Source organism: Spermophilus citellus (genome assembly GCF_964194105.1).
Source record: "Spermophilus citellus genome assembly, chromosome: X".
Classification (NCBI taxonomy): domain Eukaryota; kingdom Metazoa; phylum Chordata; class Mammalia; order Rodentia; family Sciuridae; genus Spermophilus; species Spermophilus citellus.
In genome coordinates this window covers 76053637-76125517 of record NC_138190.1, presented here as the reverse complement: position 1 = coordinate 76125517, position 71881 = coordinate 76053637, and the positions used below count along the sequence as shown (strand labels likewise).

Genomic DNA, 71881 nt, shown 5'->3' with positions numbered 1-71881 from the left:
GCTCAAGCGGTAGCGCGCTCGCCTGGCATGCGTGCGGCCCGGGTTCGATCCTCAGCACCACATACCAACAAAGATGTTGTGTCCGCCGAGAACTAAAAAATAAATATTAAAAATTCTCTCTCTCTCTCTCACTCTCTCTCCTCTCTCACTCTCTCTTAAAAAAAAAAAAAACATAGACTGGCAGATTGAATTTAAAAAGGACCCAACAATCAGCTTTCTTCAAGAGACTCATCTTATTGGAAAAGACATCCACAGACTGAAGGTGAAAGAATGGAAAAAAAAAAAACATAACTCTTGCATGGACCATGTAAACAAGCAACTGTTTCCAAATTCGTATCAGATAAAGTGGACTTCAAGCCAAAGATAGTCAGAGGGGATAAGAAAGAACATTTCACATTGCTTAAGGGAATATTACATCAACAAGAAATAACAATCATAAATATTTATGCCCCAAACAAAGGAGCATCTATTTTCATTAAACAAACTCTTCTCAACTACAAGAACCAAATAGAACACAACACAATAATACTGGGTGACTTTAACACACATCTGTCATCACTGTATAGATCTTCCAAACAAAAACTAAACAAAGAAATTATAGAAATCAATAATACAAATAATTTAGACTTAACAGATATGTATAGAATATTTCTTCCATCAATGACCAAATACACTTTTTTCTCAGTGGCACATGGATCCTTCTCTAAAATATACCATATATCATACAAAGCAATTCTTAGCATATACGAAAGAATAGAGATAGTATCCTGAATTCTATCAGACCACAATGGAATGAAATTAGAAATCAATTCTAAAATACAAAACAGAAGCTACTCCAAGATACAAATGCTACTCCAAAATACAAAACAGAAGCTACTACCTGGAGACTAAATAATATGCTATTAAATGACACATGGATAGCAGAAGACATTAGGGAGGAGACAAAATTCTTAGAGGAAAATGATAATTCTGATACAACATATCAAAATCTCTGGGACGCTATGAAGGCAGTGCTAATAGAGAAAGTTCATTGAATTGAGCTCATTCATTAAAAGAAGAAAAAGTCAACAAATAAATGATCTGACATTACATCTCAAAGCCCCAGAAAAAGAAGAAAAAAACACCAACAGTAGTAGGAGACAGATACCACAGAAATATAGAAAATAATTAGAAACTATATTGAAAATTTATACTCAAGTAAAATAGAAAATATCAAAGACACTGACAAAATTCTAGAGAAATATGAGCTTCCCAAGCTGAATCAGGAGGACATACACAGTTTAAACAGATCTATTTCTAGCAATGAAATAGAAGACACAATCAAAAGCCTGCCAACCAAGGAAAGCCAAGTACCAGAAGGATTCTCAACTGAGTTATACAAGACCTACAAAGAAGAATTAATACCTACACTCCTCAAATTATTCCATAAAATAGAAAAGGAGGGAACCCTTCCAAACTCATTCTATGAAGCTAATGTCACCCTGATACCTAAGCCAGACAAAGACACATCAAGGAAAGGAAACTTCAGGCCAATATCCCTGATGAACATAGATGCAAAAGTTCTCAATAAAATTTTGGCAAATTGCACACAAAAACATATTAAAAAGATACTGATCAAGTGGCTTTCATCCCAGGTATGCAAGGTTGGTCCAACATATGGAAATCAATAAACATAATTCATCACATCAATAGGCTTAAAGATAAAAATTATAAATCTCTCAATAGATGCAGAAAAAGCATTTGGTAAAATACAACCTTTCATGTTCAGAACACTAGAAAAACTAGGGATAGTAGGAGCATACCTCAGCATTGTAAAATATATGTATGCTAAGCTCAAGGCCAACATTATTCTAAATGGAGAAAAATTGGAGGCATTCTCTCTAAGAACTGGAACAAGACAGGGATGCCCTCTCTCACCACTCCTAATCATCACAGTCCTTGAAATTCTAGCCAGAGTAATTAGACAAAAGAAATTAAAGGAATACAAATAGGAAAAGAAGAATTCACACTATCACTATTTGCATAGGATATGATTCTATACTTAAAGGATCAAAAAATCTCCAGCAGAAAACTTCTAGAACTAATAAATGAATTCAACAAAGTAACAGGATATAAAATCAACACCCATAAATCAAATGCATTTCTATACATCAGCGATGAACCCTCAGAAAGAGAAATCAGTAATTATCCCATTCACAATAGCCTCAAAAATAAATAAATAAAATACGTGCAAATCAATCTAACAAAAGGAGTGAAAGACTTATACAATAAAAACTACAGAACACTAAAGAATGACGTTGAAAAAACTAAGAATATGAAAAGATCTCCCATGTTCTTAGATAGGAATAATTAATATTGTCAAAATGGCCATACTACCAAAAGCATTATATGGATTTAACAAAATTTCAATTAAAATCTCAACAACATTCCCTCAGAAATAGAAAAAGCAATTGTGAAACTGATTTGGAAAAAATAAGAGACCCAGAATAGCCAAAGCAATCCTTAGCAAGAAGAGTGAAGCAGGAGGCATCACAATACCAAAACTTAAACCATACTACAGAGGCACATTAACAAAAATGGCATGGGATTGCCACCAAACAGACACATAAACCAATGGTACAGAATAGAAGACACAGGGACAAACCCACATAAATATAGTTATCTCATACTAAACAAAGGTACTGAAAATATACATTAATAAAAACATAGCCTCTTCAACAAATGGTGCTGAGAAAACTGGAAATCCATATGCAGAAAAATGAAATTAAAACTCTATCTCTCACCATGCACAAAGCTCAACTCAAATTGGATCAAAGACCTAGGAATTAAACTAGAGACACTGTGTCTATTAGAAGAAAAAATAGGCCCAAATCTCTATCATGTCAGATTAGGCCCTGACTTCCTTAATAAGACCCCTATAAAGCAAGAAATAAAATTAAAAAAATTAATAATCAGGATGGACTCAAACTAAAAAGCTTCTTCCCAGGAAATAAAACAATCAATAATGTGAAGAGAGAGCCTACAGAGTGGGAGAACATCATTACTAAATGCACATCAGATAGAGCACTAATCTCCAGGATATATAAAGAACTCAAAAAACTTAATTCCAAATAAACAAACAAATCAATAAATGGGCTAAGGAACTGAACAGACACTTCTTAGAAGAAGATTAATCAATTAACAAAAATGTTCAACTTTTCTAGCAATTAGAGAACTGCGAATCAAAACTACTCTAAGATTTCATCTCACTCCAGTCAGAATGGCAATTATAAAGAATACGAACAATAATTATGTTGGCAAGGATGTGGGGGAAAAGGTACACTTATACATTGTTGATGGCACTGCAAATTGGTGCCACCATTATGGAAAGCAATATGGAGATTCTTTTAAAAACTTGGATTGGAATCACCATTTGACCCAACTATCCCACTCCTTGGTTTATACCCAAAGGACTTAAAATCAGCATACTATAGTGACACAACCATATCAATGTTCATAGCAGCTCAATTCACAATAGCTAAACTGTGGAACCAACCTAGATGGCCTTCAACAGATGCATGGATAAAGAAAGTGTGTATATATACGCAAAATGAAATATTATTCAGCATTAAATAGAATAAAATTATGGCATTTGCAGATCAATGGATGGAGTTGGAGAATATCATGCTAAGCGAAGTAAGCCAATCCCAATAAACCAAGAGCCAAATGTTCTCTTTTATAAGTGGCTGCTGATCCATAATAGGGGTGGGGTGTGGGGAGAATCCAAATTTGATAATTTGGGTCTTCTCTTTCTTTTGGTTAGTTTGGCTAAGTGTTACTCAATCATGTTTACTTTACAAAGAATCACCTCTTCGTTGCATTAACCCTTTGTATTGTTTTTTGATTCTCAATTTCATTAATCTCTCTGATCATAATTATTTCCTGTCTTCAACTGATTTGGCATTAGTTTGTTCTTACTTTTCTAAGAACTTGAGGTATAGCACTGTATTATTTATTGGGGATCTTTGTACTTTTATTAAATGTAGAGAATCAAAGCAATGATTTTTTCTCTTGGAAATGCCATCATACTGCTCCAGAGATTTTGATAGATAGTATCTCTGTTCTCTTTTGTTTCTAACAACTTCTTCTTATATTTCTTTTATGATACTTTCTTCATTTGAATATTGTTCCATTGCTATGCATTAATGTGGCTTCTATATTTTTTCTTGCTGTTGATTTCTAGTTTCATTTGATGATGGGATTACATCCCCTTTCTATTTTATAACTGTGTCCTTTAGTATGAAGCTTGCTTTCTTTCTTTCTTTCTTTCTTTCTTTCTTTCTTTCTTTCTTTCTTTCTTTCTTTCTTTCTTTTATTTTGGAAACTTCTTTCCATTTCTTCTGTATAAGTAGATGTCCAGGATTGGGACCTGAGGTCCGGCTCTAATAGTTCTTAGTTGGTGCCTGGTCATTGATTTGGTGTGCATTGAAGAATTGTTGAGGTTTGAGTGGGGATAGTTCATTTGCATAGTGAGGTTTGTTATTAGTTGGCTGTGTTGTGAGTGTTTCTCAGCAGCACCTCTACTCTGTAAACTTTAAGTGTCCTAGTCATTTCCCAGCTTCTCTTAGAGAAAGGGGGATTAAGGAACAGCAATAGTGTTAGCAACTATGTACAGCCCGAAAATAAATGTCCAACATCTATTTTGACATCTATAACATTAATTACCACCTGCAGAGGAAGAATGGTGTCAGCATTTAACATCATCACCAACAATAAATGATCATAAACTAAGTAAGATCTTAAGCAGCAAAGTGTCTGCTATGTGGTCTACTGTGTTAAATATCACAGCAGATTGAGTAGGGTAGAAATTGCATAAACTATATAATTTCATCAGATGGTGGAAATATAGTTCCTTAAGTGAAAAGAAAATAAAGTAGAATGCAAGAGAAATTTTGAAATATTTAAATAGTGAACAGAGAAGAAGCAAAGGAGATATAGCAGATGATGGCTATAAAGGATGAAAAGTTTTTAAAAATAACTAAAAATAATAAAATAAAGAGAGGAAGAGGGAACAGGAACATTTGGCCATTAGTGAGGGAAAACAGTAATGAAAAGGTATAAGAGGAACAGAAACCAAGGTACAAACACATATAAGAAAAAAAAACCAAATCAAACCCATATAAAATTTTACCCCACAAAGTCAAACCAAGGCTAAATAATAAACAGGTGAAGAAGAAATCAATTAAAATAAAAGAAAAATTACATTAACATGTGTATATGTGTTTGTGTATTCTTGAATCAGCACAGAAAGAACAAACACAGGAGCACACACACACAATCATGCACCATGGAAAAATGTAAAATTGATAAATAAAAATTTAAAAATAAAATTTAAATTAAAAAGAAGGAAAAGAGGGAATAGGAAAAATTTCTTATTGAGAAAGAAATAGCTTATTCCATTGAGGTGGTCAATACTGTTAGCAAACATTTATTGCTTATGTTTGTGACATCTTTGTATTAATTTTGGTGCTCTGTAACCCTTGAGTCAAGAACTGTAGGATGTTAAGTCCCACTCCTTTGTGTTTCTAAAAAAGCTGCCAGATGTTGTGACCTGGAGCCAAAACTGGTTTTTGTAGCTCTCAGATTTATCTCACAGTATAGAGTGGGATAGACTGGAGAGTGTTGACAAATGATGTACTCCCATTACAAGACTGGTACATATTTATAAATTGGAAGTTCAAGAAGCTCAGGTTTAGTCTTGGCTGTCCTTTGGAACTTTGTCAGTGGGTAATTGACATTTGATTCACACACACCCCACCACTGCTGGGCAGATGCTGAACTCTACTGGATATTTGGGTGTCTGAGGCTTCCTGAAAATTCCACTTTTAGGGTGAGGAGTCTCAACCTGCACAGGCCTCACCGTATTCCACTACCATGGACATGAATTATGTAGGATCAAACCTGGAGTGCAGATGCATCTGTCTGACTGTTACTGGTGTCTTCCTACTTGATCATAAAGGATGCCAGCAACAAAGGAGTTCTGTTGCCTTTGTATCTCCAGCTTGGATTGCCCTCACTCAATCCTCTCTGTGCCTGTTTAAATCATGCTGGTCCAGACATTCTCTGTACCCCACAATATATGACTTCTGGGTCAGGGTGGCAACATCATTTATGAGTTCTCAGTCTCTCATCTCTGACTTGCTGCTGTGTGGCCACTTGAAAATGGTTCCTGCTGTCTGACTCTAGTTCCCACTGGACTTTCCACCAATCAGTTGAGCAGTTTTTATCACTTTTCACTTGACAACTTCCCCCACCATGTCTGTGTTAGTTAAGATCAGTGTCTTTTTCTGTTCCTCAGTTTCCCTCAAGCCAATTTTATTTGCCAGTTTTTTTTTCTCTCTCTGCCACATTCTTTTGTCATGTGGTTCTGATTCAGCTTAGGTCCAAAGCAATGGAATCAGTCAACCATGTGCTGAATCTCTAAAACTATGTGCCCAAGTAAACTTTTCTTCCTCTAAATTGTTCTAGTTGGGTATTTTGTTCACAGTGATGAAAAGCTAATACACTACTCTAAAATAGCCCCCAAAGTCACCTAACTTCCTCATTCATTATTTTCCATGGTATTTACCATATAATATTTATCACTATCTAAAATAACAATATTAAATTTTGTATATGTTTTTATTGTTTCTTTTTAGTTATACATGACAGTAGATTCATTTTGATATAATTATACAAGGATGGAATATATCTTATTCTAGTTAGGACCTCATTCTTATCGATGTACATGATGGTGGGAATCAATATAGTGTATTTATATAAGTACATAGCAAAAAAATCAGATTCATTCCACTTTTATCTTCCCTCCCCTTCCCTTCCCTTCATTCCACTTTGTCTAATCTACTGAATATCTATTCTTCCACTCTCCCCCCTTATTGTGGGTTTGTTTACACATATTGGTGAACATTTCAGCTTTGGTTTTTTTTCAGGGGGTGGGGCTGGCTTATTCACTTAGCATGATAGTCTCCAGGTCCATCCATTTACTTGCAAATGTCATAAAGTCATTTTTCCTCTTTATGGATGATATATACATATTTTTTCACAATTTCTTCATCCAATCATCTGTTGAAAGGTATTTAGTTTGGATTCAAAGCTTAACTATTGTGAATTGAGCTACTATAAACATTGATGTGACTGTATCACTGTAGAATGCTGATTTTAAGTTATTTTTTTTTCTTGTGGTACTAGGGATTAAACCCAGGGCCTTGTGCATGCGAGGCAAACACTCTACCAACTGAGCTGTATCCTCAGCCCTTAAATAGATTTGATATAAACTGAAGAATAGGATAATTGGGTCAAATGGTCATTTCATTCCAAGTTTTCTAAGGAATCTCCATATTGCTTTCCAGAGTGGTTGCACCAACTTGCCATCCCACCAGCAATGTATGAATGTATCTTTTTATCCAAATCTCTGTCAACATTCATTATTACTTTAATTTTTGATAATACCATTCTGACTGAGTAGCTTAATTTGCATTTCTCTGAATGCTAGAGATGTTGAACATTTTTTCATATATTTATTGACCACTTGTATTTCTTCTGAGAAGAATCTGTTCAGTTCTTTTGCTCACTTATTGTTTGGGTTTTTGTTTGTTTGTTTGTTTTTGCTAAGTGTTTTGAGTTTTTTATATATCCTAGAAATTAATGCTCTATCTGAGGTGTGGGTGGCAAAGATTTTCTCCCATTTTGTAGGCTCTCTCTTCGCATTCTTGATTGTTTCCTTTGCTGTAAATAAGCTTTTTAATTTGATGACATCCCACTTATTGAATTGTTTCTTGTGCTTTAGGAATCTTGTTAAATAAGTCAGTTTATGTGCCAATATTCTGGAGTGTTGGGCCTATATTTTCTTCTAGTATTTTTTCTCTTCTGATCTAAAGGTCTTTGATCCACTTTGAGTTGAGTTTTGTGCAGGTTGAGAGAAAGGGTTTTGTTTTGTTTTTAGTGCTGGGGATTGAACCCAGGGCCTTGTGCATGCAAGGCAAGCACTCTACCAACTGAGCCACATCCACAGCCCAGAAAGAAATGGGTTAAATTTCATTCCTCTACATATGGATTTATAGTTTTCCCAGCTCCATTTGTTGAAGAAGCTTTCTTTTCTCCAATGTATGTTTTTGGCACCTTTATCAAGTATGAAGTAACTGCATTTTTGTGGGTTTGTCTCTGTGTCTTCTATTTAATTCCATTGGTCTTCTTGCCTGTTTTGGCGCTAATACCATGATGTTTTTATTACTATAGCTCTGTAGTGTAATTTAAGATCTGGTATTGTGATGCCTCCTGCTTCTCTTTTCTCACTAAGGATTGCTTTGGCTATTCTGAGCCTCTTTTTTTTTCCAGATGAATTTCATACCTCCTTTTTCTCTTCCTATGAAAAATGGCATTGGAATTTTGATGGGAATTGCATTTATTCTGTATGATGCTTTGGGTTGTATGGACATTTTGGCAATGTTAATTCTGCTTTTCCAAGTACATGAAAAGTCTTTCCATCTTCTAATGTCTTCTTCTATTTATTTCTTTAGTGCTCTGTAGTTTTCACTGTAGAGGTCCTTCTCCTCTTAGATTGAGTCACAAATATATTTTTAGGCTATGTGAATGGGATGGTTTGCCTAATTTCTCTTTCAGCTAATTTCTCATTGGCGTATAGGAACCAAATTGATTTATGTGTGTTAATTTTTATCCTGTATTTTGCTAAATTCATTTATAAGTTATAGAATATTTCTGAAGAAGTTTTTGCTTCTATGGGATTGTGGTGTCAGAAAATAGACAGTTTGAGCTTTTCTCTTCCTATTTGTATCCCTTTAATTTCTTTCTTTTGCCTAATTGCTCTGGGTAAGGTTTCAAGGACTATGTTGAATGAAGTGGTGAAAGTGGGCATCCTTGTCTTGTTCCTGTTTTTAGAGCAAATGTTTTCAATTTTTCTCCATTTATAATGATGTTGACCTTGGGTTTTTCATATAAAGCTTTTATAATGTGTAGGTATGTTCTTTCTATCCCTATTTTTTCCAGTGTTTTAAACATGAATAGATGCTGTATTTACAAATATTTTCTGTATCTATTGAAATAATCATGTGGAACTTGTCTTTGAGTCTATTTATGTGATGAATTACATTTATTGATTTCTTAATTTTGAACCAAACTTGCATCCCTGGGATAAAAATTACTTGATCTTGGTATACTATATTTTTAATGTGTTTTTGTATGTAATTTACCAATATTTTATTAAGAATTTTAAAATCTATGTTAATCAAGGATATTGGTTAGAAGTTTTCTTTCTTTGATGTGTCTTTGGTTTGGGTATCAGGGTGATATTAGCTTCATAGAATGTGTTTGGCAGAGTTCCCTCCTTTTTTATTTTATGAAATAATTTGTGGAGGATTGGTATTAGTTCTTCTGTAGAGGTCTAGTAGAACTCTGCTGAGTATCCATCTGGTTCTCAGCTTTTCTTTGTTGGTAGGCTTTTCATAGCTGCTTCATTTTTTTTCCTTGAAATTGGTCTGTTAATTTTTTCTATATCATCCTGATTCCATATGGTAAGACAGTATGTCTTTAGGAATTTGTAAATGCCTTCAAGACTTTCTAGCTTATTGGAGTATGGATTTTCAAAAGTGTCTGATTATCCTCTGTATTTCAGTAATGCCATGATGATGTTTCCTTTTTCATCACAGATTTTTAACAATTTGTGTTTTTTTTAAATATCTTTCCTTTGTTTAGCTTGGCTAGGGGTTTATCAATTTTGTTAATTATTTTAAAGAACCTACTTTTTGTTTCATTATTATTTTTATTTTTTATCTCAATTTCATTGATTTCAACTCAAATTTTAATTATTTCCTGTCTTCTATTGATTTTGGTATTGGTTTGTTCTTCTTTTTCTAGGGCCTTGAGATATAATGTTTGATTATTTATTTGTTATCTTTCTATTCCTTTAATGAATGAACTCAATGATATGAACTTTCCTCTTAGAACCACCATTATAGTGTCCCAGACATTTTGATATGTTTTATCTCTATTCTCATTTGCTCTAAGTATTTTTTCACCCCTGATTTATTCTGCTATCCATTCATCAATATATTTTTTATCTGTCTTATTCACTTTTTAAATCCCAATAACCTAAAACAGTGTCTTGTATATACTAGTTGTTCTATAATATATTTGATGAATCAATGCTCCGTGGCATACCCCACCACCTTGAGACTGAGTATAGATAATGTTTCTGCCATTTTTGACTCCTTCAGGGTAATGTCTGGCCCCGTGTCCACACATTAGACATGATTTTGTTTCCCATTAGTTGTTTCAGTTGCTTTTTATCAAGGTGAATAGGAATAATGAGGTGTCTTAAATCTATCTGCCTCATATTTTTTAGTTGTAGTTGGATACAATACCTTCATTTTATTTACTCATTTTTATGTGGTGTTGAGGATCGAACCCAGGGCCGCACACATGCAAGGTGAGCGCTGTACCACTGAGCCATAACCCCAGCCCTACCTGCTTCCCTTTTTGCCACTACTTTTTGATGATAAAAATCTGCTCAGCAGCCAAGCAAAGTACTCCAAGAGCAATTCAAATGTCCTACATAGAGCCATGTATCAACTTTGGAGTAGCTTGTTGAATTTAATATTCCTCCCATGTTTCACCAAGAAACCAATTCCAAATGAGATTAGGACCACAGTACAATAGCAATATCTTTGCATTGTTAGACTTCTATCCAAAGTATGGTCACCTCCAATTCTTCTCTTTGTCTTCGCAGTCCCTCCAAGAGGGAAAGAGATAAGGCATCCCAGTATCTGTGTGAACACCAGGAATTACAGCCAGGTAGTGATTCATAAGGAGTCTACAGTCAGTCAATGGCTAAAATCCAGTTATTCTTGGAATTCAGACTCCCTGTTTCTACATCTCAGAGATATAAGTATATAAGGGCTTTCACTGTCAATGCAGGACCCTGGAACCAGATAAGGCATCAGAGTTGAAGGGTTTCTTTATTTAAAGGCAGAGCACAGAGAAGATAGGAGGAAACCTCCAGGCAGCAGCACTCTCAGGCAAGTGACCTTAGCCTCTGAAGGATGGGTCCCTCAGTCTTTACTGATCCTTGACAGAAAAAAAAATAGCAGATTCAGGGGAATGTGATCCCTGTTTTTTTTTTGTTTTTTTTTTTTTAATATCTGAAAGGTTCTCACTATCAGAGGGAGAAGACTGTTTTTTAAAAACATTTATTTTTTCTTGTTGTAGTCGAACACAATGTCTTTATTTATTTATTTATCTATTTATTTATTTATTTATTTTTATCTGGTGCTGAGGATAAAACCCAGGGCCTGGCATGTGCTAAGCAAGCATTCTACCGCTGAGCCACAATCCCAGCCCAAGAATACTGTTTTGTATGGGCTTAAGCCTATGAGTCTGAGTTCCAGGGAATATCAGCTAAGCATAAAGATAACATCAATTACAGAATGCACTTTCGTCTGAAGTAATGATCCATTGGTTACTGGAATTGTTTATTTGAAATTGTGTGATTACTTTCAAGCTATTTCACTACCAGTTCTTCTTCCCAAATTTTCCTTGCTTGGCTGTCTTTCTTCTTGTGCCTCAGACTTCAGCTTATATGTCACTTCCTCAGAGAGGCCTTCCTGCCTATCCAGTTTAAAGTAACAACTTACAGACTCCTGTTTTGTCTCTGTTCATCATTAATCATTATCTAATATTTTTCTTTCTGTTTGTTATTCTCCCACCATCATGCCTAAAATGTAAGCTTCACAAAAGCATGGATCTTGCACTGTCTGGCTTGTTTAACACCATATACACAGAGGCTAGAGAAGTATCTCCTTATATGTGCTTGATAAATTCTTGTTGAATGGATGAGTAAAAATGCTGAATGACATATGTCAGAGATATTGCAGAAGAGACTACTATATTTGGAAGTTAGTTTGATCACATGACTTGTTAAGGTCTGAGTAGATCTAAATATAAAGGGATCATAGTTTGTCACACAGACAAGGCTGCAATATGTGTCTAGAGTTTCTTTAGAGAAGTGATTCTCAAAGTGCAGCTACAATGTTAGGAACATCAGCATCACCAGGGAACTGGTGATGAAATATGAATTCTCAAACACACCCAGACCTTGCAAATCAGAATCTCTGGTGGACACATCTAGGAATCTATGTTGTAATATGCCCTTTAGATGAGTGTGATGTATGCTTACATTTGAGATCTAGGGAAATTAGTTCTTGACTCCCCTTGGTATCCCAGCACACAGTACCAGGTTGGGCACATCCTGACTCACATAGCTTTAACTATCAGCTCTCCATCTCCCAATGAGACCCTATCCCAAGCTCTTGTTTTCACCTTTCATCAAATGGTCTAAATTAGAACTTAAATAATTCTCCCCAAGCCTAACTCTTTCCCTCTGAACCAATTATTGTCCTTTTCACAGAATGCCCCAGATTAAAAATTTCTGAGTCCTTATGTTTTCCTCTTACTGTTACCATATCCTATTGAGTCTTTTAAACAACATCTTTTTTCTGTGTTTCTCCTTTAGTTTTTATCTTTACTGTTTTTCTTCTTTCCTTTTTTCCCCTTTTCAGGCTGAGTCTTTATGACTTTTCCCCAGTGAGGCTAACAGCTCTTCTGTCTGTCTCCAGCTCCCCCTGGTAATGGGTTAGTGAAGTTGACTTCCAGGGCTTTAATCACAGGAGCTCTCACTTTCAGTAGAAAATATCTTCATTCTCCTCACCATGAAGTATGGTGATGTAGTATTTGGTCAAATAGCATGGATTTTTAAAGGTAGGCTGCTGAGGTTCAAATACTGGCCTCTCTTTTTCCATGCTTCATGGTCTTGGGCATGGTACCTGACCTACTTATGCCTCTTATTTCCCATATGAAAAATAGAGATCATGGTCAGAGTTCCCACTTCAGAGTTTATGATGAAAATTAAATGGGTTACTATATGTGAAATACTTAGAACTATGCCTTCATGGTAAATACTATCTGTGTGTTTGTTATTGTAATTAGTATTAATATTAATACCTATTTTTTAAATCCAAACCAATCCCTAACTTATTTTCAAAGGCTACCTTGACAAGAAGAAGAAAATATTCTCTTTTTTGCTGTACTATGAAACCTAATCTCAGTGACTGAACTGGATAGGATATTAAGTACCAGGAAAGAACTAGGTCTAAGGTCATCCTGAATTATTGTTAGAGTTAACACTAGAAAGGCTCCCTAGCTCCTTAGCACTCTCAGATGCTCCTGGATACTTCCTTAGAGTCTTCCTTACTGGAGCACAAGAATAGTCAGAAAACAAATGTTTCAAAGTAGCATTTCATGTGGCCTAAGTCTTCTCAGTCAGAAGGACAGAGGTACTGGGGTAGAATTAAGAAAGAGAACAACTATACGGAATGTGAGTGCTAAATGTCTGAAGGTGGCTCAAGAAACCAGTTCTGGGTGGCATTTGGTTACAAACACATCTATTTTCTCCAAATACTGCCCTTGACCAAGTAGGTGGAAGGGAGCTAGCCATGGCTCAAGAAGATTGAGAACCTGTCATAAGCATGGGGATATAGGGAGAAGGGAGAGGATGGAAGGACTAAAACAAGGGACTACTTATATATAATGTAATGGGTATCAGTGTGGTTTGAGAGTCCTGGGGCCTTGGGATAGGAAGTGAAAGAAAAAGTAATAAAAATGACTGACCACCAGCTTGGTGCTGTGACATGACAGGTTCCTTCTACCTTCCTTGACAGGTCCAAGAAACCATTAACTTGTGGGCAGGGCTAGTCTGACAAGCTGTGGCCTGACCCAAAAAAGAGATTTGGAGATATTGTGGCTTTCCAGACAGTAACTTCCCCTGGCAAGTAGGTTTTAGTCTGCACTGTTAGAGATTAGGATACTCCAGGCTTTGGTGTCCATAGGCTCAACAGTGGAGAAAGGCAAGCTCCTTCTAAAGAATTAAAAAAAAAAAAAAACTGGACAAACTGAGGGCAAGTTAGACAAGAAGGAAAAAAAAGAATGGAAGGAAAGAAAAATAAGCTAAGGAGAGGATGAGATGGAATCACAGAATCTTAGAACAGAAAAGATCTTTCATGGGCTGGGGATGTGGCTCAAGCAGTAGCACGCTCACCTAACATGTATGAGGCACTGGGTTCGATCCTCAGCACCACATACAAATAAAATAAAGATGTTGTGTCCACCAAAAATTAAAAACTAAAAAATTCTCTCTCTCTCTCTCTCTCTCTCTCTCTCTCTCTCCTCTCTCTCTCTCTCTCTCTCTCTCTCTCTTTAAAAAAAAAAAAAGAAAAGATCTTTCATTTCCCATTCCTCAGAAAGGAAATCAAGGTCCCCAAAAGGGAAATGGTGTGTCTAAGATCAGACATAAGCAGTCTGTATTAGCAATATTTGTACAATTATCAACATAAGTACTGAATCCATGAATAGGAGGTAACCCTAAATTTGTCACAAAAAAAAAAAACAGGTAAAGGAGGGAGAGATGGAAGGAGGAAGCTAAGTTATAGTGTGCCTACTCTGTCGCAAGCACCAGGTTTACATTTTCTAAGGCTGGACTATAGCCTTGGATTTGTCCTGAATGTAAAGCCAGCACTGAACTGAAATGCCATGAACTCAAGCCAGTCCTGGTCCAGCCTGACTACTGGAAGAATAATCATCCCCATTGATATTTATTGAGCACTTTCTATATGACTGGTACAAAACTAACTATTTTCCATGCATTGATTCATTTAAACCCTCATAATAACCTTCTAAGGAATGTATGATCATTAGCTTTAGATTGTATAAGAGGAAACTGAAGCAACCTATTCAAGGGTGTAAGTAGTAAAGAACCTTCCCTGGGTTAGAAACCTACATACCTAGAGCTGGTGACTTCCCCTTTTGGAAATTTATGTTCCTCTATAAAATGGGGCTAATTACAGAACCTATGTCATAAAAGTTGTTGAAAAGATTACACAAATGAGTACACTTAAAGCACCAGGCACATTTGCAGCTCTCAAGAAGGGAGTGATTTTAATAGCATATAGCCTTCAAACACTGGCCATGTGGCCTTCAGTGAATCACTCATTATAGAAGGAATTGTTTGGCATCAAACATTAGTGGGTTTTCCTTAAGTGAAGGTCACCATGGTCCATAATAATGCTCTCAATTAGGAGTCTGAGACTCCTTAACCACAACTGTGTATTTGCATTCCACCCCTCTCTTCTACATTGCCAATAGGCCATGTTGTTTCCCAGCAGCAGATCCCCTTACTGTCCAGACAGATTTGGCTAAGTGTGACCTTCTGTTGGATCAAGATGAACACTCTCCCTACTGGAGTCCATAACAAGAGGCTTCAATTGTTTATTTGTGTTGGACTCCTAACTTGTGATCCCTTCCTCATTTCTCTAGCTACCCTAAGTGCCACAAGTTCTATTTATCATTGTGGAGAAAAATAAGCTTTGGACAGCCTCAGATTCTTCAGTAAAATGTTTGAAAGAAAGGAAAGGATGAAAAGTGGAAAACAATAACAGTATATCAAAGTGAAGGTAAGCATAGGCCATAACACATGGTCCCTCAATGAGGAGTCTGGGACTGAGAAGTTAAAACTGGTATATTTTAAAGTGTATGGAATGAATGTAACTATTAAAAATGAGAAGAGCACTGAGAGGAAAGTCAAGAAGCCTAGGCCAAGGCTAGGGCTGTAGCTCAGTGGTAGAGTGCTTGTCTAGCATGTGTAAGGCACTGGGTTCTATCCTCAGCACCACATACAAATAAACAAATAAAATAAAGGCATTGTGTCCATCTACAACTACCAAAAAAGAAGCCTAGGCTGCATTCTAGTGTTTGGTGAGAAATCAATTGCCTACTATTTGCCATTTCATTAGGGTTCACTCTGTGTCTGCCACAGATGTAGAAACTTTCACTAAATTATATCACTCAGTACTCACAACAATTTTGTAAAGAAGACACTCTTAATGTGACTCTCATTTTATGAAAGAGGAAACTGAAGCTCCAAAAGAGATATAGCTTGTCCATATCTATATATCCAAGAAGTGGGCAGAACTAGTATTTAAACCCAAACATTATGACTTTAGACCTTATTGTGCTAAACCACATCCACTCCATATTTCAACTTTGGGTCTCAGCTTTCCTAAGTGTAAAATGGAACTAAGCTGCTTTCCAGCTCTGAAATGTAACTTTATTTAAACCTTAGAAAGGATGCCTAAGGGAATAGTCTTGAAAACTGCCATTGATTTCTATCTTTTTGAGCAGGGTTCAATGGGAGCAAGTGGAAGGCAGGAGGAGAGCTTAGTAGAATCCTGCCTATTTTGACCCCTTCTGAACTGAGGAGCTTGTGAGTTATTAGATACAAGCATATTTGTGCCCATAGTCCTCTTTTTCTGCCATTCTTCCCTCAACAGCCCCCTCAAAAAATAGGATGAACAAAGCCATCTGGTAAGTTTGACTAGCCTTGAGACAAAAACCAACTCTGTCTAGCCACATAAGCCTCCAACCCAGATGAGTGCACAGAAGAACTTTGTTCCTTCCTACCCCCTCAGTCACAAAGTAGTTAGCAAGGCAGAATTGTCTAAACCCCAATTTTCAGAGGGAAGTTTTTAAAAACCAAAATCAAACCACGTTGCATTTCCAAGCATTTCCTAAGCATTTGATAATTTCTAAGAGATGATCCACACATTCTCTCCTTCTCTCATGCTTCCTTATGGTAAACCTGAGAATCTGGAGAAAGAGAAGGACAATGCCAAAGGTCACACAATCAGGAGGATCAGAAAGACAGAAAATTCTGCTGTTGGGTGGACAGGTAAGCAATCACTACTATTATGAGGAGTTAGTGGATTTTGTCCTATACTGCACCCTCTTTTATCCCTGAGCAAGAAATCAAGAGGCTGTATAGGATGACTTACTCTGTGTTATGTCTGCCATAGACAGAAAGAAGAAGAAGAAAGTGTTAGCCCAATCATCATCTTAAGCTAATTTAAAGACATTTTTGTCATCCCCAAAGAAGTCTTGTATCCATTTTTGGTATCCTTCAGTACAAGACCAACAGGAACACACCTGTAGTTAACCAAACTAAGTTTATTACTCATTGCAAAGAGTGAAAACACACACCATGGGGAGTCACAGGGTGTCTCAGTCAGACATGTAAGAACAAGGTTTTTCCCCCATCCATGGTGTCACTTTCCACAGTTTCATTGAAGTGAAGTCTGAAAATGCTAAATGGAAAATTCCAGAAATTGATATTTCATAAGTTTTAAAGGACTTTTATTATAGAATATTGTTATAATTGTTCCATTATTGTTGTTAATCTATTATTATGCCTAATGTATAATCTTATCATTGGTATGTATGCGTAGGACAAAAACAGTATCTAAAGGATTCAGTACTATCTATGGTTTTAGGTATTCCAATGAAGATCTTAAAATACAGCTCCCATAGGTAAAATGGAACTACTGTATAGGATTTGGGATTTGGTTGGGTGATTTGGAGAGGGATATAAATAAATAAGTGAATGTGTTAGATTATATGATGTCAGAAATCTAGGGCTGTTCTAAGATTATACATCTCAATAAGTCGTATCATTAGGGAAGGGAGATAAGAGTGAAGATAAAATAAAATTGGGTAAAGAAGTGGCAATCATTCATTTTGATCAAGGTCTGGGATGTTTGGTAATTGTGGGTAGCACAGTGAACTTATTTTTGTATGGGCTTAGACAAAATTATGAAATGTCTTGCTTTGTCTCATTTTCTCATGTTCTCAGAGAGACTTGTCTGAGGTGGGTATTCTGTGAGATTATTTATATTCTATATGAGAATAACAGGATTTAGCTATACTTCTGAATGTCTGAATGATCTTTTTTTTTCTTTTCAGTTTGCTTTTGTACAATAACAAATTAAGTTAAGCTATAAGACATCAGTTATAATATCCAGATTTTTGCCATTGCTGATATTGTGTTAGGTGTGTTAATTCAATATTACCTGTAGTTTAACCAGGGATCATCCTTTCTTCTCCTGTTGTAAGATGAGTTTCAAGAACATGACTGGATGAAAACTGCTTAGTAACATTTAAGACTCTGTATAGGATATGTTGGCCAACTGTAATAAAATTGTCAGATAGAAAATCACTATTAGTTTTTGTAATGGGTCTTGAAGACAGGGGTATAGTTTATGAAACCTAGGCCAATAAAACACATCCCAGAATTCATCTGGGTCTGTTTCTGAGAGTCAGGTGGACTTTACTTTTAGCTTAGTCACAGACTGCTCAATTCTTCTTGTAGTATTTATATAGATTCAACAAGAAATGCTTTGCTACAACACAAAATCCCATTGTGTTGGCTATGAGGAAATATAAGGCTATGCAATTCTCCATAACAAATATTATTAATAAATTTAGACTAGTTTGTTGGGCTTTCAGAATGGAAGCAATTTAATGGCTTTAGCTTAAGTCAGAGACAAATTTTGAATCACCTTTTGTAGTTTCATCGTTCCCATTATGAGAACTGTAAATCATAGAATATTCCTGGGGAGAAAATCACTTTTCCCTCCAGGAAGTTTTGCTGAATTATCTGTTTATTTTATTTTGGAAGCTTCTTGGTATTGTTTTTAAGGAAATAAAAGTTACAGAAGGGACAGTGATTTTAAATATCTGAAAAAACTATAATAATTGTGGCTAATACACAGGATATGTTAACGTATCACAGGCAGATATAAGCCTGATGTTCATATAAAAATATACTAAATGGATGTACATCTTGTGGCATAATCTATTCAATGTGATATTATTCAATCCTAAAGATAAATAAAGTTCTGATACATACTACAAACTGATGAACCTTTTAAACATTTTGCTAAGTGAAGGAATCCAAACACAAAATGATACTCATTTTATTATTCCCCTTGAATTTTCCAGAATAGACAAATCTATATAGAAAGAAACTGAATTAGTAGTTGACAGGTACTAGGGGGTAAAGGAATAAGTTGTGACTGCTTAGTAGGTACTGTTTTTTAAAATTTGTATATATGTGGTAATAAAAATGTTTTGGAAATAAAGGGAAAGTTTTCACAACATTGTAAATAACTAAAAACCATTTAAAATGATGAATATTATGTAATATGAAAATTATCAAAAGAAAAGTAAAAAGAGTATCCTAGTGGAGCACAGATTATATGGGAATTTAAATATTATTTATTATAACACAATTGAGTCAACTTTGTGTCCCTAAAGAGGATCAAATGCCTTGAGGAAAATTAAACAATTCCTACAAAGGCTAAAGAGTCTCTGAAGAGAGAAAATTGACTATTTTAGCTATCATGGTACTAGAATTTGTGCTTATTCCTGAATACCTAGGCCTTGATGACCATATTTTAATGAAATCAGCAGAAGAACTTTGTTGATAGGAGATCAATTTCCAATTTTTGCAAGACTAAAATATTGGATTGATGATGTCAGGGAAATCTAAGTAACAGAAGGAGCCTGTTAAAGGGAATTGGTCTTCTGAAATATTATAAATATAAAGCCAGCCTTTAATTTTTTGGTTAGCCAACTCAGGAAAGAGATGGTAATTCTAGGAATACATTAGATTCCAAGCACTATTTGTATTGTGTGGTCTGCACAAACAAAAGAGAAGTTATTTTTCTTCCTTAAGTGGGCTCCTTTTGGAGACCATAGTGGATAAGAAATAATACACTGAAAATAAGGGAGAGTATAATAGTGTTTCAGAGAGTTTCAAGGTAGAATAATAGGCAGATTAGTAGAAGAGTAAAGGAAGTAAAGAGTAAATAAAATTAAAGAAACAAAATTTAACAGCATGTTGACATCCATCATCTTGGAAAAAGCTGCCTACCTCTGAAGTCAGCTGCTTCTGGAGGATTCTTAAGAATGTTCAGGAACTGGGGCTGTAACACAGTGGCAGAGGCTTGCCTAGCATGTGTGAGGCACTGGGTTTAATCCTTAGCACCACAGAAAAATAAATAAATAAAAAGAATGTTCAGACTAAGATTTCCCAATGGAATGGATGTTTATAAACCAGGAAGAATTGATGGAACATCTTTTTAGCTAGGAACCATGAATCTAATTATAAAAATTTTGCATCTTTACACGTGTATCAATTTGATATCAAGTTATCTTGGTCTGGGTTTTTTCTTATTTTTTTCCTTTTTTTAAAAAATATTTTATTTTTTTAGTTGTAGTTGAACACAATACCTTTGTTTTATTATTTATTTATTTTTATGTGGTGCTGAGGATCAAACCCAGGGCCTCTCACATGCTAGGTGAGTGCTCTACCACTGAGCCACAACCCCCGCCTTTTGGTCTGGGTTTTTTCTTTATGGGAAATTTTTGACTACTTATTCAGTGTTTTTTCTTGTAATAAGTTTATACAGATATTCTCTTTCTCCATGTTCATGTATTCTTTATAATATTTTGATTTCTGTATGATCAGTAATGATATCCCTTGATTAAATAATTTGAGTCTTCTTCTTTTTATTCCTGGTCAGTCTATCAATGGGTTTGTCAATGTTATCTAACTTTTGCAAAAATCAACTTTTGATTTTGTTGATTTTTCTCCTTGTTTTACTGTTGTGTATTTTATTGCCTTATTTATAATCATTATTTCCTTCCTTCTTGCTTCAGGATAGGTTACTGATTTGTGATATTTCTTCTTTTGTGATATAGACACTTATAGCTATAAATTCCCCAAAACTACTTTTGCTGCATCACATAAATTTTTGTGTTATTTAGTGTTTTTTTTCAGTTTTTTAATTTGTTCTAATTAGTTATACATGATAGTAGAATGCATTTTGACACATTATACATAAATGGAGTATAACTTCTCATTCTTTTTGTTGTACATGTTGTAGAATCACACCAGTTGTGTAATCATACATGTACATGGGAATAATGTCCAATTATCTAAAATTATTTTTTAAATTGTATTTGTGATTTGTCCTTCAAACTATTGGTTTTTGGGGAGTGTGTTTTAAAATTCCACATATTTGTGAATTTGTCAACTTTTATTTTGTTGTTTATTTCTATTTTAATTTCATTTCTGGTGGGAGAGTATAAAGTGTATAATTTAATCCTAAAACTACTGAAACTTCTGTTATGGTATGTACTAGAAAGTGTTGCATGTTCACTTGAAAAGAATGTGTATTTGGATGTTACTGAATGAAATGTTATACGGATTGTTAAGATTAGTTGATTTATGCTTTTGTTCAGTTCTTCTATATTTTTGGGATATTCTGCTATCTTTACTATTCCAAAATGATGATATTTATCTATGTTGACAGTTTTTGTCTCATTAATAAAGTCACTCAGGCTCTCATTTGATTGCTGTTTATACAGTATATCCTTCTTTATATCCTTTTTATTTTCAATCTATTTATGTCTTTGAATCTAATTTTCTTTCTCCTGTGCAGAGCATAAAGTTTGATCATGAATTTTTTTTATTCATTCACATTTTTTTTTGGTACTGGGGATTGAACCCATGGGTGATTAACCACTGAGCCACATCCCAGCCCTTTTTAATATTTTATTTAGAGACAGGGTCTCGCTAAGTTGCTTAAGGCCTCACCAAGTTGCTGAGGCTGGCTTTGAACTTGCAATCCTCCTGCCTCAGCCTCCCAAGCCTCTGGGATTACAGGGGTGTGCCCCAGCACCCAGCTGCATTCACATTTAATATTAACATTGATATGTTTGGACCTTTATATGCCATTTTTCTGTTTTGTTTTTTATATGTCCCACAATTATACTTTTCCTCTGTTCCTCCTTTAATATGTTCTTTTATCATAACTGGATATTTCCTAATGTACAATACTAATTAATGTTTTAAGTATAACTTTTGAGTTATTTATAAGTTCTTGTTATTTTCTGAGGACTTAAAAAATACATCATAATGCATTAAAGTCTATTTTGGAAAATTCTAGCAAGGCATAGAAACTTTATGCCTACATAGTTTCATTCTCCCTCTTTTTTATGCCATTAGTATTATCCGTATTATACTTTTTAAACAGTGTTTTATAATTATTGTCTTACATGAAATTATGTATTCTAAATAAGTGAAGACAATAAAGAAGGGAACAAATATATTTATAGCTTCTTTTTTTCAAATGAGCCTTTTTATTTACCATTTTGATTGTCTTTATTTCTTCCCTTAGGTGTAAATTCCTCTCTATTATAATTTCCTTTCTCCAATATAGTGCATTCCTTCTATTCTCCTTTATGTTGTTACTGTCAAATGCCTTGCTTTTCCATATGGTTTAGGACCCCGGAATACAATTTTATAATATTGTTTTCAGCCTTTTATTATTATGTAATTGGTATACCCCCAAATTTATCATTTTGAAGGGTACTATTCTGGGTTTTTTATATATTCACAGAGATATGCACCCATCACCATTAAATTCAGAACACAAACATCTCCCCAAAGAGAAAGTATATACCCATTTCCTGCCACTTTATATTTTTTCCTATGCATAACCCCTTGAAACCACTAATCAGCTCTCTAGCTGTATAAATTTGTCTATTCTGGATAGTTTACAGGAATGGAATCATACAATATGAGGACTTTTGTGTCTGGCTTATTTCACTTAGCACAATGTTTTCAAGGTTTATTTATTATATAGCATGTATTAGAACTTCACTACATTTATGGTTGAATAAAATTCCATTGCATGGATATTCCATATATTGTTCACCCATTAATCACTTTATGGACATTGGATTGTTTCCATCTTCAAGCCATTATGAATATTTCTGCTATAAGCATTCATATACATGTTTTCATGTGGACATATGTTTTCAATTATTCTGAGTAAATATCTAGGGTTGGAAACTGTGGGTCATATGGTAACTATTAAACATAGTATTTTGGGAACTATGTGAGGAACAGTGAAACTTTTATTCACAACAGCTGTTCTTTTTTACACTCCTGTCAGCAATGAGGAAACCAATAAGTGTTCTAATTTCTCCACATCCTTGTCATATTTTATTTTCTGTTTTTTAATTACAGCCTTAATTATTGGTAAGAAAGAGTACTGCATTGAAATTAGATTTGTATTTCCCTAAAGAATAAATGATGTTGAAAATCTATTCATTTAGCTAATTGGCCACTTGTATATCTTTGGAGAACAGTCTATTCAAATCCTCTGTTCCCAATTTATTTTTAATTGACATAATAATTGTAAAACTGTATGGAGTACAATGTAATGTTTTGATATGATACATGTGTACATTGTGTGATCAAATCAGAGCAATTATCATATCTATCACAATAAGAATTTATCATTTCCATATAGTGAAAACATTCCAAATCCTTTCTTCTAGATTTTTACATTTAAATAGACAATATATTATAGCTATCTATAATCATCCTACCGCACAATAAAACATCAATACTTCTTTCTCCTATCTAACTATAACTTAGTATTCATTACTAAGTTAACAACTTTCTCCCCATTTGCTCCTCTACTCTACTCTCCCCACCTTCTGGGGATTAGGAATATCTCAATTTCTGTACAATAAACTTTTCAAGAGTCCACATATGAGTGAGATCATATAGTTATTGTCTTTTGTGAATGGATTATTTCACTTTACAGAATGATTGTATTCTGTAATTTGATGATCATTCATGTTGTTAGAAATGCCAGAATTTCATGTTTTTAAGGCTAAATATATTTCATTGTGTGTGTGTGTGTGTGTGTGTGTGTGTGTGTGTGTGTATCACATTTTCTTAACCCATTCATCTGTTGACAAATGCTTGGTTGATTCCATGTCTTGACTGTTGTGAATGGTGCTGCATAAACATAAAGATTGAGACCTACACAGTGTGGCTCAAAAGCTGCTACTTTTACCACTAAGGTGCCAACAGAAAGAGGCAAATGAATTTCTATAGGGTTCAGAAGAACAAATGAACCCATCATAGTGTAGAGGCCAGTAGGAACTGGCATTTAGGAGGCATCATGAGAGAGAAATAGGATTCAAGGGGTCAACCTAATGGAAGTCTACAGGGAGGGAGGAGCATGTATAAAGGCTGTGTAATGGTAAAAATGAGGGCCACATAGGACACAGCTGATCCATTTAGTATATTAAGTGATAGGATTTGGGGCTACACAGGAGGGTAGAAGCCTTTGAATGCCAGGCTGAGGAAGTCGTTCTTAATTTCATAGACAATACTGACCACACAAGAGGCATAACTTGAGCAGTTGATGATTTCCAAAGAATATTCTGGTGGCACAATCTAAGAGCAGAGTGTAGCAGAGGCCAGGAATGATGGTCTAACCTAGGAACATGGTAACTGAGAAGAAGAAGAAATAAATGGATTCACGGGCTATTTATATTTAAGAATCAACAGAATTCAGGGAATAATCAGACATGGAGACTGAGAGGGAAATAACGCCAATGATGGCTCTCATTTTTAAAAGCCTGGTTGGCTGGTAATATCATTAACTGAAATGTTGAATTCTTCTAGCTTCAGGAAATGGAAAAAGGCATGAAGCCTGTTATTCTATTGACCACCAGACTTCTTTTCTCAAGGAAAAATTCCTTTCACTTTTCCTCAGGGATCCTATTTCCAACTATTATATTCATTTTCCTTTGCTTTCCTCTAGACATGTTCTAATCTCTGGTACTCTCAAAATGCAAGACACTGAGTGGTGATTATAAGGTAGATGGGGGGAGAGAGAGGGAGAGGAAGAGGGAGAGGGAGTGGGAGAGGGAGAGGGAGAGGGAGTGGGAGAAGGAGGGAGAGAGAGAGAGAGAGGCAGAGAGAGAGGAACAGAGGGAGGGAGGGAGAGAATGAATAATGAGACTAAGACATAAGGGAATAACCTGGATTCTAACCTTCAACTTAGAAGTAAAAGTGAAAAAGAGACAAAAGACAGGTGGTTATCCTACTCCTTTGGTACTGTGGTTCACATGTCAGAGTCTTAGCCATTTTCAAAAGGAATCAGGGGATAAATAGGTCCTCTGAAAGGCCCAGGGGAGTGATTAATGAAGACAATGAAGACTTCTGGGCCAGAACAACTTAACTCCAGCCCAGTTTCAGATCATCTGAAGGGCCTTGGAAAATTCTTTTTACAAGCCCAGTAAATTCCTTTTGAAATAAATAACATTCTGTAAGATTGAACCCTGTAAATTTGACAATACTAGGCTAGTTTTGAATGACACAAACTACATTCACATAGTTCAACTTAATACTTTTATCTATTATAGTCATATGCCTGCTTATCTTACTACCAACATATATGCACACACACACACACACACACACACACACACACACACATACACACCCATAGTACTAATAGTTCAGCAGTTCTTTTATAACTAAGACAGGTCTAGATCTCTGAAAAAAAAATATATATATAAAGTGCTGACTTACAGTGTTTGCTGATTTCTGTGATGTAAATTACTCCCATTATAGACTAATTCAATTCACCAATGAGATGTCATTGAATGTGGTATTAGGGATATGCACAATTGGCTTGTTTTTAAGTATTCTTTTTTTAAAAAATCATTTATTTATTTATTTATTTATTTATTCATTATTGTGCTGATGAGGATCAAACCTAGTGCCTCAATCGTGTTAGGCAAGCACTGAGCCACAACCTCCAGCACCCCCAATTCAAGCTGGCTCTGGCACACTATTGCTTATCATCTACAGCACAAACTTTCAGACTTAGCATAAGGGAAGAAAAAATTTTCATTTTGAAGATTTAGTCTTCTCTTTGATAATCCAAGCCACAGAGATAATGCCAGTAATAATGATAACCATTCTAATACTTCCCTTTACAATTTTCAGTCAGGGCAGTGATCCACTTCTCACCCAATTGATGATGAAGCTGAGGCCCAGAGAAGTAAGGGAAGTACTCAAAGTAACACAGATGGGCATGCTAGGACCAGAAAGGCAAGTCTCTGATCTAATTCCCAGGATTGACAGGTGGCCACTCCTTCTGCTATTGAATTCTACTCTCTGGAGATCAGCTCCATCTAAGGTTATGGAGAAGGTACTCACTGATTCATGATCCAGGATCTGGGAAGCAACAGACCATTTTCACTAGCTTTCCATAATTAGCCTAAATAAGTGGCTGCCATGAATATGGCTAGCCAAGGATGGAGCTACATGAAGCCATCTGTTCTCTATATGATCCTGTAGCCAATCCAAAACTTCCTCAACCTTGGTTCTGAGAATGATAGAGAGAGAGAGGCAGAGAAAACAGAATACTGAGAGACAGAAACAAAGAAAATGAAATTGAGGAGTTGGTAGCATCAAGAAAATGAATTCCTCTAAGTATGGCAGTTTTTTTAATTATAAAAAAAAAGTTAAAATAAGACTCTTAATCCACCATGTCCAATGAGTGGGCTATCACAGTGTTAGGTCTAGTTGCTTGTAGGTGCAAAGGACTTTTCTCAGGGCCCTGGCCTAGTGAGAGAGCTGAGCTCAGAGAGAGCAGACAACCAGTGCCACAGTATTTGAGTCATACTACCACATTACATTGTTATAGCCTTTACAATTTTTATAAAGTACTTTTATATCTAGTGTCTAGTGGGGAAAATGAGGAGGGCCTGCTCTGGAGCACAGGATTGTTGGGAGGGAGGCTGAGCCGGCATTATTGTTCTCATTTAGCAGGTGAGAAAACGTGTTCAGGACTAAGGGCAGACCTATCCAGGTTCTCAAGGACTTGCCAATTACTCTGATTACTCTCAGCCCAGACCTGCCAAAAACCATTATTTCAACTTCCAGGTGAGCAGATTTTATCTTCAGACTGGCCTCCCACTAAGTCAACCCAGAGGTGGAACTAGAAATATCTTACAAATACTTGACTTTAGAACTTGAGGTACCCCAAAAATAGTCATCAACGTAGAGACCCTGAGGAACACATCTTGTTGGGTCCCCTGTGCACACTGTACAAGATACAGCTCACTCACTCCCACAAAAGCCTTCAGGGACTCATAAAAGCCCAGCACTAGCATGGAACACCAGCCATTATCATCTCCTTTACACTTACATATTTGGTCCCACTGTTCCATGCTTGCCTCCTCCTTTGGCACTAAGCTTCTGATGCCTACTGTAGGCCCCTTTACTAAGATGATTGCTTTAATCCTAATAATGCAACTCAGAGCTAAACTTGCCTTCCCAGACACAACCTTCTACAGGTCTCCTGAATCTCATGGTTTCCAAATTGTGGTAAAATAAAAATTGCCACTGTCCCCTTGAAGTCTCCATTTACACCTTCTTTCAGGGTGAGGGCATTGGAACTTGATCACTTGTTCCCCTGGGAGCTCTGGGACACTCTCAGTGATCACTGGGAAAAACAAGAAGGGTCCATATTATTACTTCCCCAGATGCTGATACCTTCACATTAGGTGACCAGATTGAAGAGATTCTCTCCTGCTACAGGATCCATACCTACCAAGAATTCAAAATGAGACTGTTTATAGGACCACAATGACAGCTGTCTGAATGGGCCAGACAGTAGAGAAAGAGGCTTTATACACAGTATTGCTAATTAACATGACAAAGTGCAGATTATTTTTCTTACTTTACAGGTGAGGATGATGAGGTTTAGAGGCTAATTTATCCCCAGTCACACAGACTGGGGATAAATCCCATGTCAGGACAAGAGCCAACATTTTAAAATAGTCTACAAGGTCCTTTTTAATTTTCTCAGGTCCAATACTATATGTGTGATCTCATCTCCTATCACTTCCCCCCTCACTCACTCTACTTCAATAGCACTGGGCTCCTGGTTATTCCTAGAATACATTATCTGCTCTCACCTCAGAGATTTAGTTCCTCTCTGGAATATGACTTGTTCAACAAGTCCTTTCTGACCATTTCATTTTAAATTGCACCTATCACCATTTGACATACTGTGTTTTTTGTTTAGTGTCTGTCATCCCCACCCCCCCAAAAAAAAAAAAAAAAACAAACTTAAGGTCTCTGAGAAGGGTTTTATCTTTCATGTTCATTGTTGCACCTATAACAGTGCCAGGCACATCATCCAGTGGTCGATAGTATTTGTTGACCCAAAGAACACTATTTTTGCCTTTAGATCTGGAAGTGTTATAGGGTATAGGGACCAGGAACCAATCTTAATCCAAGGGACTAAGTCACTTCTAGCTCAAAATAAAAATTGACATCTTACATTTTAAGCTTCTCCAGGAGTCTATGCCAGTGGATGTGTGTAGGCACAGGAAAGATGTTGTAAGAGAGATTCAGACAATAAAAGAGGCAGGGTAAAGAAAGAAATTATATCTTCTCCAATACCCTCATTTATACTTAAGGAAAATGAAGTTCTGAGGAATCACTCAAGTTCCCAGGAGTTATGGACATTTAGAGACTAAAGTTTTGGGCTCCTAAATTCTAGGCTAGTGTAATCACTTTTTCCCAATGAGGCAATTTTTTATGTAGCAGGATAATTTCTGGGAATATTCATGTTTGTTTGTTTCTGTTGTTTCTCTGTGTCTCTACTTCTCATTCCCATGGAGGTAACCATGCCCTTGAAAGATCCCGTGCAAGAGAGATTTTGCAGTGATGAAAGAAGCAGCATGCTGAAACCACTGAATTCATCTATCTTTTATAAAAGCCTGAAAACCCCACTGAGGACATATTGTCCTAAAGTCAAAGGGGAGAAGGGAAAAGTTTTGGAAAGCCCAGAGAGAAAAGAATATTCCTACCACTCCCAGCCCCCACTGGGAAGGGAGAGATTCTGAGTCTGGGGATGTAGGAACAATTACCAGTGCCTGAAAGAGAAAGAGAGGGCCCTATGGTTCTCAGAGGGAGGCATGAGTGGGTGGAATCCCCCAGTCATGACTGACATGGAATTTCCCACTTTCCTATTAGGATGGGGAGTTTGGAGTCAGGATTCAGTTGCTTTTTGGAAAATAAGCAATGACCATTTCTTCCCCAACTACATCTGAATTTGTGGACAGAAATGGATTTCCAATCCATTTTCAGCCCCCTTAAGGATATAACATCACTTTAATTCACTGCATTTGTGATCCACAGAGCATCCTCTTCCTGTTGGTGATGGGTGCAGCACATGAACCCTTGGGACACTGCACAAGGCACCCCATAGGCTTTGAGGATCACAAAGAAAATGTGCTTCAGCATCAGGAGAGAGGAATTGGGAAAGTAAGAGAGAAATTGAGGGAGCAGAGGAGAGCAGCCTTCAAGAGCCCATCAGACAGCAATTATTCTCCCAGAGAAAGAGACTGTTTCCCACTGTGGCTATTAAGTGATTTACAATTAAGTAACTCTTCATGAGGCAGTGCTCCAATTGATGGTGAAGGTCTGAGTGGCGGGAGGCCCCATTCTCCAGACATCTAAGTGCTCACGTCTATTGACTGATTCTGCTATTCATCATCTTTCCCAGGCTGCTTATTAGCAGTTTGAAGTGGGAGGAGGGTTGGGCCCACCTGGCTGGGTACAATTCCCAGAGCCTTAAGCCTGGGGGTAGGAGTGGGGGAGGGGAATCCCACCCTGGGCTCACAAGGGCCTCTGCCCTTGTTATACTGACCCAAGTTTGGAACTAGGAGGCTGGGTTGGGCTCTAGTGGTACAAGGAAGGCAGCCAGAGGTCTCTTTTAGCTTTATGATGCCCTGATCTGGGGCCAACTGCTGGGAGGTGTTACTGGGATTCACCCCTAATATTCTGGTGACCAACAGCTTTACTAAAGAGCAATGGAAAAATTACAAGATTTGGATTCCAGTGATCTGGCTGTGTGAATTTTGGCAAGATTCTTAACCTCTTTGAGCCTCAGTTTTCTTACCTGAAAATGAGGATAATAACAATGTCAACCTGATAGGGATAAAGTGAGGATTACACAAGAAAATGAAAAGTGTGTAGTGCCTGGCACATATCAATGATATTATGCATTCTGTGTTTGGAGAATTATTAGCAATAAAATTTCTCTTCCAACCTGGCCTGCCCCATACTGACTTGGAAGTCCATATTACCATCTGTACGTCATTTGTCTTCTTCATGACTCCATTTTCTCATGTTTATAGGTGAATGAAATCACCTACTCTATCTATCTGCTTCTTAGGGCCTCCTAGAAGAGAATGGAGCTGGAAGAGTTTGGCAAACTAGAAAGTACTGCCCTTAAGTCACTTGATTTGACTGGTGGCTAGGTTTGCTTCCCAGAAGCCATGCAGCCCAGCTAAAACATGAAAGTTATCCAGAGAGGGATAAACACAGTTAGTAGGGTCCAGAACCCTCCTTGTGGGTGGAGCTGTGGGAAGCTAGCCACTCACCCATAGCAGTCCCTGAAAGGCTTGCACAAAGCTCCTTATCTGTTGGTTTACATGTGCTCTAAAGGAAAACTGGTAATAAAGGCAGCTTACTCTCTAGGCACAACCCTGGCTCTTAAGCAAGCCATATAACAGCCTGGGGCTAACTGTTTTATTACTGATAAAAAGGAAGATGTTAGAAGGTTCCCTCACCCCCAGCACTGCAAAGGGCTCTCCAGGGGGGCTATACTGAAAGTAGCCATCTGTCGGTGCAAAGCAGGGCAAGTTCTTATCACCCATCTTTTCCAATAGGTCCAATGTTCCAGAGTCATGTGGGTACCACAAAAATACTAATAGAACTCCATTTCAGGTCAACTTAGAAACAATATGGCATGAACTGGACTTAGTTAGCTGTAAAAGTTCAATGTGTCACCCTGAGGTAACTTAATATTCTGACTGGCAAAGGAGAAGAGAATTGCCCATGGTCTGGTTGATTTAAGGGCAAGTAATAGCTCAGGAACCCAGGCTTCCCTGACTTTACCATCCCCATGAATATCCAACGGATGTAATATGTGGGAACATGGCAGGTGGGTAAGAAATCTCTTTGCATCTGCTCAATTTTGCTATGAAGCTAAAAATAAAAGTCCACATTTAAAAAAAAAAAAAGAGTTGATGTACCTCTCCAAAGGGTCTTGCTCCCAAAGCTCCCGTAGCAATACTCCTGCCCCTTTCCTCCCTGGGCAGCCCAGGACAAAACAATCATCATCTTTCTCTTTTTTTTTTTTTTTTTTTTTTGTGTGTGTGTGTGTGTGTGTGTGTGTGTGTGTGTGTGAAATATCAACTCCCTTTCCATTAGCTTCTTTTTTGCTAACTTCTTTTTATTTTGCTTTGCTCGATTTGTGAGGTCCTGGCGGCCACCAAAATACTTTGCTGGTCTATGTGGACCCAAAGATCCCCACCCATTGTCTGTTGCAGCATTGCTCACAGGGCAATCAGGCAGCTGTTATTTAACGCCTTCTGGCCAGTTGGGAAATTGCAGTTGAAAACCCAGGGAAGCCCACACAGTATGTGCCTCATAGCCTTGCTTTCCAGGAGTCGAGGATAAGAGTTTAGATCAGAGAACCTAAAACTATGAACCCAATCACTTTCTTCTGGTCAGTGGCCCAGGTAGGTGTTTCTGTGGGTAATAGGATGTGGCAAGTGATTCCTGTTTAGATTAGGACAGGCTGTGAAATCAGAATATGATCCCAAGGTGACAGTTGTTGCTGTGCTATACTTCTGGTGGGCCATTAGATAACGTCATGCACTAAGGGGCAGAAGCTATATTCCTCTTTGTAGTCCCATAGCCCAAATGCAGGCAGCTACCTGGCTAGCATCTCTGCCCATAGGCCCAGGTGAAGGATGCCTTTCTGGTAGCTTGGCCTGACTATCCATCCCTCCATATGACACATCATTTTCATTGACCAACTAGCAGGAGGTGGCCATCTCTTAGTTGGTAAGGAGGCAGCAGAAACAGGCCAACTTGAGATGGCTAACTAGCCCATGACAATGCACAGGAACTTCAGGGACAGGTCTCTAGGTGTGATGGAGAGTTTGCTGCCATAAAATCTGTCTGGGATGCAGGGTATGGCTTGAATGAAGAACTTATTTCCTCTCCTCTGGCTTGTTTTCCACTTCTGGGTGCCCACACCCTTCTTGGTTTCTCAATTTACCTTCAAAGGCAAACCCACCAACCACAGATCAAAGGCGTGATACTGTGGAACAAACCACAAGATTGCATTTTAGTGACTGGGGGGTCCCTCCTGAACCCAGAATTTTATTAGCATTCAGCAAAAGAAATATATGTTGTAACATACAGGCAGTGCTTCAAGATATCCAGATGTCAAGGAGAACTAGGAGTGGTCACAGCTCAGGTTATTCTGTGATGCCTCAGAGATGGGGAAGGAGCCATTCAGGCACACACTTCCCATTATGTACTGGGAGAGAAAGAACTCTTCTACCTGGGGTGAGGACATACTGCAGTTCCTAATTTCTTCCCTCCTTCCCCCAGTCATTTTATTTAACATGACCTAAATATACATTCCTGTATTCTGACCCCCCACCCACCCCCGTATACAGCAGGGAAAGTAAGCACCAATAGTAACAAGAATAATAATTAAAGACCCGCCTATTAATAGACCCAACCCTCACACATATACATGCCATGTGGATTTTCTAATTTAGTGACTCTAGGATGGAAAAGTGGGGGATCAGGCCAGCAAGCCATCACCCTGACAGTCACTGGTCCTCAAAGTACCATCCACATGTGAGTTGGAGCAGGGTGGGGGAGGGGAATGGTAGGAGGAGAGATTCCCCCAAAGCAGCAAGAAGGGTAAAGAAGTTCCCCAGAGTCTCTTTTGGGCAGATGTCACAATCTACTGAGCTTCTAGAAAGTCCCATGCAAGGGTTTCCTCAACGAGATGATTAATTCCTGATGGTGTGCACATCATTGCCATTTGTCTCCCCCAGTTTCTTGAGGAAAGAAGGTTTGGTTTAAATCCCTTGCCTTCCTTACTGGATGGAGAATGTTCCCAAAATGCTCCTTTGGAGAAACTCGATATGACAAATAGCACAACATGGGCACTCTGGTTTCAAAACAGAAGCACAAAACATAAGTAGGGAAAAAAAGTAAAAACAAGAGACATGAGTACTCTCAGGTCTACATATGGGGGAGAAAGGGTCAAAAAGAAAAACATAGAGCCAGAAAACAACACACTGTCTACCAGGTTCCACACACCTGATTCACCTGGCATTTTTCTTAGATACCTGGACATCTTTCATTGTCCTTATCATGAGGGGAGGGAACGAACAGTGTGATACAGCAAGGGTGGGGAAAAAGGAGAGAGGGAGGGCCATAGGCAGTTGAGATGCCAGCCCTCTGCACAAGCAGCAGCGATTTTTGTGTCATCTTTGTTTTGTTTAAAACTGTAAACAGCACCGCTTAAAAATAAAATATATCAGAAAAGAACAATTGATAAACATTGTTTTCCATGAATATAAAATGCAAACAATACAAAAATAGATAATTGACTTTTGATATATATATATTAAAAACAATTGGATGCAACATACATATGGGTAAATTTAAAGTCTCCCAGCTAACCTCCCCACGCCTCCCTCTAGCAACTGGGCCTGGGGGCCGAGGGCAGGTGGGGTGGTGGCACAGGTGGAAAAGCCATTGGCAGTAGGATGAGAGTACACAACCAGCCTTCTGAGTGTGGAAAGCTACTTCCCTCCTTGATACAGCACTGAGGGAGTGAGAGAGACTGGTGTTTACTGAAGCCTTTATCCTGGGAGGCTTGTGGCATTGGTACCTAAGTTAAAGCCAGATGGGCAGGGCTGGCTCTAACTGGGCACCAAGGCAGTACTTCCTTGGAGACTCTAAAGCACCAAGAAATTGGTATCCTGGCCCTGGGAGAGGCCTGCTAGATGGCCTTCCCTATCCACATTCATTGATCCCCCAGGGACCAGTTTCATTTGGGATTCTCAGGATCAGAACTATCTGACAGTAGACAGGCCTACTGGGTAGCAAGATGAGGGTGGCTACCCCTTCTCTAGTTACATCTTCCTTTGAAGTCACATCCTAAAGTATTATCCCAGGATCCTGCAATGAAGAAATGGTGTTCATCTGGTCATAGCATAGGAGGTGTGGACATGATATCTGGTGCATATTTGGTGCGAGCCAAGCAAGCACTAGCCTGTGTTTGGGGAGAGGCCGAGAACTTGGTTGGTTTTCCCATTGTCAACCTGAGCTGCCATCACCCAAAACCCTAGCGAAGTCCTCCTTCCTCCTCAAGGTTGCACCTTACACTTAGCCATGAACTCCTCAGCTCCATCAACTCAAAGGGGCCTGCTTCTGCAGCCATGTATCCTGACTGCCCCACTTTTGGTGGTGAGGATTTTGTCCCAGGGCTAGCCAGGGCAGTGAAGGGACTTGCAGGCATGCAACACCGTCTTAAACCATGAACTCCTACTCAGCTCCAGGTACTATTCTGTGGTGCATGACCTTCTAAAGCCCAGCAAAGTGTGTCAGGGCTATGGCCATTCCCCTTAAAGGTAGCACATCCTGCTGCACTCCCAAACCTGAGGGCAACTCTCAGCCCTTGGCCAAAGGCTGGCCACATCCTTTTCCTCTCCCCAGATTAGGCTGGTGGCTCTTTTCCAGCGTGCTATGGACGCTGATGATAGCTCTACTGCCTGCTGCGGCTGGCACAGTCCATATGCAGACAGGAGCTCAAGCTGCCCTGAAGGATGAGGCAAGAGGTGGGTTTTCTCCTGTCGTAAAGGCATTTGGTGAGTGTTAACTTCCTGCCAAACAGCCAGGCCAATTTCATCCTTACCCTTTCAGAGCAGCTTTGCTAAGAGGCCTGATGGTGAAAATCTGGGCACTTCTTTCTTAGAATGCTGTGCTTGGGGTGAGGGTCTTCCTCACCCTCTTCCATTCTCCAGCTCCATGGCGATAGATTTCTTCAAAATGTAGCCAAAATTAGAGTGGAGAGCTGGTCTGGGTCTCTTGAGAGGTGGTGTTGGTGCCATGCAAACACATGTGGTACTTCCAGGTGTAGCTTTTAGCAGCAGGTATGTCTGTTTTGGGAGGGACATGGGGCCAACCCCAATCAGAAATGGTCGCAAAGACCAGCCTGGATACAACCCCTGACTAAGGAACAATTTGCCCACAAAGTCACCTTGACTCAGGGGGTCAACAGCATCTGTTCCCAAGCTAAATTGCCATATCTTAAGAATGGCTCAAGCCCTGTTGACTTCTCTTTCCAGGCATGAAGATGGCTGGGGGATGTGGTGGGGTGAGGGGCAGAAGAGGTAAGAATCATAATTTGGGTCACCATATCCAGGCAAAAACATACTCCATATGCCATTTCCATATTTTAGAGAACCCCTCTTATAGCTGATTAAGAGAGGTTGAGCCTCACAAGATAAGCCTATTGCAATCCCTTCTTAACAGAAGTTCTTCGCCAGCAGTATTTCCAACCTAGTTTAATATAAAAATTGCATGGGCGCAGGAAATGGGAGGATGCCACTCATTTCATAAAGGGCTGCAAATGCCAGGCAAATCAGAGTCCTGCAGCTTGCAGAGTGAGGGCACGTCAGTCTTTCCTCTCAAGAAGCCTGCTCCTTTGATGATGCTAAGGACTTGGCTAATTTGAAGATGAAAGCTCTTCAGAGCCTGGAACAGCAGCTGAGATGCCTTTGGTATCCTGTCTTGGGAGTGCAAGCCTGGGGCCTCTTTACAGCATCCAAATGAAGGGGTAGGCAAGGCTTAAAGAACGTTTTGGTTTGGGGAGAAAAGCGGGAAGTAGTTTTCCCTGCTAAAAAAGCATAGTTGCTTCAAGCTCCACAGTCTGAAGTTTAATTCCTTGCTGGCTGGGACAAACAGATTTCTTTTTTTTTTTCTCTCTCTCTCTCTCTTTCTCCTGCATCCCACAAAACCCCAAGCCCTATAGCCAAGCCTAATATAGGTTGCTTCTCTTCCCTTATCTCAATTAAAAGACCATGTTCCTTGCAATGAGATTACAAAAACTTCCTTTAGAAGATAAAATGAAAATTCAAAAGTGTCTGCAACTCAAGCAGTCACAGGCTCAAGAGAAGAAAAAAAAAAACTGCTATTTTTCCAGAGCTCAAGACTCTATGGCAGTGTCCATGAAAGAACTTTGCTTTGTCCTCTGCTCACATGTGGGAAAATTAGTCAGTCCCTTACAGGTTTTAGTGTTTTTCTCCAAATTATGGCAGGCCAAGTTAAAAGGCCACCATCTGATCATGATGCCAAAGTCCACAGCAATATGCAGGGAGACACATGCTACTTGATCCTCTCTAAGGACAGATAGCTGGGACAAATAGCTTATAGTCATTTGATGTAATGGTGGCAGCTATGCCAAGGCTGAAAGGAAATGGGGTAGGGAGGATCTGTACCATAACTTCACATTGCTATCAGCAAACAAGCCCACCCCAATCCCTGTCTCTGCATGAGAAGCAGTACAGACTTGGCTACTCATCAGTGGCTCATTAATTACTAAGGGGAGAGAATAGGGGGATGCTAAGGGTATAGCCTGCATTGAGGATGCATCATTCATATATATATATATATATATATATATATATATATATATATATATATATATATGATCACAAACTTGGCAACTGGAATAGGCACAAAATTATAGCATCCCAAAATCTGTGTGGGTCACAAGAAGGAACCCCAAAAGCAGAAACTGGAGCGCAGAAGCAGCAGCCTCCCTGGGCAGATGTACTTCAGCTGAATGTGGCCATAGATGGCAGAGAAGGAAGGGGGAAAAAAGGTGAAACTCAGGGAGTTTTCCTTGGCCAAAAGGATTTTCAAGTTAAACAGCAACCCCCACCCCCACCCTTCTGCCCAACCCCTGATCCCCATTCACATGCTCAGGCCCCATGCCCCTACTCCAGAAATGATGATGACTACTTGGCTAAATTTCCATTCACGGCAGTGGATGAACAGCTGGTGGGTAAAGAGGCACCTTGCTTGGACCTCTCCTTTGACGGATCAAGGCTAGAAGCTCCATAGTGACTGGGCTGAGGCTGGGAGGGCTCAGGTCGAGCCCTAGGAAGCTGAGGAATGCCATGGGTGATGCCCACAGGCTTGGTCTGGGGCAGAGAGCTGGGAATGAAACCTCCAGAATTGGAGGAGCAACTGGGCTCATTAGCAGGCAGCAGCACATCTCGAGGCCTGGCCCTCACACTGTGGGAGTTTTGTGGCTGGAGATTATAGCAAGGGCCCATGGGCAGAGGTAAGTGTGAAGGCCGAGCTAGCTGAGGCCCAGGTTCCCCGGGTGCTCTTGGCTCTGGCTCTGGCCCTAGCCCTGATGACATTGAAATGGCCACAGGAGGTACACAACAGGTTGCCTGCCCATATGGAGACTGGCTGGAAGACCCATCCAATTGGCTGGGGCTCATCCAGGCAGGGCCTGGTCCCACTGGTAGAGGACAGGGAGCCCAGGCAGGCCAGTCATAGGCCCCTGGGGGTTCAGTATAGAGGGACAGGGGACTGTCTCTGCCCCATTCTCCTTCTTCGTCCTCTTCGTCTTCATCTGAATCTTCCTGCTGGGCCTGAAGCTCATCAGATTCCAGGTAGCCCTGGGCCAAATGAGAATTGGAGAGCTCCAGTTCCAAGGTCTCTGCAGTGTCAAGGGAGCGGCTCCTCCTGTTGAGTGCTATGGCAGCAGGTGGAGGGCGAGGGTGCATCCCAGGTAGTCCCAAGTATCGAGGGAGGCTGCTTACACCCCAGGGCAGACCTTGGTAGAATCTGCTTCGGTAGTTGTTGAAGGCATGCTTGTGGTAGTAGCCCAGTTCGAAAGCTTCCAAGGAGGCTGCAAGGTCTTCATCATTGTGGAACTCAGGATTCTCTTCACACTTGCCTTCCCCTTCTCGTTCTACATCAGCGATGTCAAAGGTCACCATGGGGGGCAGCTCAGGGAGGTTTTGAGTGAAGGAGGAGTCAGAGTCAGAGCTGCAGGACATACTGGAGAAAAGGTTTCCATTGCTGGTGAACTCTACCAGAGCCTGCGAGAAGCTTACAGTGGCATTTCCTTCCTTCTCAACCTCTTCTTCCTCTGGCTCCTCAGGAGGTGAGTAAGTAGGGTAGGCCCTCCTTGGAGATCCTCCAAAATTTGCTTCTTTCATATCTGGTTCAAACATGGCATCACTCTGGAAGAGCTGCATTAGACAAGTACTTTGATCTTTCTTAGAACAGGTTCCCTCAAAACGCTTCTCCAGAGGACGGAAATCCCTCCAGTCTGGCTCACTGCTTGCAGTGGTAGGGAAAGCTGAGGTGGTTCCCCGGTGGGAATTCTGAGAGGTTCCTGATGCCCCTGCTACCAGACCCATCACTGATGGGCCTAAAGGCCTCATCTGATACTCCAAGATGGGCTTCTCCTGCCGAGCCTTGGTCTCTCGCACCTGAGCCTCTCTAACACGTACCTCTCGGGCCTGAGCTTCTCGGGTTCTGGCTTCCCTGACATGAGCTTCCCGACTGTGGGCCTCTTGGACATAGGCCTCCCTGGCATGAGGCTCTCGGGTATAGGATTCCCTGGTGTGAGCCTCCCTTGCATGAGCCTCTCGAGCTCGTGCCTCTCGGGCCTCAAGCTGCTCCCGACGAAGTTCCCAATACAACAACTGCTTCTGGATGGTCACTAGCCGTTCTTCTTCTGTCTCCATTGCCCCAGGTGGCCGGGGGGAAGAAAAGGGCTCAAAGTTCAAGAAGGGGTCAAATATCTCAGAGCTGCGACCATGGAGGTCATAAAGACAGTCATCTCCAGGTGGGGAGTTTTCAAGACTGTCATCTGGCTCATAGAATTCATATAGTGCATCTCCACTATAGCTGTCTCTGGGGAGGCAATCCCTGCGGATAAGCCCTAGGGTCTCACCCGAATCATCCTCAAATCCAGGAGTGGTGGAGTCATAATAACCCTCATCACTATTGGGGGCAGACTCTTGCTGGTCACTCTGAGGAGTCAAAAGTTCTCCAGGGCCTAGGCCAGGATAAGACCGAGCTGGGTCAAGGAGCACATAGCCCTGGTGGCCTGGAGATGTAGTGGGATGGTAGCTTAGGTTCAGATTAGGCCTTGGGTACATTTGGGCACTTGCCCACAGATATTCTAAGTCATCTTCTTCCTCTTCCTTGACTTCCTCTTCTTCCTCCTCTAATTCCACCTCCTCATCCTCCTCCTCTTCCTCATCATCATCATCTGGCAAGGCCATCTCTTCCCCACCTCCTTGGTAAGTCACCAGGCAGGAACTTCGTTTGGTACCATCTCGGTTGGCCCTCTGGCCCCCAGAGGCCATGCTATCTGTCATACTATCCATGTCCTGTTCTGCTATAATATCACCACAACCTGTCAGTGAGTCAAAGCTTTTCAGGGATGTAACATCTCCAAACAAGAGGCTCAGCTGATCTCCCACAGGGCCATTGGGTGGATTTACTTCTCCTGCCACCATCTTTTCCCCTGTTTCCGGGCTGTGGTGTTCGTCTATGTTACTGGCTTCAGGGTCTGGCTTAGGCTGCAAGAGTACTGAGGCACAGATCCCAGTACTGGGTTTTTCTGGATTTTTACAGGCTGTATTCTCAGTATTTGGTGAAGAAGACTCTGGTGCTAGAGAAATTATTGGCCCTGGGGTATCATGAGGTTTGGCATTATCCTTTCTAGGGTGTTGGGCAGTCTCCTCAGAGAAGGGCAGAGGGGCTGAGCTTGCATATTCATGAGACATTGCTCTGGCCCGTTCAGGTTCCTTGGCTCCTGGCTCACTTTGTTCACCCCCAGCAACCTTGCTCTTTCGGTGACGGCGGATACTACTAAAAAAGCCTTTTAGGCCTTTCTTTGGCTTGGGCACAGAGGGAACCCTCTCAGCCCCTGTTTTTTCAATGGTTCCAGTCACAGGGGTCTTCTGTCTGGAGCCTGTCTCCAAAGCCCCATGGGCACTCTGGGAGCTGGGAACTCGGCAGGGTGACTCAGGCAAAGGTAAGGAGATGCCAGTTCCTTCACTGACAATGTCTTCAGGGCCACGGTCTGCTTCACTCAGGCCATCATGGGTCTTGCTCTTGCTTAGACCCTTCTTGGAGCTGCTTTTCCCAAAACCTTTGTTTCGTCCCCCTCCAAAGAAACTAGGCAGAGTACAGATTCCCTTCTTGCCACCAAAAAGTTTCATGGCAGTTTTCTTCAGCCTACCTGGGCCAGATGAGGGTAGCTCTGAGGTTGGCCCTTCTGCTGCTTCAGCTGCCTTGTTCTTGGCTCCTTTCTCTGCTTCCTGGTCCTGGATATCTCCAGAGGATGCTTCTCTCTTGGTCTGAGCAGCTTCATCCTTCCGGGTCTCCATGGTGATGTGGACAATTCAGGTATGTTTAGCTGGAAATGCAGTCTTAGGCTTCCAGGTGCTGTTATAACATCATCCGTCTGGAAGCATCACAGTGGGATCTGGAAGAAATGAGAGACAAAGAGAGAGAGAGAGAGAGAGACTGGTGAGCAAACACCCAGGCTGGTTTTGTTTTCACAGGTGTCTATAGTCTCAGGCTTGAGTGGAACCAGAAAGAAAGGGAAAATGTGGGGAAAACGTTAATCCACTCCATATGCTTGGTTCACTGGGCCAGCCCCCTCACAGGCCCCAAGGAAGTGAAACCCTATACTGAGCAACAGGCAGTTGTCACCAGGTACCCCCTTATTAGTCCACTCCCTTCAGACCTTAAACTCAGGGAAGCACTGAAGAAGGAGATCTGCAGATGTGTGCAAGGCCCAGAAGTGCTATAGGCTTAGGGAGAATACTGATTTGGCTCTAACAGCACAAAATTTTGGAAACACATCTAGCATAACAGTTCACTGAGTCCTCACTAGGTTTTACTGGATCTAGGCCACAATCTTACATTAGCCTAGGCTCTCACAGACATTTTGCCTGGAGTTAGGAAGCAAAGCAGACCAACAATTTCACCTCCTATCCATGTGCTCCGTAAATTGCCCCAGAACCATGCCCCTGAAAAGGATCTTCACAGACTGGCAGATCAGGGCTGCAACACAGGACCCACTAAGATGATGTGATGGGCCCAGGAACAGCACTCTCTAGGCTACCCCCTCATATACATTATGTGAGGGGTGGACCTAGGCCAGACACTCTATCAGCTGTCCTGCTGGGAAGAGATTTTATTATTGCCCTCTGACAACTGGAACCCAGATTCCACTTTAGAACCAAGAGGCAGACGTTCTCCTCCTCTCATTATTTTTGACCAACCCTAACTCCCTATCTAGGAAGGGAACTCCTTGAATGCACAGCACTATATGATTCCTGCTCCTGGCCTAGGAGATAGACTCTCAACAGCTTTTTAAGCAAGTAAACCTGATACAAGCCACCCTTCTGGCCCAGGCTCCAAAACCTCACAAAACCCAAGTACCAATACAAGGGGCATAAAAAGGGCTAGGGATGACACACCCCAACACACCTCACCATACCCTGACTCCATACTAGGTATGGTGTATTTCAGTGACTGTAGCCATTTGACTGCTGGATCAGTAATCAGTCTGCAAATATGCAATGATCCCCTCCCTGGAAAATCCCTTGCCAGTGTAACCCCTCTCTGTAGGGAGCCACCAGCAGACAGGGGGATCCAGGGTGAGAGAAGCAGAGGCAGAAACGCTGCTGGGAGTGAGAGAGCAAGAGAAAAACAGACCACTGAAGTCCTGGGAGCAGCTGGCCAGCACACTAGCCCTGTGATTGGTTGCTATAGTAATATGGCACACACTCACCTGCAGTGGTAAATTGTGGACCAGCACTGGAGAAGAGAAGATGGCAACAATACTCTAGCCTCTGGCCTCATTAGAACTCCTAGAATCTTAGGTCCTATCTTCCAAACATTAATTTTGTGCATGGTGCTGTGGTTGGCTTGACACTAGAATCATTAGTTTGAGCCAAGTTTCCATAAAGAGCACTTCACAGAAATTAATATCAAAATTGGAGGAATAAAATGACTGGTTATCCAGAAAAAGAGGAAAATAAACAAAAAACAAAACCCATCTGATTCCCTTTCTGAAGAGATCCACATTGCCATTTGCTTAGGTTATTACAGTTTTGTCTATGCAAGATTGCTTGACATCACATTGTTCCAAATGGGTCCTCAACCAACAGCCTCATAATAGACAATGTTTCCAACCCCCAGACACAAACCATCATATAAACACACACAATCACTTAGAGTTCTCCACTCCAGGGATTAACAGGAATATGGGACCTATCATCAATTTGAATCCCCCATTTTCCATAGCATATATGTTTTTATTTCAGCCCTAAAATTACTGGAGATGGTGGTGGCAGCAAAGGGGTTGTTTGTGAAATTGTATTCCCTTCTGTGGACTTAGTGAAACAAATAATTCTTGAGCATTCAGTTAGTGACTGGCACTGAGCCCAGTGCTACAGAACAGACCAAAAAGAGGGACCCCTACCTCTTGCTTTTTGGGATTGCCTAGACCAACAGGGAGAGAATCCTATATGTAAGAATCTGAAGACATAAAATGATGCAGGCCTTAAAGAATGACTCTTGTTACTTTTTTAAAAAAACTTTTTGAGACAGGTACAGAACAGTAGAATTTATTCAGAACTTATCTGCAGTTGAAACTATTCCTACAATTTAGGCTTAGAACTAAAAATGAGATTATCTTATCTTGTAAAATCATTTTTTTCATATTTTATTGGTATAGTTGTGCATATTGATAGAATTTGTTAGACATTTGTACATGCACATAATATAACAATATAATTTTCTCAATATCATTCTCCAGCATTTCCTTTCCCTCCCTTACTCACTCCCCTTTGTCCCTTTTCTCTACTCATCTCCCCGCTATGTACATCCACCCTCCACCCTTCTTTTCCTTTTTCCTCTTCACATATGGAAAAAAAATCATAGGACCCTTTGTAACAGTGGTGTACTTTATGCTTTGAATATAGCCCTTGCTGCTCTGCCACTGAGGCTTATTTTTAAAAATGAACACATTTCTTTTTCTTCCTCTCTCCCTTCCCCTTCCTAATCTCAGGGAAACAGGATTACCTTTCTTTCCCATCCAAGACACACACCCTTGAGCACACACCCACCACAGGAGCAAAGTTACTTCAAGGATGACCAGTAGATCTAAGAAATGGCTCTCTCCCAGATTAACAGGAGAATTACAATTACTGACACAAAATACATGGAATGTAGCCTTTGAATCCCCTCTTCAAAAACCACTTGTTTCCCCTAATGGGCAGAATCACAGCCTCTGGGACAGTAGTCCCATGTTTCTCCTTTCTAGCTAGCAAAGCAATAAAACTTTTTCCTTGTTCTCAAAAAACCATATATTTGTTATCAGATTGGCATCAGGGACAAAGACCAAGATGTCCGTAACACCCTGACCTTCTGAGTTTGGCTTATTTTGCTTAATATAATGTTCTCAAGTTCCATCCATTTCCTACAAATGACATAATTTCATTTTTCTTTATTAGCCCTTGTTAGTTCTTAAGGTGGGCAGCAGGATTCTCATTTCTATACCTTGTTAATATACCCATAGATAAATATGAAAAGCAGAAAGATACTCCCTGGGCTCAGAAAAGCTGCCTTGAGGAGGAAGCATTCAGTCTTAGCTTTGACAGGCTGGAGGGAATGGACATGACAATGAATGAGTGGAAGGTGTCGGTCAGACTAATAAGTGTGGTTGGGCCTCAAGGAAGACTCAAGGGCCAAGTGAAAAAATTTATGGGCCTAGATATCCTTGTGAATCAAAAGCTGACTTGTCCTACCAGGTTTGAGGCTGGAGTTCCTGGGAACAGAGCAAACTGAATCATAAAGAGGACTGCTTTCCAGAACCTTGATGCTCTAGGTGGAGGACAGTCCCTTTGGGCCTTTGCTGACCTTTGACCTTATGCTCCCATACTCCCTAGGAGTAGAAGCCAGCTCTCCAAGGTTCCACCCCCCCAACCCCAGTTTGTTTAATTTTGTACCAGAGATAGAACCTAGGGGCACTTAACCATTGAATTACATCCTCAGTCTTTTTTATTTTGAGCCAGAATCTTGCTAAATTACTAAGGCTGGCTTTGAACTTGTGATCCTCCTGCTGTACCCTCCTGATTCACTGATACTAAAGGCACACACCACCACCCTGGCTTTGCCATGCCCTTTACACTGTTCCCCTCTCTGTCAGAGGCAACTCAGTGTTTTGAAGGAGCCATGACACAGGGCTAGAGCTCAAACCTCCAAACCATGCCAGTCTCCCATCTGTGAGGGGACTCCAAATAGGCCAAGGTAGCTCACTGAGCGTCAGGTATTTGTAAGATCAAAATAACTCCTCTACCTATGTCCTTACCTCCCAGATCCAACTGAAGTAGTGTAAGGATCAGAGGCAATGCTGGGCAACAAAAGACACTTTGTAAACTATAAAGTGTAAATGAGAAATATTAGCATTACTGTTATTATCATACCCTTCCAAGTCAGAACCTATTTCCTAGTCAGGAGACCATGTATATAAGGTTATTCAAATGGGAAATCCATTTGCTGAGATGAAGAATCTGCTGCCTTGGATTATGCTGAGGCAGACCTGACTGTAAGGGCATTTTAAATATGTGTGTGGGGTCCTCCATTAATAGCAGTGTTTAAAGCCCATGTGTGTGTGTGTGTGTGTGTGTGTGTGTGTGTGTGTATGTATGTGTGGTGGGGTGCATGAACTAGGGAGGGATGCAGATGTTTCTGGGATGTATATTCTCTGCCCCTAGTTCAGGGCCTCCTCCCAACCAGGCCCAGGTTCATCTTTGTTGGCAAGAACCAGACTTGTAACTGTGCCATCTCTTACCATCTTTCTCTTGCATTGTCCCTTCCAGAGCCATGATACCTTCCATACTACACACACTCTCTCTCTTTGCAGGGTCCCACAGGTCACTGGGAAGGAAGGTAACAGGGGCTAGGCTTGGCTTGCCTTGCCTTGCCTAGCCTTGCCTAACTACCTCTGCCCCAGGCTTCTTTGCTAACCCACCAGGTCTCAAAGCTGTCCCTCCTCAATGGGCTATGCTGCCTTGGCTTAGGACCACAAGCATTTACTAGATGTGGCACAGAAAGCAAAAGGAACAGCAAGGGACAGACTATGTAGCTTGCATAGGCTGGGGCTGCCTTTCCTCAGTGTTCCTGCCAAGAAAATGTCCCTGCCAAATGCAGGGCCCCTCAACCTGCAGGCTTCTCAATCAGTGTGGCTAAGTTTCAGGTGGACTGGTAAGTAAAGGAAACTCTTCCAAGTACTCTGTGGTTCCTGATAGTCTTCACTTGCTGCAGTTGCTGCTATCATGGAAGGAAATTAGCCATAGTTAAAAATGGTAGGGTCACCTCAGCTCTCAGGGCCAGCGCAGGTCATTTTGGGACAAGTGAAAGGTCAGCTACTAGGACAGAACTTCTCCCCTCAACTCAAAATATAGGCAGGAGACCAGCCACAAACCTGCCCCGGAGATACTTTTGGACAGGAGGAAACAGCTGCAGCTTGAGCCTTGCACATTCTGCTCCCAACCCTGCTTCCTGCAGCTAACTTAGCCAACATTGGGAAGGTTGAGTTCAGAGAATAAAAAGTATATGGATTTATACAGTAGCTCCAGAGGCATGGCCTTGACCAGCTTCAGTTTTCCAGGCATGTTTCAAGAAGTCTTCCTGGAAACAGACCCACTGTGGACCTATCCTGGTCTTCTGTATATTGGAGGAGGGATGGTAAAAAAGAAAGATGAGAATGGGAAGTCTTCTCCTTCCAGAGAGTACCCAGTTCTGCTGTAATCAGTTCTGCCTAGCTAGGGGAAATCTAGCAAGTTATTTCACATATTTATACCTCAGGTTTCTCAACTGTAAAACAAGGCTGTTGAGAGTGTCAACGTATTAAGGCTATGTAAGCAGCAAAACTCAAATGAAGTACCAAATAAAATGCATTACATAGCAGAAGCTCAAAAGTTCATAGTAACTTTAATTAATATTTTATTCCAACTATAGTTGAACAGTTTCTAGCAGTAAAGTTACCCTAGAATTGAGTAGGGTGCATCCCAGGGCTCTATAGATAAGTCCCCAACCCCCTTGGTTCTCAGGTCCCCAAAAGTGAGGGTGATTATACAGTCATCCTACAGGGGGCTTTACTTGCTCATTTAACCAGGTTTAATATTCAAGGACCCTTAAAAGTCAGCTACTGGCTAACAGCTCTGAATCACCTGGAAATTTCAATTAGTCAGGTTCTCTAGCTCAGGCCAGAAGGTTCAAAATTTTAAACTTGGCTTAGAGTACCAACATCAAAGAAAATGTAAATCATCAGATCTCCTTCACCTACTTATGGCACCTATAAGTTTACAAAGCACTCCCTACCTGCCCATTTGCCCTTCCCAGCAACGCATTAATCAAGCCTGGTGGTGAATGGTAAGTCCCTGTCACAGAGAAAGAAACTGTATAAGCTTAGGAAAAGACTTGTCAAAGGTCATACAGTGGGATATGACAGAGCCACACTAGCTCTCAGACTTCTTCAGTCCCAATTTCATGCCACTCATGCAATCACCCAATTAAAGCAGGAAGACTTTCAAGGTTTTCCTCACTCCTGCAAGAGCAATCATCTCTCCTTTTCATCCTACCCTGTTCCAACCCCAGAGCTGAGCCTCCTCTGCAGCATTTCCAGTTCTCACTGGCTGCTGCTATTTTGGCCCCTCCCAGCACATTCCAGACACCCTGCCACTTCATGTAGGGGCCACCAACCCAGCCTGAGGCTGCTCTCCTCAACAGCACTGCTGCTATCACTATAACACCCAAACTGGAGCATGTCCCTATGCTCCCTACTTCCTTGGGAAATAAGTTTGAAGGATCCCCAAAAAGTTCAAACAGAAATCTGCCACCTTGAACAAAGATGAAGAATTTGAGCTATTTGAAGAGAATGACCTCTAAGATGATCTGGAATTTGAAATCCCATAGCAAAGGCCTTTTCTCAAAAGTTTGTTCAAGGCCTGAGGCAATGGCTGCCTGGTTTGGTACTCTTTGGTGGAGCTGGAAAGGCTTCTGACAAAGCCCTTCTAAGCTACCCCTGCAACCAACCCCTTCTATAATTTGCAGCCTTCCTGCTGAGGGCACCTCATCTCCAAGGGACACATCATCAACTCCAGATGCAGTGCAAACCCCAAAACCTGGTTTTCTCCCTGCCTATTCCCCACCAGCCCCTTGACAGATTTGCTCAATTCATTCTGGCAGGCCTCAGTCTCATTCATCTCTCTCAAATGGACCTTCCTTCTTCTAACAGTCACTACATCTAGCACACAACATGATCTCAAATGGTGCTGGTTCAGCTTAATTCTAATTCAGCTAGTTTGCCAGTCTGAAACTGGAATGCCATCTCACCCCTTCTAGGCTGTGTGGTTTGGGAAAGTGACCTAACATCTCTGAAACTCAAGTGCCTTATCTATAAAATGAAGAAAATGCGACCTACCATGCAGGATCCTGGGAAGGATTAGAGATGATCACTGTAAAAGCAAACTGGTCACTAGGCACAATAAAGAGCCCTTGTGATGGGGCTTCTTCCAGTCATCTTCTCCTCTCCAGCTCCTTAGCTGCCATACCACATCCTCTAAAGATGACACAAGCCTCTTAGCTGAGCTCCCTCTAGTCCCTCCCTGCGGCAACGCAGAAATCCCTCCCCCTACCTCACCCCTCCCAAGTCATCCATCCTGCACACCCTTGCCAGATTCATTTTCTTACAATCCTGATTTCAGTGCAGCACTCCTCTACTTACCAAATTATTCCGCAGTGCCTGCAGGATCAGGGCCAAACCCTTTTGTCTGACCTTCAAGGCTTGCTTTCCCTACATGCCCCTTGCAGTTTTCTCAGCTTCACATTGCTGCCTCCTGGCCTCAGCCCTCAATATACAGGGGCTTCTCTCCAGTCTGTGAGTGTGGTTACACAAACACAGCTTCTCCCTAGACATGGCCTTACTTATCTTTTTTTTCCTTCCTTTTTCCCAGTGCTAGGGATGGAACCCAGGGCCTTCCTCATGCTAGGAAAGTGCTCTGCCACTGAGCTACACCTCTAGTCCTGGTGATTCTTCTGGATGCCCCAGCTTTCTCTTAAGGCTTCTGAGGTCCACTCCCTACCCAGCGCACCTTGAATGACAGTACCTTTCTCTGGTTCCCAAGTTTCCTTAGAGAATATATCTGAGGTGGGTAGCCTGTCTGTATAGGCTTCCACTAAGTCAGTACTAGCCCAGCGAACGTGAGATCAGAGTCAAGCGCCACCATTCCCCACCAACTATCTAAAATGAAGAATAAGAAAGAAGGGCTGCGGTTGTGCTCAGTGGTAGAGCACTTGCCTAGCATGTATGAGGCACTGGGTTCGATTCTCAGCACCAAATATAAATAAATAAAGCCCATTGGCAACTAAAAAAAATTTTAAAAAGAATAAGAAAGGAGATAACTTCAGGAAAAAAGATAAGACAGGAAGGCCTAAGAGGAGCAGCTGGGGTAAGCAAACAATGGAGACCCCTGAGTTTCCCATGTAGCCATTTCCCTCTACTCACCTTACCCTGTGTAGAGGTCAAGTGAGAAAACTGAGGCTTAGGAAGGGATAAGGAGAACGTGCTTTGAGGAAGAAGTCTTGAAATGGGGGGAGGAGGGGGCTACATGCTTTGGACTTACATGTATTCTTAGGAAAATCTTTTCCGTGTTCAACACCAAATGGAGCAGAGGATCCAATTGTCCCTGGTTGCCCTCAAAGGCTGGGAGAGATGCTGGTACTGTGCCCAATTTTCTAGTGGATGCTGAATCAGGAGACATAATGGGGGCCACTAGGTCGATGCTGGGGGTCCTAGGACTTGCTAGGAGGCTTGGGCACTTAGCTGGTTGGATTCAGTCCACTACTACAGGCAGGTTTATTGTGGCCTCATTCCTCATACTAGTCCCAACATTTTACTCTTTCAAAATGCACTAGGTCTGGCCTGTAAATATTTCCAATATTTCTAGAAAAATGGAGGTCTGGAACTGGCCTGGCTCAGCCCTGTCTTCCTTTAAAAAGACTTAGCCCCCAGAAGGGAGGGATGAGCAGATGGGAGTGAGGGTTAAAGGGTGTTGGCTAGAGAAAGGGGAGTTAGTATCTGCTTGGAAACCCAGCAGGGGTTTAAATACCTGTGGGAGATGAAAGCAAAGAGGACCCTGGGACAAGAAATGTAGATTAAAAGGTCACAAAGGCCCTAGCAGCATTAGCATGCCTGCCTCTGGCCCCACCAAACCCCCTAGGGCCATTTTCTCCATGGTCCTTAATTCCCAAAGTGGAAGTGGGGGAGCAATGCACCTTAACTCAGCTGGCATCTGCACCTCTGCAGTGGTTCTGGTTTCCCTGCCTGGGTTGCTGGAGATACACTAATACATGCACAGGAGATGAAAAACTGCAATTATTTAATTCAGAGAACAGAAGTTGGGGTGGAGTTTAGGCTTAATGCCTGTGAAATCTCCAATGGATTGTTATGTAGAAGAGGAATGGTAGCTAACTGAACTCAACTCCACCCCTAACACACACACACACACACACACACACACACACACACACACACACACACACGAAAGTCTTAACTATACCATGAGAGGCTCAGATTAGCTTTGAGAAAGAACTTCCTGGTAGTAATATGAGTGATCCAGGAATGAGTGACACAGGAAGGCTTAAAATACTTCCTCTGGGGACTTAACCTTTATCATTTTAGTTTATCTTCCTAGACAGGATTTCAAGCAGGAAAATTGATGGAATAACACTGGACATCTCCCCTTCTATCCTCAGGTTAAATCAGTTAAATCAGTTAAATATCAGGTAATATCAGTTAAAAATCAGTTAAATGAGGGTACTGGAAACCTCTTTGTTTCTACAAGCCAGGCTTGCTGTTATTTCTCATTCCATTATTCCCTGGACCAATGGAGCAGAGCTATTCCCCTCATACACACTTTTACAAGAATGTGAATGTAACAGTTCTTGAGGAATTTTTAACACCTCTACTATACTAGGAGGGAATCATTAAGCTGCCAACTTCTTCCAACTATCTTCCCTCCTTCTGAAAATTTCAGCTCCCAATATACTGCAACTAAGACCAAGACTCAAAAGAGACATGAAAAGGGTGATGGGCTCATCTACAGGCAGCCCCCAAGTTAAATCAGCATGCTTTCACTGGGGAGGGGGGAGTTGAGAGGAGGGAGGTAGTTAATGAGATCTGCATTAAGTGGAGGTCCTGGGGACTGTGACACAGTATAAAAGGCTACAACACAGGAGACAGTAGCCTCTCCCTAAATAACTAATGTGACTTTAAGAAAGCCCCTATTGCTTTCTGGTCTCAGGATTTCCATTTGCAAGCAGAAGGGTCTTAATTGGTGCTCCCAAAGGTTTGTCTAGATGAGAAGAAGGGGTTCAGCAGAGTCCTAGAAGACACTTCTCAACCCCTACCACATGAGTATTTAGGCTCCATGTTCTCGCCGTCCCTACCTTGCCCCATCAAGGCAAAAGATAGGCTGAAATAGTGAAAGTTCCCTCTGAAGACAATCTGCCTGCAACTCGAAGACCAAAAGTGGCCTCTAAATGACTTCCAGCAGGTTTCCAATCCCTTTCTAAGACACCTTTCTAAAACCCTTTCAACAATTCTGTTTTTATCATGGCATATTTATACACAAAAATACCAACCCATCCCCGAATTCCCCACTCTTCAAAGCCTCCTTCCCCCAAAAGGATTACATTGCCATTCCACAGTCAGGCATTTGGAAACACCCACCACTGGGCCCCATTCTCTTCTCTACCTTTGAGACATACTATTTCAACCAGAATAAGCTCAATCACCTTACTCATACTGCCTGCCAGTCACCCCCTCCCATTACTAATTTTGCTGGCCTTTTGCCTACCAAACCCCTCTACTTTCTGGCAGCTTCCCAGTATGATCCCCCTGTACATACAGATCTTTCATCTCTCTCTATGGCAGTTTGCCTCCAGGCTTATGAATCAGCAACCAAAGGTATGCAGTCTGGATTCTGAGCAGTCCAGTCCCCGAGATTGTTGTTGAGGGGATATATCATAATATATTTCCTCTTGTAGTTACAATTCGCTCCCCTTCTCCTAATTGGGCATACTCAGTAAATGTCTGAGCCTCGAGTATTATTACTCTAGTCATTTTCATATGGATCAGAACTAGCACAAGTTGGAAAGGTAAAGATCTTCTCAAAAGCTCTACAAAGGCAGTGAGTCCTTCCAAAGCATTCATTAACTGCTCTGTACTCCTAGGCACTGAGAGGGTTGTGGCTTAGATCCAGGTTTCATTTACTCTGCTGAGGGGTTCTGAGAGAATCCAGACATCTGGTATATCACGGAGACAAAGCAGAGGCAGGGGAATTTAATTATAGTCAGCCTCCTATTATAATTTAAGCTCAAAAATGAACAAGAGACCCAGGCATCCCTGGAAGAATTCTGAGAAAGAAGAGGTCATTATTGGTTGGAAGAAGCAGGCAGGAAAGGCACCAAAGAAGGTAGGCTGAAAACTGGGGCCTAAGAGGGATGAGGATTTGGAGAGGTGTGTAGGGTGAGTGTGTTTTGGTATTAAGGGAGAGAATTATACAGAGCAGATACATTAGGTAGCTGTTGGACTGAGGCAAAGGCCTTAGGCAGGAGAAGCCTACCTTCAAGTACAGGTTTACGGCTGGGGCCTGGACAGTATAAGAGGTGACTGTTGTGTAGTATCTGCAGTTCTAGCTGGGATCAAAAAGGTCCCAAACTAGCCTTCCCCTAGGTAAGGGATTCTTTAGGTCTCATTGCCTCACCTCAAAGAGCCCTGCAGCTCATAGAGCTTTCCACTCTCATAGGTTGATCAAAGGTCTGAGAAGAGCCTGCCAAGCCTTTTGGTCATTCTCTCCCTCCTGTTCCTCAGGAAAGCCAAGAGAGCCTATTGCCAGAGGTGGAAGATGTTGCAGTGGGTGGGGCCCAAAGAGGGGAGCTACACCGCGGTAGGGGGGCTCTGCTGGAATCCCAGAGGGTGAGGCAGGGAGTTCAACAGTGCAGTGCCCTCTGCCCTGCCCATGCCTCTCTGCTGCGGTAGGCTGGGAGAGCTGCAGAGGGAGGTTTTTGTATGCTGGACAAGGCTAGCCTTGACGCCGAGGCCCACTCCAAGGCGAGCCTGGACAGATGGAGGGCGACTCTTAGGGGCTAATCCAGCTGCTGCCTGGGGCCCCAGGCTGTGGTGCGCCTGGTGGGATTGGCCCTTCACTGCCAGGGAACCCAGGCGAAGTCTGATGTTCGGGTGGTCATCAATGTCAGAGGTGCCTGCAGCAGACAATGACAGCGGCCCAGCGGCCTGGGTATTTTAAGTAACTGCGAAGTTGTAGGGTTTGGCTGCCTCGCTAGCTCTCTCACACACATACTGTTTGTTCCTTACTACAATAACTGCCCTCTCGGTCTCTGGTTCCGAAATCCTCCCACAACATAGTGCCTATCGCAGTTATAAAATGGGAGGCTGCAGAGAAAAGCGCGGCTAATGCCCTCCAAGGGGAAAAGAGGCGAGGCGAGGGGGGAGACAAAGCGGCCTTGCAGCTCTAACCGAAGGACTAGCTTTAGCTGCTGCTCTAACTCAAGGACCTGCAAGAGCCAGGCTGCTGACCCGCCTGCCAGCGGGGGCGGGCGCCAGATGTGTCTGGAGGCCCAGGAGGAGGGGGTGCGGCTGGTTGAGGCTGCAGGACCAAGGTTCAAGAGGGAAGTGAGCAGCTCACAGGCCCAATTGCGCTCCCCTGGGGAGGGCACAGGCAGTGTGAATCTCCCAATTCACGCCAAAGCCGGTCTCTACTGGGCCCAAGCTAGAGCTTCTACTTGGTCTGCAGAGAGAAGGGAGAGGCAGGAGATGCGCAGCAGAGGGGAGGGGCCGCAGCAGGGCCGCGGGGGTGAGCAGTACCCGCGTAGCACAGCTGTTCCAGCAAATGTGCTACAACAAAGCTGTGTAACTCCCGGCCTACGAATGCACAGCTTGGGGTTCTGGCTGGTGGCGCCCCACCCGGGACCGCGCGGCAGCACGTGCAGGCCCATCCCCGCCTCCCTCGAGAGCCCAGAGGCATTGCACAGTCTAGCCTGCCCGCCTGCCCGCCCTTTCCACCATACCCCTAGCCACGGTCGCCCGCGCCCTGAGGACTCGCGGCCGCTTAGCTCCCCACTGGACAGTTCGCAAAGCGGGTTCCGAGGGAAAGCGTTGAATGGCCCGGACCCCAACCGGCCCAATCTTTAGTGCCCTCCTCCAGGCGACCAGAGCGGAGCACGCGGGAATGTACCCGACCGCCGGCAGGCGGAGGCTCCTGGCTGTACGCAAAGCTTACCCGGCCGGGTCCTGATCCCAGCCTGGTTATTGTCTGCCGCGCCGCTCTGGCCCGGGCCAGAGTCTCAGCTGTTGCGGCTGAGAGCGCCGCCACTGCTACTCCTGCTGCCGCCACCGCCGCCGCCGCCGCGGCTCCAGTCACCTCCGGCACAGACTCTCCTTCCCCAGGCTCTGGGCAGCTCCCCCATTCCCCCTCCCCCCCCACCCCCGACTCCACGACCACAGGGTGGGGCGTCCGTGCCATGATTGGCAGGTGTGTAGCCCAATCGCTAAAGTGGGAAGGCGTGCCCGAGCCCGCCCACTGTTTTCCTTGGTGCCTTTCTCTTTAAATGCAAATAAGCGCGGGCGTGGTGTTGGCAGGGGGCGGGGAGGGTACAGAACCCCTTGCTGGGGCTCCGCACTCCCGAAGCCGGGCGGGTTGTGGCGTGGCTACAACGCCAGCTCTGGGGCCGGTCCCGCCCAGATGCGGCTCACAGGATCCCTGGAGCTGGGTTTCGGTTTTGCGAGCACTCCCATTTCCGTGGTCGCTGTGCATTTGCGCTATAGCTCCCTGGCCTCCACCAGGCAGTTTATACCCAGAACTTGAGGCCGGTGGGGAAAAGCGGGGTAGGGAGATTGTGGCACCTGGAGGGACTGCAGAGCCCCTTGGCACCTTGACTGGCCCGCCCTTAGACATAGAGGCAGGAACTGTGGCTCCTGCTCCAAGGCCACACAGAAGAGGGACTCACCTGCCAGGAAAGTCAGCTGCAGCGCCCCAGCTTCCTTTGCTTCTCTAACACAAGGGCCCTCAGGGACTGCACCATAGAGGCCAACTGCCACCAGTTATCAACCGGCCCACTGCTGCTCAGAGAACTTCTCCAAGGTTACCCAGTCCGCCAATAACAGGGGCAGAATTAGAATCCAGAGCCCTGGGTTCATCCTCCCAGGCTGCTTTCACTTTTCTTCTCTGGGAAGATACCTGCTTCATAGTTTGGCTCTCATCCGAATTCCCCACCTCCCAGAGAACATGGAGAACAAGGCCTCCAGAGTGCTCTCCACCTTTAACTGTGAGCCTGACAGTGCAGATCCTTTTCACTGAAAAGTCTGCATAATTAAGAGAAAAATCTTGTCTGGGCCTTTAACCGGAGGTCATAATGAGGACTGAGTGAGGAGGCCTGCACTTTACTGCCTTTCCCTTTATTGTGTGTCTGGGATGTGGCAGGGGGCCAGCTGTGTTTGGGTCTCTAGCCGGAAGACATTAAGTCACATTTGTGGCTGCCAGGGCCAGGTGAGCAGAGGCAACAAAGAATCCAGTTCTACCACTAAGTCAAGAATATCCAGAAGGCCCAGCCCTAAAACTCTGTGACTGTCTGAAAAGGTGGGGAGGGGGAAGTGATTAAAGTTGAGAGGAGGAAGGATTAGAGAAGAGTGTGAGACAATTTTTCATTTCAGGAGTATTCTTTGCTGCTCTACAGGGTCCTGTCTGCCTTGAAGAGATCCAGTTGCTGAACTAATAGAGGTGCACTGCTTTCCCTGCAGTTGTGGGGCACAGGAACTGACTGACATGGCTACTAGGACTGGGATCTGGTTTCAGCTTTGTCTTGGACTTGCTGTGAGACCTTGGCCAATGCCTTTTCCTCTCTGGGACAGTCTATCATCCTATCTCCACAAGGATGGGGTAAGCTCTATAAGTTCAACTCAATTCTTTGTATAATATTCTGTGATGTTTCTTGATCTTCTATGACTTTCTGTACATCTCCAACAACAAAAAAAAAAATCAACATCAAACATCACACCCCCATCCTAGTCCTGGGTCTAAATAAATGGTAGGGAATAGGCCTAACATACAACATTGGTAAATCTCAGATTTCCCACCTACATGGCTGGACTGTTGTGTTTCACTGGAGCTATGCTTTCCTGATCTGCAAAGTTCTGATTCTTATTTGTTGGGCTTGATTTGGAAATTTTCTTTTCTTTTCCATCACCTCCATCTTAGGCTTCCCTGATGCCTTGTGCCTCTGTTTACTTGCCTTGGTCTCATTTCACTTAGAACCTTCATTCTCTGAATTAGGTCAAGATTGTAATTTGGAGAAAATGCTTTACAAATCTGGAACCCAGGGAAACAAAGACTTAGCACAGTCTCGGCTGTGGGAACAGAAAGAGAGGAGATATGCATGGTAGTCTGGGGTGGGCTTGAAGTTCTCCTGAGCACTGTTGAGCTCCTCCTGTTACAGGAGCTAATCTGCCAAGCCTATTGCTAGCCTCCAAGCATTCTTCCACAGCAGTCAGTTTTGGAAGCAGTGCAATGTATGCAGGTTAATTCATCACTCTGAGTCTCAATTCTATCATATGTCACAGAGTTGTTGTAAGAATAGGCAGTATTCCATGTAAAATGGCACAGAGCCTGGTATATACAAAGGACTCAATGTTAGCTTCTGTTGTTGTTGTTAATATAATTACTACTATTATTATTATTATTTTCCTTCTTTTCCAATGCATGTATCTTCAAAGTTCTAGAACTCAGTGTATGACTTTGAAATCACTTTTTAATATAAGCACAAATAAGCCTGTGATACCTTATGCACAGATTACTTTTGCTTATGCAATTCCCAGAGTATAGTCTCTTGTTCATCTTTATATTCTCAACACTGAACAAAGTTTAGCAAAAACTCATCACTGAGCATATGTTTGCTAAACATACTCAAATGAGACATTTTTAGCTCTAATATCAAATTTAGGCCTCACCAACCATCAGTGAAGTGTGATGATATTGCTTACTGAGCACCTCCTCTGTGTCAGGTTCTCTGTTAAGTGCCACATTCATCACACAGAATGATAAACTGGACAAATATTCTGTCCTCAAGGGTAATCAGTCTATTAGAGGAGGAACACAACTTCCCACAATGCCTTGCAGTTTCCAACTTGGGCAAGGAATTGTTGGATGGTGTTGTCACCCATTGAACTGAGGAATATAGGAACAGGATTAGGGAAACATGATTCTGTTTGGGCCATTCTGAGTTTGGCAAGTCAGAAATCACAACTTGGGGCTGTGTACTTGCTTTTTCCTCTGCCTATGATGTTTGTCTTCTGCATATGGGCATGGTTTGCACCTCATTTCCCTCAGGTATCTATTCAAATGTTTCTAATAGTGAGATCTTCCCTAGACACTTGATACAAAAAATAGAAATCCCAATTCTCACCCCTTTCATTTCCAGTCCTTTAATTGGCCTCTTTCCTATCCATGGAATGTACCACCTTTTGGCATATAATTTTGTATCTATTTTTATTATCTTTTTTTCAGTGTCTTTTTTTCCTATCATAATAGAAGCTCTGTGAAGGCCAACAGACATTGAACAAAATATATATGTAAAATATACAGTATGTCAGATGGTGATAAGTGTGATAGAGAAAAATAGAGTCGGGGAAGGAGTAGAGGGTGCACTGCTGTGAAGAGTGTTGTTTTAAATAGGAAATTTCAGTTATCCCCCACTGAAAAGATGAGACATTCAAGCAAAGACCTAGAAGAATCAAGAAAACAAACCATGAGGACATCTGAAGGAAGGACCTTCTAGGCAGAGGGAACAGGAAGTACAAAAGCCCTGAGGTGATAATATGCTAGAATGTTAGAGAAAAACCAGACAGCCAGTATAGCTGTAACAAAGGAAGTAAGGGGGCAAAGTGGTATGAGAAGAGGCCAGAGAGGGCATGTGGGCAGATATATATGGCTTTGTGAGTCAGTTTAGATACTTCAGACTTTGCAGGATTTAGAGCTGAAGAGTCACATGATTTTAGTGAAATGTCTAGGGAGTACTAGCAAGAGAAGCATCAGGGAATCCAGGAAGTAGGCTTTAATAATGAGCTAGGCAAGAGCTGATAGTAGCTCAAATCACCGTGTAGGTAGTGAGGTGGTGAGAAGTATTTGGATTCTGGATGTATGCAGAAGATAGAAATGGCTGAACTTCATAATAGCATATTAGATGATGGCTATGAAAGAAGAGAGGAGTAAGGGAAATTAGCCCCCAAAGCCCTGAGAGGGAAGAATTGGCTAGGTGAGGCCAAAGCCAGGAGAGCTGTCTCTCTCCTGAAGCCAAGGAAGACACTGGGGTTTTATGAAAAATAGTGTTGCCAAGAATGTGTCAGATGCTACTTTGGGGTACAGCAAGATCAAAGTAGAAAATGTATCATTGGATATGGCTCTAGAAATTCACTGGTGGTGTGGCAAGGCCATTTAGATCAGAAGTGGGGATAACCATCACACTATAGTAGGGTATCAAGGGAATTGTTGGTGAGGAAAGGAAGAATATATACAGCCTCCTTGTTCCAGAAGTTTGATTGGAAAGAGGTGGTATGCATTAATCAGATTTTCAGCACTGTGACTAAAATACCTAACAAGAATTATTTAGAAAGAAATATTTATTTGGGGCTCATAGTTTCAGAGGTTCAGCCCATTGTCAGCTGGTTCTGTGCTCTAAGCCTGAGGTGAAGCAGAGCATCATGGTGGAAAGGTGTGATGGAGATAAGCTTTCAGCTCATGGCTGTAGAGAAGCAGAGAGAGAATATGATAAGCCAGGACAAAACATAATCCCCAAGGGCATGTCACCCAGTGACTTACTTCCTTCAGCCACAACCCACCTACCTACAATTACCACCCAGTAATCCATTCATATTATTTTCCAAATGGATTAGTTCACTGATTAGGTTACAGCCCTCATAATCATTTTCCCTTTGAAAATTTCTGCATTGACTGACATGGGCTTTTTGGGTGACAACTTATATTCAAACCATAACATGGTGGCTAGAAGAGTATTTGAGGTTTAGGTTTATATTTACAAGAAGGAAGGATGTGAGCTCATTTAAAAGCTGAGAAGAAAGTCAATCCAGTAGAATACATAGGAGACAGGATAGTTGATAGGTTGGAGACCATGGATAGGGGTAGGGGATGGGATCCATAGTGAATGCAGATGAGTTAGCCTTGGTTAGGAGGAGGAACCAAAACAAGAGGGAAGGATGGGTGGATTCAGTAGAGTTAGTTGTTATAGTAGTTTGAAGCTGTCATGCCTAATGCCTTCTACCTATTCTGGGATGTGGGAAGAAATGTTCCCAGCTGACAGCGAGAGTAAAACAGTAGTGGGGGTGGGGATGTTCAAGCAATCTTGTTAATATGGGATGAATTTTGAAATAGCTAATGCAGAGAATATCTACTTGATAAAGGTCCAGGTTTGTTGACACCTAAAGATATATGGCAACCTCATTCTATAATTTTGTGAGATCCTGCTTCCTAGCCATGTGACTTTGAACAAATTACTCAACCTCACTGCACCTCAGTTTCCTTATCTACAAAATGGCCATGAGTAAGGCAGGACAATTGAATTATATGAGTTAATTCATTTAAAGTGATTACTTAGCATATTTCCTGGCACATAATAAGTGATTTATAGAAAGTATTTATATTTCTTTTTAAAACCTTATTATTTTGGCTTGACAAATCACAAATGCATATATTTATGATATATAATGTAATGTTTTGATACATGTGTAACGTGGCAAGATTAAATCAAACTAATTAAGGTATTCATCATCTCGCCCATCATTTTTTATGATGAGACATTTAAAATTTACTTTGTTGTTTTGAAATATGTAGTACATTATTATTGACTGTAGTTACCTTGCTATAAAAATAGATCTTAAAGCCTATTCTTCCTGTCTAGCTGAAACATGGTTTCTTTTGATTGACAACTCCCATTCTGTCCTCTTTACCTCCTCAGTTTCTGACAACCATTATTCTACTCTTATCTATTTAGATTTCTGTGTTAGTAATTTTGATTTATTTTATGGCATTCATCATCCTGGGCTTAGGAGAGTACATTGGCTTGCTCCAAAATGAGGATGTTACTGGATAAGAGACTGAAGTGATTGAACACAGAATCAACTGATGAATGGATAAGGAAAATGTGGTACATATAGTCAATAGAATATTATTTAGCTATAAAAAAGATGAAATCCTGTCATTTTTAACCACATAGATGAATCTGGGGATCATTTTGTTAAGTGAGATAAGCCAGGCACAGAAAATCAATACCATATATTGACTTATTTGTGGAATCCTAAAGAGTTGATCTCATAGAAGTTGAGAGTAGAATGATGATCACCAGAGACAGGGAACAGTAGAGGAGAAGAAATGTCAGGGTGAGGTTTACCAATGGGTACTTGTTGGGTTTTAACACAAGTCAATGTTGACCAATGGGTACTTGTTGGGTTTTAACATGAGTCAATGTCGAGGAAGGCTTGCTGTTCCTGAATGTATATATTATCCTGGTTAAGGGTAAAGGAAACTGGTCACTTCTCTCATCTCCAATCATTAGGTGTAGATCAAAGCTAAATGACCTTGGTTGTGAAGTAAAGGAATATACGCATAAAATATCTGAAGTAATCCATCTGCACAGTAGGCATACAACTTATCCTATATTCCCTACCACTTGCCAGCATAGTGCTGCCCTCCATATTGTCCCTGCCTGCTGTCACCGAGAAATACACAAGTAATAAAATGTCCAAACCCTCTGAGTTGATTACTCCAAGTTGTTGGAATTCTTTGGAATTGGTAAACAATATTCTGGGGCTTTTACAGCGCTGGGATTAAACAGTATTAAGTTATAATTAGATAGGAGAAGTAAGTGCTGGTATTTTATTGCATATCAGGATGACTATAGATAATGATAATGTACTGTGTATTTCAAAAGGCTAGAAGAGTGGATTTTAAATGCTTTCACTAAAATATGATAAGTGAGCTGGGCGTGGTAACACATGCCAATAGTTCTAGCTACTCCAGAGGTTGAGGCAAGAGGATCACATGTTCTAGGCTGACCTGAGCAATTTAGCAAGACCCTGTCTCAAAATTTTAAAAAACGATGGGGCTGTGACGTACCTCAGTGGTAGAGCACTTGCATAGCATGCATGATGTTCAGAGTTCAATTCTCAGTACCATAAAAACAAAACAAAATAAATGAGGAGATATATTTGTTTAACCTGATTTAAACATTATGCAACAAATACATGTGTTAAAACATCACATAGTACCCCATAAATATGTGAATTTTTGTGTTTTGTGCATCAGTTAAAAATAAATTTCAAATTTAAAAATGCAATTAAAAAGAAAAGGTAGGCAAGGATAAAGCAAGGGACGGGGTAAATGGAGAGAAAGTAGGGTTCATGTGGTGTCTGAAATACAGTGCTTAGGACAGAAGTAGGTACTTAGCAAATATTTGTTGAGTGAAAGAGGAGATTCTGTGGGGTCAAACCACTGGGTTTCAGGAATGTAATTTCTGGAAGAGCAGAAAATTCTGACTACAAAAGGGGACTTGCATTTCTTGGTGGGGCCAAGTGTGCTAAAATAGGGAGTGGATGCTAGTATAAGAATTAAGGAGGTGAAGAAACTATAGGCAGGGCATTGGAGGTATCACTGGACAACATGGTACCATTCACCCAGCCACTGTTTTTCTACTGAGAAAAGGAAGCCTACTTGGAGAATGCTAAAGTAGCAGGTATCAAGCAAGCTAGTGGCCAGAAACTAATGTCTTCTATGCCTGTAGGTGGATAGAGCTCCAGGGTACTAGGATGAAGCAGATGAGTATTGACTTGATCACAGAGGTGTAGGTTTTTCTCAGGGCTAGGAGGAAAGTGAAGCTCCATTATAATTTGGAAATAACCAGCTCCATTGAATCCTATGAAGGGAAAAGGAGAGCTTTTGTTCTGCCATAAGCCTATTCTTTTACCCCAGCCCCTTTAGACTATCCCAGTGCCATCTGTATCTGTGCAAAAATGTTCTACCTACCAGAGTTTTTCTGAGAAGTAAATGAAATGATGGACACACAGATAATTTATAGGCAAATTACTCTGTCCCTAAGAGTGTAGTTAAGTGAATGTTGCCAGATTTGTCATGGGAATCAGAGAAAATGTTCTCCATATGGTCAGTAAGTCATTCCTATGATTGTACATGTCCCGTTCTAACAGCTAAAATATTTAATCCAAAATACAAGGATATTCACTACCCTCTTAAGTCTAGTCCCTAGCAAATAGCTCTTGTTCAAATACACCCAACTGGAAACAAACTGAACTTGTTACCTAAACTGCCCTGCATTTTTCTAGTTTTATGCTTTTACTCAATGAGTTCCCCTCGATTAATATGGTTTATCTTTCTTTCTGATAAATAAAGTCCTTTCAACCATCTAAAACCAAGATTAAGTACCACCTCCTCCATCAAGCTTTCAATCAATTTAGTGGGTTAAGAAGATATCTCTTATTTCTGGAGTTCCATAGGTCATTTGGGAGATATTTTCCTGAATAAAAGAAATTTCCCATTACAAGAGAGTGCAGACTGATCAATGGTATGTGCAAAGCAGAGCCAAGACTCAGGATTATGGTAATGTCAGGAGGAAAAAGGAGAGTTATCTTGGTCCACTTTTTCACTATAACAAAATGCTTTAGATGAGGTAATTTATAAGCAACAAACATGTATTGGTGATAGCTTTGGAGGCTGGGAAGCCTAAGATGAAGACAGCAGCAGATTCTGTGTTTGATAAGAGCCCATTCATCCTAGTTGGTGCCAACTATGTGTCCTCATATAGCAAAAGAGGTAAAGAGAGCTTGCTGGAGCCTCTTTTATAAGGCCATTAATCCTATGCATGAAAATTAGGCCCTCATAACTTAATTATTTCCCAAAGGTCCAACCTGTAATGCCATCATGTTATGGATTAGATTCTAACAGTTGAATTTAGGCAGATGTCAACATTCAGACCATATCAGGAAGGAAGGAGGAAGGCAGGCTGATGGAGAGAAGGAAAAATATAAAGGAAGGTAAGGAAGAGACAAAAAAAGAGAAAAGGAAGGAGGGAAGGGGTTAGGACTCACCTGAACTGGTTAAGACTTAGTCTTCCTAAAAGCTGGTAGGAGTAGCTAGGAAAATGGGGAGACTAAGCTCTCACTTGGGATCAGTGACAAATAAGGGAAAGGTTTACTCCAGGAATAGTAATATCACTTCTGCTTCCTCTTCATACTTCCTAGGAAAAAATCACCTTGGAAGATTCATCATCAAAACTTAAGATGAGGGCTAAGGTTATAGCTCAGTGGTAGAGCACTTGCCTCACACATGTGAGGCACTGGGTTCAATTTTCAGCACCACATAATAAATAAATAAAATAAAGATATGTCCATCTGCAACTAAAAAAAACGTTTTAAAAAAACTTAAGATGATTCATTTCAAACACTGGACCATTGACTAGATGGGAATGGTGAGGCATGAGAAAGGGAAAGAATTAAGGTACCTGACCTTGAGGTTGTCTCTGCCTACTAGCAGAACAGACAACTGGAAGAATAGATGGGAGTAGTGTGGGAGAGCTGAGCCACCAATAACATAGGCATTTAACTTTATCAGTTTCTCAGTTCCCTTGTGTAGAAAAGAAGCTGTTTCAACCCTTCCTCTTTGCCTAGTATTTGGTACACTCCTATAATGTTCTCAAATTCACGTCCTTTAAAATAACTAGAATATCCACATGCTTTTATGGGTCAATCATGTCATGAAGAGACTACCCTGGCTGGGCCCCATTTGAAGGGTGTATTTTCCCAAGGGCCTATAGACTGAGCTGCTGAGTTTGACCAAGGCTCAAAGGCCTTGACTATTGGGACAGGGGGCAGGGTCAGGAGTAGGATCCTGGACAAACCACCCAACAGGAACCCAGATTGAAATGTAGGATGTCTGCCAGGTGTGGTGACACATACCTGTAATCCCAGTGGCTGAGGCAGGAGAATCATGACTTCAAAGCCAGCCTCAGCAAAAGTGAGGCACTAAGCAACTCAGTGAGACCCTGTCTCTAAATAAAATACAAAATAGGGCTAGGGATGTGGCTCAGTGGTTGAGTGGCTCTGAGTTCAATCCCTGGTACCCATCCCCCCCAAAATAAATGTAGGATGCCTACTCTGAAGCTCTATGTGTTTACAGTGCTTCAACTCTCACACTCCTTGAAGACAAACTATTGTACCACTCTCCAAAGTACTTTTTAAAAAATAATTTTAGTTGTAGATGGACATAATGACTTTTTATTCTACTTATTTATTTTTATGTGGTGCTGAGGATCTAACCCAGTATTTCACATGTGCTAGGCAAGTGCTCTTACCACTGAGCAACACCCCAGCCCTTTCCAAAGTACTTAAGAATGAAATGGGTCCAGAAGCAGGGACATGTCCAATTTTCCTTCCTTACTTCCTTTCCTTCCTTACTTCCTGAAGTCTCTCAGGATGTAGTGGTATGTGAGAATGGGAGAGGTGGAAGAAGGGAGAGACAAGTTTAAGTCCCATGTCTTGTTTCCCTTTCCCCTTGTCAGGGGACTATAATATAGGGGGCTGTCAAGGAAGCTACCATGAAGACCTCTAAACATCTAAGGTGCTTCTCATATACCCCTTCATCCTGTGTCCCTTTCACTACTCATCCACATCCTCACTCATAGTTTTACAGGGGAAATACAATAAGGTTTAACAAAATAAAGGTGCTTAGATTTGGGTGAATATCTGTGTTGGTCCAGGACCTGCTTACCTCTGTCCCTGCCCTTCTTCCCAACTCCATATCATGGAAGTGGGAGTCTGAACACTGCATTTCCTAGGCTCCCAAGTCAATCAATTTTGGCTTAATTCAAGCAGTAGGAGGAATAATGAGAGGACAGGAAAAATGGAGAAGCCTGTATACTTATTCTCTGCCTTCTATGCCTCAGGTGGTGGCTCTGCTATGTCTTCTCTATGGTTTCTTCTATCAGCATACTTCTAGTTCTGCTGTGTGAATCCAGCTCCCAGCTCAGGTCACACACCTCCTCCCACTGTGCTTCCATTCTTTATTTCCCACTGCTCTGCCTTGTACCTCAAGGGGACTGACCTCTGAAGTTGTTTCCCAGGAATTAAATTAATTGATTTCCATTTTCTCCAGGGAAAGAGACATACTAGAGGGCAAGAATGAAGAAAAAGAGAGGGTATTTCTTCTTTTCCTCTGCTGTGCTCAGCCTGTTTTCTCTATGGATCTAGCTTTCATGGACATACCTGTGACACTTTCTACAAGGTGATCCTTGTCCCTGTCCTCTGGAAATACTGCTCAAGTCTAGGGGTGATATTAGCTTTCTGCTGTCACTAATCTCTGAGTTAATTTTTTATCCTGCCTATCAGCTATGTGACCTATTTATCTTCTGCTTTTAAATCTCTGATTCTCTGTCATAAATATTTGGTTGTTTGTTTTTCCAGTTGATTTTCAGTGGGGGGTACTGGGGATTGAACCCAGGGGTGCTTAAGCCCTGAGCCACAACCCAGTCCTTTTTTTTTTCTACTTTATTTAGAGACAGGGTCTCACTAAGTTGCTTAGGGCCTTGCTAAGTTGCTGAGGCCAGCTTTGAACTAGCGATCATCCTGCCTCAGCCTCCCAAGTTGCTGGGATTACAGGCATGCGCCACCATGCCTGGCTTCTCAGTTGATCCTGACTCTAAAGTGGACTAGTGGAAATGCAACTTATAATTCAAGGTGACTAAATGGGGGGCACCTTGGTCATTTGCTTGAAAGTATTAAGAGACTGGTAAATAACCCCTGAAAACTTGCCTTGTAGCATACAGAGAAGTGAAGTGAGCCACAGGACTGGGTGAGCTGATGATGTTACCCTTCCACCCACTTGGATTCTTCAGGACCTTTCATCTAGGGCAACAAAGCTCCAGACTCTGTAGAGGTCCTTGGTTGGGTAGGCACAGCCATTGGGTTAGTTTTGTCTTTGGGATTTTCAGTGGCCAAGACTCCTCTGCCTGGCAAATATCAGACCAGTACCATTCTATCCCATGGCCAGTCAGACCCCTTTCTTCAACCCTCCCCCACATACATGTCATACATAGTAGCCACCAAGACTTTTTGCTGAGGATTTAATCATGGAGGATAATATGGGAGGACAGCTCCAGTTGAGTGGGTTGTTGTGCCCTATAGCTACCTGGGTCCTTAGGTGGTTTTTGGAGGCATCATGGGTTCCTGGAAACATTGCAAGATCATGTTTGGTGTTTGAGGTAGCTAATCAACACGGGGGGAATATCCAGCTGGTCGATGGCTTGTGGCTGGCAGGTCTGGCGCAGGGCTCTGCGGATAACTAAACGGGCCTGGGATAGGAGTGACCGTGGAGTGGCTACAGCAAGGAGAAACAGGACATGAGAAGCAACTCTCAGTGTAATTCTCCTGGGCAAGCTACATCTCCCTTCCCTGGCTGTTCGAGCTTTAACATCTTCTCCCTTATAAGAAATGTCCCCTTTCCCACCCCCCAATATATGGTATCAGTGGAAATGCACTGAGGCCTAGAGGCCCTGCTCAGGGTCAGAAAAAAGCCATTGCAGAGCCATCACCAGAAATGTAGCATGAGGTTCCCCCCACCATTTCATCTTAGTGACCCTTTCCATAACATTGAATCAGTAACCTCTTCTCCACTGGGCCCTAGGAAAAGGAGGAAAATGGAGTTTTTTTCCAGTTCATCCCAGAGGACTGGTTTGAAGAGTGATTTGGGGCCCTGGGACCTACAAGCTAGGAGGCCTATGGGGATGGCCTGCTCACTACTCACCTCGGGCCTGTATCAGCAATGTAACACCTTTATCATCATGAGAGATCTGGTCCGGAGGGAGAGATGGAAGGTAGACATTAGCACCAAAATCAATTAACAGCTGGATATACTCTGGTGCACAATTATGGTGAAAGCAGATATCAAGGAGGGTGCGGGGTCGTGGAACACGAGCTAGTAGGCCCTTGTCAGTGCAGTTGTAATCAGGATCTGCCCCATAGAGCAAAAGCAGGCGGAAACAGTCCAGGTGTCCATAGACTGCAGCCAAATAGAGAGGGCCAGAACATGAAGCTATATTTGATGCCCACACTGGTAGCTTAGCCTTGACATTGGGCTCTGCACCATGGCCTAAGAGCTCTTGCAGGATGGCAATAGCACCATCACGGGCAGCTGTGAGCACAGGAGAACAATTGTTGTAGATGCTACCTCCAGGACATGCACCAGCTTCTAAAAGCACACGCACACAGTCCAGATGGCCATGACTGACAGCAGTGAAAAGTGGTGTCTGTGCCTTGACGTCCAAACTGTCAACATCAGCGCCATGTGCCAGGAGGACCTGCACACAGCTCAAGTGTCCATAAGAAGCAGCTAAGCGCAAGGGTGTCCCAGGAACACCCCAGCCACTCCTGCTGTTGATGAAACGTTTGTAACGCTCCTGGCGTAGAAGCTGATCCAAGGTATGGGAGTCGTTGTCATACACTGCTTGATTGAGAGCCTGTTTTTCCCCGGTGTTTGTGTCCTCCTCCTCTTTTTCGGGCTGCAGGAGGGAGAAGATCTTGGTGATATCCATGAGGTTCATTTTGGCTGATTGTAACAGGACTACTTTCATTATGAGGAGGAAGACATGCCAGATCTGTGGGTAAAAAAGCGGGGAGAAACTGAGGGTACTTATGAAAAACTGGGAATGCCAATCTCCACTCTAACCTCTTGCTCCCTGTCTTTGATGGTCAGGGTCTCCTGTTTCTCACTCCTACTGCTATTGTCTTATTTTAGGCCCCAGGAATAGTTTTCAAAACAGGTCAGGGCATTTCAGAGCTTGGTTCCTTTGCATATAATTTTTCTGACTGCCCCTCAAACTCCTACTTCTGGGAAGCCTTTCCTGACCTCTTCCTACTCAGGGATTCCAAAAGATGACAACTAGACTCCACCTGTGAATTTGTATACCACACTTTCACTCACTTGTGCTCTATTAATGTATAAGCTCCAGGGCGAGGTCCCTGTGTCCATCTTTTATTCCTCCACTCCCAGTAGGGTCTATGTAATGGCTGAGAATTTGGTAGATGCATCTTCCTCAGATCAGAATATGTGGATTAATGAAGTTAGTTATCTGCAGAGCCCTGCACCAGACCTGGCAGTTGCTAGGCCAATACAGCAGTGCTTTGTTGTGTCATTCCTGAGCATTCTAACATCAGTCTCATGAAGCAGACCCTCAGCTCTGCCTTTTGACCTTTTAGACAAAGTTCACTTTCTTCACAACAACTCATATCTGACCAAATCTCCCTCTCCCAAGATTTCTGTAACTTCCTCTCAGACTCAGGTCCCATGCTTCCCAAGTAGAGATGCCCAGAAAATGAAGGTCGAATGATATTTACTGATTAAATGAAGGGGTGGCATTACAATAAACACACTTCAAGTAAAATAAAGGAAAGAAATGGCAGTTGAAGTTTCCAGATCAAGTTCTCTCTGATACATCTAGTTTATTTCCCAGAACCACTGCAATCAAGGAGTCCCTTTGATTGCCAACACTTCCTCAGAACACTGCATCTCCATCTTTCTGACTAAAGCCTTTACCTATTCTTTCTGCCAAATCCAGTCTGGAGCCTTGACACAACCCTCAACTCTTCTCCCCTTATAGTCCTCAGGCCCCCAAGTTCACTCATGACCCGATGATGGACTCATTTTAACCCCTGATTTACCAGTCCTATTCCTAATTCTCCAAATTCATGTTTACTCACCTCAGTTTGTAATGCCATCAGGGTGAGCTGGTAGATTTTTCAGAGCTCAAATCTCCCTACTCTCCCATACCCTGCAGCCGGGGTCTCAGGGCCTCACATCTCCTTTTATTCACTGTCCACTCCACCCCTCTTTGTTAACTGGGGACCTCAAGTACCCACCTCATAGAAAGAAAATTGTGAGGTGGGTGGGTGGGGTCACTCTCAACTTTAGGCCCCTCCCCACCTGGCTGTATCAACTCCATATATAGTCTGATTAGTCATTCTCTGGGTACAATGGGAATAAGACTGTGTTCAGGTGGAATTAGGCTTGTAGCTTAGTATCCTTGGTTCCTAATGTGTAAACTTTGGCAAGTCTCTTCGCTTCTTTGTGTATCATTTTCCTTATCTATAGGATAGTAACAATAGTACATAATTCCTGGAGCTTTTAGAATAAAGAGAACTGCCCATATATTAGATCTTCAAAAGTGACCTTCTTTTCTCTGCACCTTCAATCTCCTTTCTCTGACTTCTCCCACTCATCTATCTTAGGAAACAAACCTCCAAAATTTCTATAGATCTTTGACTTCTGTAGCTACCTTTCTCTACATTTCTCCCTTCTTTACAGATAAGTAGTATCCAGTTATTTACTGACTACTTTCCTACTCCCTATTCCCTTCTCTATTCTCTGCAGTCTGGCTCTACCTACATTGATCACATATGGAGAAAGCTATCTAAAAGGCCATCTGTATGGCTAAATTCAATGCATGTTTCTCAGATCTTTCTGACATTTTCTGGGACTTCTGTTCTACTGACCACTTCTTCCCACCAACTCAACCCACATTTTTCTGGCTAGCACCCTCTCATTCTGCCTTCCATCACCTGATTTCCAGTCCCCAGAGCTTTAGCGCTTATCTTTACAATGATGATTTAAACCCATCACTCCAAGCCACTCCCCACACCCACCCTGAAACTCTTCATCTCCAGGAATGAATCCACAGAATTTCTACAGGCACTTCAAGTTCAGAAGTATACCACCACCACCACCACCACCACCACCACCACCAAACTTAATCCACATGTCAGTTCCTCACCATGTACCCAATCAACAAAATATATAACCCCAAAACCCATCCAAGTCTTCTTACCTCTTTGCCCCACTCACATTTAATCCCATTCAGTCTTTTGGATTTTACCTCCTATAGACCTCTATCCATCCATCCCATATCCATCTTCAGTGGGAGGCTTTATCTAGGCCCCTACCATCTTTTGTCACAATAGTTGCTGTAGTCTTCTAGGTAGTTTCCATTTTTCTCAACATTGTGGCTAACACAATAATTTAAAAATGCAAATCTGGCCTGTACCAATCCTCTGTTTTAAATCCCTTAATGATGCCCACTCTTTTAGGGCATAGCCCAAAAGACTTGGCCACACTCATAGATCTTGGCCAAACTCTTCAGCCTCACTTCTTACTACTCTTCTATTTATAATCTGGAATCCAGTGATAAGGGAAGAAAAAGATGGTTCTCCATATACAATGTGCTTCTTTCTGCCACATGCATTTTCTTCTGCTGAGTTACTTCCTACTGAGTGTGTTCTTATAGCACTGTATCAGTCATTATATTGTATTGTAATTGCTGTATAGGTCTGTTTTGTTCCCAGGGTACATGGGGAACCATATGGGATAGTGGAAGCCTCTGCTTTCCTGCTTCTATCACAGCTCTACCACTTAGTAACTGTGTGATCTAGGGCAGATCATTTACTCTAGATGTTCCCATTTCTTCATCTCTTAAGGGAGGATAACAGTACCTTTTTGAAGTGTTGTTAGAATTGAATGAGTTAATACAAAATAATTGCTTAGAATAGTATCTGAACATAGTTTTCAATCACTGTTTTTACTATGATGATGATTTTTACTTAGGTCTTCAGTTTCTATGGCTATTTCTCTATACTTAATGTTCTTCCTCAGAGTTGTAATAGACCTTGTAGGCAATTTAATTTTATTTCTTCAATTGAGAGATGGAAAAATCAAGGTTCAGAGGGGAGCAGGGACATTCACAAGGTCACACAGCTGTTACTGTTGTCTCATTTAAAAAAAATCCAGAACACACCTATAATCTTGTGCTGTTCAAAGCTATTTTATGGGGTGGGATAGGTAACATTATCCCTGTTTTCTGGGTGGTTAGAAACTATGGCTGGAGAAGGAAAGAGATTTCCTAGGTAACTTATATTAAGGCAATACCAGAGCCAGAAATATAATTCAGGTCTTCCTGCTTCCCAACCTGTTCTTTATTTTTTTTCTTTTTTTTATTGGTTGTTCACAACTTTACAAAGCTCTTGACATATCATACTTCATACATTAGATTGAAGTGGGTTATGAACCCCCAATTTTACCCCAAATGTAGATTGCAGAATCACGTCGGTTACACATCCATAATTTTACATACTGCCCTTTTAGTAATTGTTGTATTCTGCTACCTTTCCTGTTCTTTATATTGCAATATGAAATGCAAATAAGACTCCTCCTCCTTCTTCAAGCAAAGTTGCATTGCAGTTCCCAGTATCCTCAGATTTTGAGTGTCATGTTGAATTCCAGAGACTTTGGTACTGGAAGTTTCCTTTATGAATTGTTTCTTCTGATAACCACTTGGGAATCCCTTTTTATTATTTTATTTTAGGGATTTGGGTCTGGGGAGATGAAAAGAGCAGGGTTCAGTGGAAGAAATGATGATGCATTCACCTAGAATGTAACATGAGTCTACAGCAGAGCCCATATAATGAGGGAAATCAAGCTAGCTGCCTTTATAATGGCACTTGCATAACTATCTGCATTAGATGTAGACAGCTAATATTGCCTGACTTCACCCTGTTCTGGTTTATTAATCAAAGAGTTATAATGTGCCTACTGTATACAAGGAGTCCCTTGCTAAACCCAAAAGTGCAGGAGTTTTGAACCTTTTTTGTTAAATTGGCCCAGGTGAAGTCTGTCGACTCCTTTAACTATGTTTTTTGTGAATAAAAATAAAATATATAGGGTTAAAGGAAATCAAAAGCATTAAAATGCTGCCATAAAGTATTTTAAAAACTGCATGACATAGTAATTGATGTTATTTATTAACACATTAAATAATAAGATCTAATAATTTCTAAGCAGCAATGTGCATAAATGACATTTCAAGATCTCTGCCACACGGTAATATGATATAAAATGTCTGTGATTTCTTCTGGTGACCAAGTTACAGGAACCGGTAATACTACAGCCATTTACTGCCTGTATTTGTCCTTGAAAGAAATGGTAAATTTCAGTTGGAGGTTACTGTGTTAGGAGGCAAAAGGTGATTGTTTGCCCTTTCAAGTCTCTGAACCCTTTGTATTTTATCTAAGGCCCTCTCAGGATCTGTGAATCAATGTAAAACTCTTACAGGAGAGAGTTTTATTTCTATAGGACCTAGCACACTTCTCCAAGCATTAGTAGACTATTTTTAAGTTTTACCTTCCTCCACCCACCCTGATAAGCTCTGTCCTTATGCCTTTAAGCTCACTAAATTGCACAGACACACATACATACAGACTTTCAAACACCATACAAGGACAAAAACCTTCACCCTCTCTGTAGTATGTAACAGCAAATGCCCATATGAAAGTAGGTCCATGTAGACACAAGAGCCTGAGCAGACACACCTTCTTGGGACAGACAAGGCAGAAAGCTGTCATGGTATTCTTCCTCCCTTATGAAGGCTTTTGCCTACAGACCTCCTAAGCACTCCCAGGTCCCAGACTCTAGAAGTGGCAGGCTCACAGACATGGGTCTTAGGTTGTGGGTACTCACAAGACTTCAGCCTGAGGCCACACTGAACTGTGTTGCTTCCTCTGTGCCTCTTCGATATACTTGGGCCCTGGTGGACCCTGCATGGGGAGCCCCTACTGCCCTGGGCTAGAGCAGAAGGGGCCCTCTGTTTCCACTGTTAACACCCTGGCAGAAAGGTTAGTAGTTGGTCCCAAGGCTGACTTGCTTCAAGGGGCTAATTTTAGGTTACCCTCCACCCCGCCTCCTGAGGACGTGTTATCTTACCAGTGCCTTTCTGGGAGTGATCCCAGCTAGAGGGGGTGGCCAGCCACAGGGAAATCCTGGAAGAACTGACAGATAGACAGGTGCTTGGGAAGGTTGGGGCTTCTGTTCACAACATGTCCTCACATACTCTCCTGCACCACTC

The 71881-nt window shown here is 41.6% G+C and overlaps 2 protein-coding genes across 5 annotated transcripts; both read right to left on the bottom strand.

Annotated features, from left to right (window-relative positions):
- Positions 1–32052: 32052 nt before the first annotated feature.
- On the bottom strand, positions 32053–53325 carry AMER1 (APC membrane recruitment protein 1). 2 transcript variants are annotated; one of them, XM_081278377.1, is made up of 2 exons: positions 53149–53325; positions 32053–40250 (listed from the first exon to the last, which is right to left on the bottom strand). In XM_081278377.1, the coding sequence occupies exon 2, from the start codon at positions 40150–40152 to the stop codon at positions 36742–36744; it is 3411 nt and encodes a 1136-aa protein (XP_081134503.1). In that variant the 5' UTR covers positions 40153–40250; positions 53149–53325; the 3' UTR covers positions 32053–36741. The 2 variants fall into 2 exon arrangements, with proteins under 2 accessions (XP_081134503.1, XP_081134504.1); XM_081278378.1 differs by lacking the exon at positions 53149–53325 and adding an exon at positions 52937–53107.
- Positions 53326–65042: 11717 nt separating this feature from the next.
- ASB12 (ankyrin repeat and SOCS box containing 12) lies at positions 65043–71659 on the bottom strand. 3 transcript variants are annotated; one of them, XM_081277284.1, is made up of 5 exons: positions 71497–71659; positions 70162–70355; positions 69910–69960; positions 65740–66589; positions 65043–65313 (listed from the first exon to the last, which is right to left on the bottom strand). In XM_081277284.1, exons 4-5 carry the CDS (start codon positions 66563–66565, stop codon positions 65180–65182), a joined length of 960 nt encoding a protein of 319 aa, XP_081133410.1. In that variant the 5' UTR covers positions 66566–66589; positions 69910–69960; positions 70162–70355; positions 71497–71659; the 3' UTR covers positions 65043–65179. The 3 variants fall into 3 exon arrangements, with proteins under 3 accessions (XP_081133410.1, XP_081133408.1, XP_081133409.1); XM_081277282.1 differs by lacking the exon at positions 69910–69960 and having other exon boundaries at positions 65740–66593; positions 70155–70355; XM_081277283.1 differs by lacking the exons at positions 69910–69960; positions 70162–70355 and having other exon boundaries at positions 71497–71658.
- Between the last annotated feature and the right edge of the window lie 222 nt (positions 71660–71881).

What these genes read in the sequence shown, in the direction of transcription:
- AMER1 (XM_081278377.1), bottom strand. Translation starts at nt 40,152, where the DNA reads ATGGAGACCCGGAAGGATGAAGCTGCTCAGACCAAGAGAGAAGCATCC.
- ASB12 (XM_081277282.1), bottom strand. Translation starts at nt 70,216, where the DNA reads ATGCAACTTTGCTTGAAGAAGGAGGAGGAGTCTTATTTGCATTTCATA. An exon ending in TTCATATTGCAATATAAAGA is followed by an intron (nt 66,594 to 70,154) that starts ACAGGAAAGGTA and finishes GCTTTTTTACCC; the next exon opens with ACAGATCTGGCATGTCTTCC. An exon ending in ATTGCTGATACAGGCCCGAG is followed by an intron (nt 65,314 to 65,739) that starts GTGAGTAGTGAG and finishes TCCTTGCTGTAG; the next exon opens with CCACTCCACGGTCACTCCTA.